At 43.3% G+C, this 67766-nt stretch overlaps 3 protein-coding genes across 8 annotated transcripts; 2 read left to right on the forward strand and 1 right to left on the reverse strand.

Moving 5' to 3' along the window:
• Positions 1–9835: 9835 nt before the first annotated feature.
• LOC118964990 (solute carrier family 66 member 2-like) lies at positions 9836–26499 on the reverse strand. Its single transcript, XM_036981626.1, has 5 exons — positions 26308–26499; positions 25790–26057; positions 25341–25474; positions 23878–24094; positions 9836–10133 (listed from the first exon to the last, which is right to left on the reverse strand). The coding sequence occupies exons 2-5, from the start codon at positions 26005–26007 to the stop codon at positions 9959–9961; spliced, it is 744 nt and encodes a 247-aa protein (XP_036837521.1). The 5' UTR covers positions 26008–26057; positions 26308–26499; the 3' UTR covers positions 9836–9958.
• A 580-nt stretch (positions 26500–27079) lies between these two features.
• On the forward strand, positions 27080–31941 carry LOC110526842 (heat shock factor-binding protein 1). Its single transcript, XM_036981627.1, has 4 exons — positions 27080–27245; positions 27764–27830; positions 28371–28495; positions 31527–31941. Exons 1-3 carry the CDS (start codon positions 27198–27200, stop codon positions 28490–28492), a joined length of 237 nt encoding a protein of 78 aa, XP_036837522.1. The 5' UTR covers positions 27080–27197; the 3' UTR covers positions 28493–28495; positions 31527–31941.
• Positions 31942–32134: 193 nt separating this feature from the next.
• Positions 32135–60320, forward strand: LOC110526840 (histone-lysine N-methyltransferase KMT5B). 6 transcript variants are annotated; one of them, XM_036981631.1, is made up of 11 exons: positions 32135–33382; positions 44250–44500; positions 45857–46004; positions 47330–47495; positions 47699–47808; positions 48362–48528; positions 48966–48985; positions 55052–55188; positions 55460–55668; positions 55885–56426; positions 56457–60320. In XM_036981631.1, the coding sequence occupies exons 2-11, from the start codon at positions 44338–44340 to the stop codon at positions 57741–57743; spliced, it is 2949 nt and encodes a 982-aa protein (XP_036837526.1). In that variant the 5' UTR covers positions 32135–33382; positions 44250–44337; the 3' UTR covers positions 57744–60320. The 6 variants fall into 6 exon arrangements, with proteins under 6 accessions (XP_036837526.1, XP_036837524.1, XP_036837523.1 ...); XM_036981629.1 differs by having other exon boundaries at positions 32135–33474; positions 55885–60320; XM_036981628.1 differs by having other exon boundaries at positions 55885–60320.
• Positions 60321–67766: the final 7446 nt, after the last annotated feature.

Here is a 67766-nt window from a genome sequence, read left to right on the forward strand (position 1 = left end):
CATCTCCAGTTGAGTGTCATATTCACTGTCTTTATCATTCGGGTCATTGCCACTTTCGTTTGTTTTTGGACAATCATTTCCTTTCCAGGTTAGATGGACGTCATATTGTATTTCAGGCTCTCCTTTTCGTAGGCCGATTATATGGATCAAACAACGTCGTGTTTATTGATCTGTTTGTCAGCAGAGTAGGCTACCCTGAAATTGTTGTAGTATCATTTTTTAAAATATGTGCACGCACTTGGGCGTCCCGTACCGGTAAAACGTTACATCTTGCTTCACCTCTGATGCTATCTGATGTGAGGGCAATGTTCTGGCATTCCACAACTACATGGTTTCAATCAGCCAGGTTACTGACATGGTTTCAATCAGCCAGGTTACTGACATGGTTTCATCAGCCAGGTTACTGACATGGTTTCAATCAGCCAGGTTACTGACATGGTTTCATCAGCCAGGTTACTGACATGGTTTCATCAGCCAGGTTACTGACATGGTTTCAATCAACTCATCAGCCAGGTTACTGACATGGTTTCAATCAGCCAGGTTACTGACATGGTTTCAATCAGCCAGGTTACTGACATGGTTTCATCAGCCAGGTTACTGACATGGTTTCATCAGCCAGGTTACTGACATGGTTTCATCAGCCAGGTTACTGACATGGTTTCATCAGCCAGGTTACTGACATGGTTTCAATCAGCCAGGTTACTGACATGGTTTCATCAGCCAGGTTACTGACATGGTTTCAATCAGCCAGGTTACTGACATGGTTTCATCAGCCAGGTTACTGACATGGTTTCATCAGCCAGGTTACTGACATGGTTTCATCAGCCAGGTTACTGACATGGTTTCATCAGCCAGGTTACTGACATGGTTTCAATCAACTCATCAACCAGGTTACTGACATGGTTTCATCAGCCAGGTTACTGACATGGTTTCATCAGCCAGGTTACTGACATGGTTTCAATCAACTCATCAGCCAGGTTAATGACATGGTTTCATCAGCCAGGTTACTGACATGGTTTCATCAGCCAGGTTACTGACATGGTTTCAATCAGCCAGGTTACTGACATGGTTTCAATCAGCCAGGTTACTGACATGGTTTCAATCAGCCAGGTTACTGACATGGTTTCAATCAGCCAGGTTACTGACATGGTTTCATCAGCCAGGTTACTGACATGGTTTCATCAGCCAGGTTACTGACATGGTTTCATCAGCCAGGTTACTGACATGGTTTCATCAGCCAGGTTATTGACATGGTTTCAATCACCCAGGTTACTGACATGGTTTCATCAGCCAGGTTATTGACATGGTTTCAATCACCCAGGTTACTGACATGGTTTCATCAGCCAGGTTACTGACATGGTTTCATCAGCCAGGTTACTGACATGGTTTCATCAGCCAGGTTACTGACATGGTTTCAATCACCCAGGTTACTGACATGGTTTCATCAGCCAGGTTATTGACATGGTTTCAATCACCCAGGTTACTGACATGGTTTCATCAGCCAGGTTATTGACATGGTTTCAATCAGCCAGGTTACTGACATATAAACCAAAGTTCTTTGAGATCTTAGTGAAAAGCTGAAAACAGTAGATTAGTGTGATCGTGGTGTGTAGGCAAGAGAAGAGAACACACACACACAGAGAGAGAGAGAAATACACACACACAGACACACATAGAGAGAGAGATCAGAACAGACAGACAGGCAGACAGGGAGGCAGGCAGACAGGGAGGGAGGGAGGGTGAGGACAGGGGAGGAGTGTGATGATAGTGATTATTAATGAGTTGGCCTGTGATCCCTGGATGATGAATATCAAGGATTACTGTTAATCCAGCCACATCTGACTCTCTCACACACACACACACACACACACACACACACACACACACACACACACACACACACACACACACACACACACACACACACACACACACACACACACACACACACACACACACACACACACACACACACACACACACACACACACACACACATCCAGCAAAGAGAAAGCAGAGAATGTGAGACTCACTGCAGAATGCTGTGGTAGCCATGCTGGTTAAGTGTGACTTGAATTCTAAATAAATCACTGACAGTGTCACCAGCAAAGCACACCCACACCATCACACCACCTCTTCCTCCATGCTTTACGTTGGGAACCATTTCATTTAACAGGTGTCCCATAATTTGTGGAATTTATTTCCTTCTTAATGCCCATTGAGGACCTCCCCCTCTTTGGGGTGGCAGGGTAGCCTAGTGTTTAGAGAGTTGAACTAGTAACCGGAAGGTTGCAAGTTCAAACCCCCGAGCTGACAAGGTACAAATCTGTCGTTCTGCCACTGAACAGGCAGTTAACAAACTGTTCCTAGGCCGTCATTGAAAATAAGAATTTGTTCTTCACTGACTTGCCTAGTTAAATAAAGGTAAAATAAAATAAAAAAAATTGCGTTTGAGACAATCAGTTGTGTTGTGACAAGGTAGGAGTGGTATTCAGAAGATAGCCCTATTTGGTAAAATACCATCACTCTCCTTCTTGGTCAAATAGCCCTTACAGCCTGGAGGTGTGGGGTCATTGTCCTGTTGAAAAACAAATGATAGTCCCACTAAGCGCAAACCAGATGGGATGGCGTATCGTTGCAGAATGCTGTGGTATTCATTCTGGTTAAGTGTGCCTTGAATTCTAAATAAATCACAGACAGCGTCACCAGCAAAGCACCCCCACACCATCACACCTCCTCCTCCATGCTTCACCGTGGGAACCACACATGCGGAGGTCGTCCGTTCACCTACTCTGCATTTCACAAAGACAACGGCAGTTGGAACCAAAAATCTCAAATTTGGACTCATCAGATCAAAGAACAGATTTCCACCGGTCTAATGTCCACTGCTCGTGTTTTTTGGCCCTCTTCTTCTCATTGGTGTCCTCTAGTAGTGGTTTCTTTGCAGCAATTCGACCATGAAGGCCTGATTCACAAAGTCTCCTCTGAACAGTTGATGTTGAGATGTGTCTGTTACTTGAACTCTGTGAAACATTTATTTGGACTGCAATTTCTGAGGCTGGTAACTCTAAGAAACGTATCCTTTGCAGCAGAGGTCATTTTGGGACTTCCTTTCCTGTGGCGGTCCTCACGAGAGCCAGTTTCATCATAGCGCTTGATGGTTTTTGTGACTGCACTTGAAGAAACATTAAAAGTTTTGAAATGTTCCTTATTGACTGACCTTCATGTCTTAAAGTAATGATGGACTGTCGTTTCTCTTTGCTTATTTGAGCTGTTCGTGACATAATATGGACGAATAGGCGTGTCCAAACTTTTGCCTTGTACTGTAATTCATGGGTTATTGTTAGACGATTGCTAGCTATAACGAACATGGCAGTTGGCGTCACCTGGCGAGAGTTTGTCACATTAACAATGTGCCTTTGCTGTAGCAAGGCATTTTTGAAAAATACATGTTTTTTTTTTTTTCAAATGCAAATCTTTCTAAACAATAATCTCTCTGTCTCCAGTGGATAACCGTGAGATCCGTTGATTTGGAAGCATAATCTACAGTGTCACTCTTTATTCACATTTGAGATGTAACTCAGTCCCAGTCAGTCTATTCCCTATGTATTGCAGCCAGTGTGTACATTGACCGGTTCCCTGCTAATTCAACTACAGCCCACATGAGTCTAAAATATCTGACCCAGGTTTGTCACCATTTATCGGTTTGATTTGGATCAATGGTTTATTAAGAGGATAACCTTAACAAGCCTATGGAATGTTGTTACCCTGTGTTTATTAAGAGGATAACCTTAACAAGCCTATGGAATGTTGTTACCCTGGGTTTATTAAGAGGATAACCTTAACAAGCCTATGGAATGTTGTTACCCTGGGTTTATTAAGAGGATAACCTTAACAAGCCTATGGAATGTTGTTACCCTGGGTTTATTAAGAGGATAACCTTAACAAGCCTATGGAATGTTGTTACCCTGGGTTTATTAAGAGGATAACCTTAACAAGCCTATGGAATGTTGTTACCCTGGGTTTATTAAGAGGATAACCTTAACAAGCCTATGGAATGTTGTTTCCCTGGGTTTATTAAGAGGATAACATTAACAAGCCTATGGAATGCTGTTACCCTGGGTTTATTAAGAGGATAACCTTAACAAGCCTATGGAATGTTGTTACACTGGGTTTATTAAGAGGATAACCTTAACAAGCCTATGGAATGTTGTTTCCTGGGTTTATTAAGAGGATAACCTTAACAAGCCTATGGAATGTTGTTTCCTGGGTTTATTAAGATGATAACATTAACAGGCCTATGGAATGTTGTTACCCTGGGTTTATTAAGAGGATAACCTTAACAAGCCTATGGAATGTTGTTACACTGGGTTTATTAAGAGGATAACCTTAACAAGCCTATGGAATGTTGTTTCCTGGGTTTATTAAGAGGATAACCTTAACAAGCCTATGGAATGTTGTTTCCTGGGTTTATTAAGAGGATAACCTTAACAAGCCTATGGAATGTTGTTTCCCTGGGTTTATTAAGATGATAACATTAACAGGCCTATGGAATGTTGTTACCCTGGGTTTATTAAGAGGATAACCTTAACAAGCCTATGGAATGTTGTTACACTGGGTTTATTAAGAGGATAACCTTAACAAGCCTATGGAATGTTGTTTCCTGGGTTTATTAAGAGGATAACCTTAACAAGCCTATGGAATGTTGTTTCCTGGGTTTATTAAGAGGATAACCTTAACAAGCCTATGGAATGTTGTTACCCTGGGTTTATTAAGAGGATAACCTTAACAAGCCTATGGAATGTTGTTTCCCTGGGTTTATTAAGATGATAACCTTAACAAGCCTATGGAATGTTGTTTCCCTGGGTTTATTAAGATGATAACATTAACAGGCCTATGGAATGTTGTCTCTGGCTGGGGCAGTCTTCTCCTTTGAAGGATCAAATGTACTGAACAAACATAAAAACACAACATGCTAAAATGTCAGAGATTTTACTGAGTTATAGTTCATTTAAGGAAATCAGTCAATTGAAATAAATAAATTAGGCCCTAATCTATGGATTTCACATAACTGGGAATACAGATGTGCATCTGTTGGTTACAGATACCTTAAAAGGGTAGGGGTGTGGATCAGAAAACCAGTCAGTATCTGGTGTGACCACAATTTGCCTCATGCAGTGCGACACATCTCCTTCACATAGAGTTCATCAGGCTGTTGACTGTGAAATGTTGTCCCACCCCTCTTTAATGGCTGTACGAAGTTGCTGGATATTGGTGGGAACTGGAACACGCTGTTGATACACGTCATTCCAGAGCATCCCAAACATGCTCAATGGGTGATATATCTGGTGAGTGTGCAGGCAATGGAAGAACTGGGACATTTTTGTTCAGTGTTTATTCAATCAGTCAACATGTGAGGGAATACCTAACCTGTAACACTGGGATCCCAACAAGACAGGTCAAAGTTGAACCAAACTACATCATGATTTTCCATTCCTGACACAATGTCCCTCAATGTTTCCTTCTGACTTAATGAAACACAATGGGGTGAGTTGGTCCAGTGAGGAGGTCCTGTGAGGGGGTCCTGTGAGGGGGTCATGTGTTGTAGCAATTCACCTTGTTCCTGCTTCCTGTACAATGATTTGTTGACCAATAGAAAACAACATGGTATACATCCCAAGAGGACGGCCTTGGCAGAAGCTAACGGAGATCCACAATACAATACAAATACCCTATTCCATATGTAGTGCACTACTTTTTAACCTATTCTCTATGGGCCCTGGTCAAAAGCAGTGGACTATAAAGAGAATAGGGTGATATTTGGGATGCAGATTGGTCCCTGTATCCGAGCTGAGGCCAGGGGCCATAGTGGAGGAGGTGGAGGGAGGAGGGAAGATGGTGGCTGTCAGACTTGCATTGTTGCACTGGTCTGTCTTTCTGCTGACAGGATCAGCTGGCAGTCGTCTCCCCTCTCTCTGCCTTAGCACGCAAACACACGGTAGAGAGAGAGAGAGAGAGAGACAGAGAGGCACGCCCTGACACACACAGAGGAGTGCCACACACAGATCAGGGAGCTACAGGAAGATACACAGTGGAGAGGATGCAGAGGAAGACAGACGGACGGGTGGGCGGGCGGGCGGACGGACAGACAGACAGAGAGCCAGAGAGAGAGAGTCAGAGAGAGAGAGCCAAAGAGTGAGAGAGACAGAGAGATATATAGAGAAGGAGCGAGAGAGAGACAGAGAGAGAAAAAGGCAGAGAGAGACGAAGGCAGAGAGAGACAAAGAGAGAGAGAGAAAGAGAAAGGCAGAGAGAGACAAAGAGAGAGAGAAAGGCAGAGAGAGACGAAGGCAGAGAGAGACGAAGGCAGAGAGAGACAAAGAGAGAGAGAGAAAGGCAGAGAGAGACAAAGAGAGAGAGAAAGGCAGAGAGAGACAAAGAGAGAGAGGGAGTGGGACAGAGACAGAATGGAAATGTCATTACATCACAAGCTCCCTCCTCTTCTCCTGTGGGAATGAAACACAACTCCCTGATCCCTTCTGCTTGTCTGATTCTAATCCCCAGTAACCCTGGAGAACACGGATGTTGTTGTGTACATGTTTACAGGCTTAGTTACAAGTGATGAGAGCTGCGCCGTGTTAAAAACACAACACTACACAACCGGCTGTGTTTAGTCTGTAGCCGCTAAACTACCACACACTAAGAAAAAAGGGTTCCTCAAGGGTTCTTTGGGAAGGGTGAGTGTTCTATGTGGAACCATAATGACTAAAATAACCATTTGAGCTCTTCGATGGTTCTTTTCAGTTCACAAAGGTGTTCTTTCCTCTTTTAGTGAACATTTAAATAATCGGGGCGGCGGCCTGATATGTTAGGGGCGTGGTTTCCTCACAAATCTCTCCGTGTGTGTGTGTAACAGTACTCGTCTTGCGTTGTGTACAATCAGTCATCGACACGGAACTCCAACATGTAGCACCAGTCATGTAGCTTTATTCTGATAAGAACGACACAAAATTGCACGTCATGCAATGCACGTCTCACCATCCAACTCTGCACTCACGCACTGTACAAAATATATGAACCCCCCCACCAGACACAGTAAGTTGCTAGCTAATACGGGCGGGAATTCTCTACAACAAAATGCACAACAAATATTCTCCAAAAACCGCTGCATCTTATGTGTGATGTTCAAATAACATTTACAAACAATTTGATATAAATTGTACATTTAAATCATCACTTGAGAGTATAAAAATCACTTTTGATGTACAGTGCTTTGCAACCAACAACTTACCGCTGGTTTGGTGCTTGTTCACTGGGACGATTCTAACGGGAACATCCCCCCTCGTAAGCAAGCTACGCAAACCAGCCAATAAGATGCCATGTTGAGTAGGTGAAGGCAAAACAAACTCAAACCAAAAACCCATTGGCTTCACAATAAAGTGGCAAGGGGAATCACCAATATAACCCTGTTACATGTGTGTGAATCTCTCTGTGTGTGTGAATCTCTCCGTGTGTGTGTGAATCTCTCCGTGTGTGTGTGTGAATCTCTCTGTGTGTGTGTGAATCTCTCCGTGTGTGTGTGTGTGTGTGTGAATCTCTCTGTGTGTGTGTGTGAGAATCTCTCCGTGTGTGTGTGTGAGAATCTCTCCGTGTGTGTGTGTGAGAATCTCTCCGTGTGTGTGTGTGTGACTCTCTCCGTGTGTGTGTGTGAATCTCCCCGTATGTGTGTGTGAATCTCTCCGTGTGTGTGTGTGAGAATCTCTCCATGTGTGTGTGAATCTCTCCGTGTGTGTGTGTGTGTGTGAATCTCTCCGTATGTGTGTGTGAATCTCTCCGTGTGTGTGTGTGAGAATCTCTCCATGTGTGTGTGAATCTCTCCATGTGTGTGTGTGTGTGAATCTCTCCGTGTGTGTGTAAATCTCTCTGTGTGTGTGTGTGTGTGAATCTCTCCGTGTGTGTGCGTGTGAATCTCTCTGTGTGTGTGTAAATCTCTCCGTGTGTGTGTGAGATTCTCCCAGCAGCAGGCCAGGACATTGAGGACATTGGAACAACGTCCCCCTGACAGGAACCTCCATAGGTAACAGTGTATTCAATAACAACATCTAGATAGATGTCCCCCCCAGTGTCGCTATCACAACAGGGTATTTATATCTGACACGGAGGCAGAGGACAAGAATAAGGAAACAAGAAACATGATGATGTCACGTTTATTTTCATGAACAACACTTTTAAAAAAAACACAAATTGTGTTCTTATCCTGGAAGTATACTTGAAGCAAGTGGTATGCATTAATGTGAAGACATGAAGCATTTAAGAAGAGCGACCCGAGAGGACTGGCCGACCAATAAATAACTGTATCAACATCACAAATAAAAAAAACAGATTCACAAAATATAAATATAATATGACATTAATGAACAACTTCCTAAATACTGAACACTTCTCATACAAGTCAAGTCAAAACAACTTGAATAGAGAAAACTAAAAAAGGACCCAAATAAAATACATGAAAACATTAAAATGAGAAACCTGGCAGCTTCATAAATACTGCTCTTCTCATGAAGATCAATCAACGTTTGCTTGAAAATAAACGGTTGTTCACTCCTGTGAACTACAGTGAGTATATACAAAACATTAGGAACACCCCTCCTCCACTTTAGCCCTCAGAACATCCTCAACTTGTCAGGTCGTGGACTCTACAAGGTGTTGAAAGCCTTCCACAGGGACTCTACAAGGTGTTGAAAGCCTTCCACAGGGACTCTACAAGGTGTTGAAAGCCTTCCACAGGGACTCTACAAGGCGTTGAAAGCCTTCCACAGGGTCTCTACAAGGTGTTGAAAGCCTTCCACAGGGACTCTACAAGGTGTTGAAAGCCTTCCACAGGGACTCTACAAGGTGTTGAAAGCCTTCCACAGGGACTCTACAAGGTGTTGAAAGCCTTCCACAGGGATTCTGGCCCATGTTGACTCCAATGCTTCCCACAGTTGTGTCAAGTTGGCTGGATGTCCTTTGGGTGGTGGACCGTTCTTGAAACACACAGGAAACTGTTCAGCGTGAAAACTCCAGCAGCATTGCAGTTCTTGACATACCCCGTTTAAAAAGGCACTTAAATATTCATTTCTTGCCCGTTCACCCTCTGAATGGCACACGAACACAATCCATGTCTCAATTGTCTCAACTCTTAAAAAGACCTTTAACCCGACTCCTCCCCTTCATCTACACTGACTGAAGTGGATTTAACAAGAGACATCAATAAGGGATCATATCTTTCACCTGGATTCACCTGGTCAGTCTATGTTGTGGAAAGAGCAGGTGTTCCTAATGTTTTGTCCACTCAGTATATTTTGTGCTTGGTATTGTAGTATACGACTGTTATGTCTGACTCCTACTGGTGGCTCTTCCTGTGTTGACATGTGTTGTTGACCCTGTAGCTGTTGTCAGTAGACAGGAAACGCAACAAAACGCTAACAAACTGACAGAAACAGTTTGTTTTGGTTTCCAGTGTAACATCATAAACATGATGTAGATGTGGCCAGGTTGAACCTCATCTCACCTTAGTTGAGCACCTTCTACTCCTCTCCAAGCTAGGGTTAGTTAGGGTTAGAGTTAGTTAGGGTTAGTTAGGGCTAGAGTTAGTTAGGGCTAGAGTTAGTTAGGGCTAGAGTTAGTTAGGGCTAGAGTTAGCTAGGGCTAGAGTTAGCTAGTGATAGCTAGGGTTAGAGTTAGCTAGGGTTAGAGTTAGCTAGTGATAGCTAGGGTTAGAGTTAGCTAGTGATAGCTAGGTGTAACGGATGTGAAACGGCTAGCTTAGTTAGCGGTGCGCTAGAGTTAGCTAGGGTTAGAGTTAGCTAGGGTTAGAGTTAGCTAGTGATAGCTAGGGTTAGAGTTAGCTAGTGATAGCTAGGGTTAGAGTTAGCTAGTGATAGCTAGGGTTAGAGTTAGCTAGGGTTAGAGTTAGTTAAGCCAGTTTGTCCCAGGGGTCTTGGCTGTAGAGACACACTTGATAGAGGATAGCCAGATCCACCAGTACCTGAGTCAACCCACACAACAGGAACTGGAGCGGGCTCTCCTTCAGGGCAAAGTAGGCCGTCTTGAAGCTGTCCCCGGCCATCCACAGTAGGACCATGTTCACACTGAAGACAGAAAACATGTCAATAAAAAAACAGGATCATTGACCATCCCTTTGAATGACAGAGTCACTGAGGAGAGGAAACATGGTGCTGCGCCTGTTTGCCTCCAGGTGTGTCTTTTAGATTGGTTTGAGCACCGAACTGAAGAGGTCCTTATTGATCATCAGTGTCAAATAGGTCTGACTGGTGTCTGAAACAGTCCAACATGGGCCCTATAGCCCTATGACACCCAGAAGGTCTGTAGGACAGGCTGACTGGTGTCTGAGGCAGTCCAACATGGGCCCTATAGCCCTATGACACCCAGAAGGTCTGTAGGACAGGCTGACTGATGTCTGAGACAGTCCAACATGGGCCCTATAGCCCTATGACACCCAGAAGGTCTGTAGGACAGGCTGACTGGTGTCTGAGACAGTCCAACATGGGCCCTATAGCCCTATGACACCCAGAAGGTCTGTAGGACAGGCTGACTGGTGTCTGAGACAGTCCAACATGGGCCCTATAGCCCTATGACACCCAGAAGGTCTGTAGGACAGGCTGACTGGTGTCTGAGGCAACCCAACATGGCCCTATGACACCCAGAAGGTCTGTAGGCCAGGCTGACTGGTGTCTGAGGCAGTCCAACATGGGCCCTATGACACCCAGAAGGTCTGTAGGCCAGGCTGACTGGTGTCTGAGGCAGTCCAACCTGGCCCTATAGCCCTATGACACCCAGAAGGTCTGTAGGCCAGGCTGACTGGTGTCTGAGGCAGCCCAACCTGGCCCTATGACACCCAGAAGGTCTGTAGGCCAGGCTGACTGGTGTCTGAGACAGCCCAACATGGCCCTATAGCCCTATGACACCCAGAAGGTGTAGCAGAGTCCTCTTTAGGACTAGCTAGCACACGATGCCGGCTCCCTAATGTGTACCGGAGTATTCTTTAGGTCTGGCGAGCATACGGTTACCGCCCCCTACTGTACTGGAGTGCACTTGCCTCCCAGAGTCATAGCATAACATTTTTACCCAACGAAGTATAAAGAGGAATTCCTGCAGATGAATTGCGGTCTGCAGTCGCACCGTTCTCCCTGTGCCAAGCCACAAACCGGTATTAGCTTAGCATCTGTATACGTAGCTTATCTATCTTGTCCAATTTAAACAGAGAAGCATGGCGAGGCTGACAGTCTCACATCATCGTGACCTCAACTCTGCAATGTGCCAAGCCACAAACTGGTATTAGCTTAGCATCTGTATATGTAGCTTATCTTAATGATTATCTATCATATCCAATTTAAACAGAGAAGCATGGCAAGGCTGAGAGTCTCACATCATCGTGACCTCAACTCTACAATGTGCCAAGCCACAAACTGGTATTAGCTTAGCATCTGTATACGTAGCTTATCTATCTTGTCTAATTTAAACAGAGGAGCATGGGCATGGTTGACAGTCTCACATCATCGTGACCTCAACTCTACAATGTGCCAAGCCACAAACTGGTATTAGCTTAGCATCTGTATATGTAGCTTATCTTAATGATTATCTATCATATCCAATTTAAACAGAGAAGCATGGCAAGGCTGAGAGTCTCACATCATCGTGACCTCAACTCTACAATGTGCCAAGCCACAAACTGGTATTAGCTTAGCATCTGTATACGTAGCTTATTTATCTTATCCAATTTAAACAGAGGAGCATGGGCATGGTTGACAGTCTAACATCATCGTGACCTCAACTCTACAATGGTTGTTGACTTAACTTAATGGTGCTTCTTCATTATCATAACCAACAGGTTTTGGCAGACAGCCGGGTGTCATCTGACTATTATTAGGTCACATCCAAATGCCAACTTATTCCCCAGATAGTGCACTGTGTAGGTGCATTGCATTATTGGTAGGGAATACGGTGCCATTTTGAGACAATCTTAGTTCATTTGGTAGGTTAGTTAGTGTGTCTCAGGGTACGGCTGGAACGCGTTTCAGAGGAGAGCTCTCGTCAGAGTAAACACTCATTAGCTTCACCTCACAATGAGAAAAAAAAACATTCAGCAACTACAAGCATACCAGGAGTTTTACTGCTGCAGCTCATGGCCGGACTAACCAAGTCTGGGGCCTGGGAAAGGACATTTTAAAGCACCCCCCCCCCCCCCCCCCTCTCTCTCTCTCTTCATATTGGAGAGAAAATGTTGTAGTTTTCATGTTAATTTCCTACACTTCTACACATTTTGCCAAGGGACAGAGAGAACATTTGCAGTTTTAAAGCTAATTTTCTGTAACAGTACAAATGATTCCATGGCGTAAAGATAATTTTGCAGTTTTAAAACTTAAATTACAGTGCTAAACACATTTTGGGGGGGGGGGGGAATAAAATAAGTAATGCATTGAAAACTGGATCATAGATAGAGTGGGCCTACTGTGGATTCCTGTGAGCCTCCCAGGCCCCGTTGTGCATCCAAGGGTAACCTATATTATATCGCTAAATTGTAATTATTCACTCCTGTGGCCTTTTTATTGCCTACCTCACCATGCCTTTTGCACACACTGTATATAGACTTTCTTTTTTTTCTACTGTGTCATTGACTTGTTTTATTGTGTTATTGACTTGTTTATTGTTTACTCCGTGTGTAACTCTGTGTTGTTGTCTGTGTCACACTGCTTTGCTTTATCTTGACCAGGTCGCAGTTGTAAATGAGAACTTGTTCTCAACTAGCTTCCCTGGTTAAATAGAGGTGAAATAAAATAAATAAATATATATTGCATCCTCTAAACTCCATGGGCAAATTCATTTAAAATCGGTTGTTGCTAGGAAATATAATTTATTTTTAAATTAAATTTAGAAGAGCTTGTTCTCATTTTCTAAATGTTCTGCCTATGCATTACACAAAAACCTGTCACTGATATTCACCCTTCTAGTCAATACAACACATTGAATTTAACTTGACCCTTCTAGTCAATAAAGTACATTGAATTTAACTTGACCCTTCTAGTCAATAAAGCACATTGAATTTAACTTGACCCTTCTAGTCAATAAAGCACATTGAATTTAACTTGACCCTTCTAGTCAATACAACACATTGAATTTAACTTGACCCTTCTAGTCAATACAACACATTGAATTTAACTTGACCCTTCTAGTCAATACAACACATTGAATTTAACTTGACCCTTCTAGTCAATAAAGCACATTGAATTTAACTTGACCCTTCTAGTCAATAAAGCACATTGAATTTAACTTGACCCTTCTAGTCAATACAACACATTGAATTTAACTTGACCCTTCTAGTCAATACAACACATTGAATTTAACTTGACCCTTCTAGTCAATACAACACATTGAATTTAACTTGACCCTTCTAGTCAATACAACACATTGAATGTAACTTGACCCTTCTAGTCAATACAACACATTGAATTTAACTTGACCCTTCTAGTCAATGAAGCACATTGAATTTAACTTGACCCTTCTAGTCAATAAAGCACATTGAATTTAACTTGACCCTTCTAGTCAATACAACACATCGAATTTAACTTGACCCTTCTAGTCAATAAATCACATTGAATTTAACTTGACCCTTCTAGTCAATACAACACATTGAATTTAACTTGACCCTTCTAGTCAATACAACACATTGAATTTAACTTGACCCTTCTAGTCAATACAACACATTGAATTTAACTTGACCCTTCTAGTCAATACAACTCATTGTTCACTGTACAATATAATGCTGCATTGATTGGCTGATCGGCTCATATCCAAAGGCCTAGCTGTGATTGGTCTGGAGATATGGCAGGAAGGAAACATGCATAATGATAGGGTAGCCTAGTGGTTAGAGCGTTGGACTAGTAACCGGAAGGTTGCAAGTTCAAACCCCCTTACAAGGTACAAATCTGTTAACCCACTGTTCCTAGGCCGTCATTGAAAATAAGAATTTGTTCTTAACTGACTTGACTAGATAAAAAACAGTGGCAGATAGGATGAAACTTCTCATCAGTTAAACACACACACCCCCTCCCCCCTCGTTCTCATGAATACACACACACCCCACCCCTCTAGTTTTCATAAATACACACACACCACTCTCTCTGTCTCCCACAAACAAACTGCTCCCAACTTTTTTTAAAACCTTAGGCACCAAACAGAATTTAAGTAGCCCAAGAAAAAGAGAGTTGTTTTATAGTTTAGTCTCCCATTAGGCCTATATGAATCCTAATAGAGCGTATATAGTTTAGTCTCCCATTAGGCCTATATGAATCCTAATAGAGCGTATATAGTTTAGTCTCCCATTAGGACTATATGAATCCTAATAGAGCGTATATAGTTTAGTCTACCATTAGGTAGGCCTATATGAATCCTATATAGTTTAGTCTCCCATTAGGACTATATGAATCCTAATAGAGCGTATATAGTTTAGTCTACCATTAGGTAAGCCTATATGAATCCTATATAGTTTAGTCTCCCATTAGGCCTATATGAATCCTATATAGTTTAGTCTCCCATTAGGCCTATATGAATCCTATATAGTTTAGTCTCCCATTAGGCCTATATGAATCCTATATAGTTTAGTCTCCCATTAGGCCTATATGAATCCTATATAGTTTAGTCTCCCATTAGGCCTATATGAATCCTATATAGTTTAGTCTCCCATTAGGCCTATATGAATCCTAATAGAGCGTATATAGTTTAGTCTACCATTAGGTAGGCCTATATGAATCCTATATAGTTTAGTCTCCCATTAGGCCTATATGAATCCTATATAGTTTAGTCTCCCATTAGGCCTATATGAATCCTATATAGTCTCCCATTAGGCCTATATGAATCCTATATAGTTTAGTCTCCCATTAGGCCTATATGAATCCTATATAGTTTAGTCTCCCATTAGGCCTACATGAATCCTATATAGTTTAGTCTCCCATTAGGCCTTTATGAATCCTATATAGTTTAGTCTCCCATTAGGCCTATATGAATCCTATATAGTTTAGTCTCCCATTAGGCCTATATGAATCCTATATAGTTTAGTCTACCATTAGGCCTATATGAATCATATAGTTTAGTCTCCCATTAGGCCTACATGAATCCTATATAGTTTAGTCTCCCATTAGGCCTATATGAATCCTATATAGTTTAGTCTCCCATTAGGTCTATGTGAATCCTATATAGTTTAGTCACCCATTAGGCCTATATGAATCCTATATAGTTTAGTCTCCCATTAGGCCTATATGAATCCTATATAGTCTCCCATTAGGCCTATATGAATCCTATATAGTTTAGTCTCCCATTAGGTCTATGTGAATCCTATATAGTTTAGTCTCCCATTAGGCCTATATGAATCCTATATAGTTTAGTCTCCCATTAGGCCTACATGAATCCTATATAGTTTAGTCTCCCATTAGGCCTATATGAATCCTATATAGTTTAGTCTCCCATTAGGCCTATATGAATCCTATATAGTCTCCCATTAGGCCTATATGAATCCTATATAGTTTAGTCTCCCATTAGGCCTATATGAATCCTATATAGTTTAGTCTCCCATTAGGCCTATATGAATCCTATATAGTTTAGTCTCCCATTAGGCCTATATGAATCCTATATAGTCTCCCATTAGGCCTATATGAATCCTATATAGTCTCCCATTAGGCCTATATGAATCCTATATAGTTTAGTCTCCCATTAGGCCTTTATGAATCCCATATAGTTTAGTCTCCCATTAGGCCTACATGAATCCTATATAGTTTAGTCTCCCATTAGGCCTATATGAATCCTATATAGTTTAGTCTCCCATTAGGTATATGTGAATCCTATATAGTTTAGTCACCCATTAGGCCTATATGAATCATATATAGTTTAGTCTCCCATTAGGTAGGCCTATATGAATCCTATATAGTTTAGTCTCCCATTAGGTAGGCCTATATGAATCCTATATAGTTTAGTCTGCCATTAGGTCTATGTGAATCCTATATAGTTTAATCTCCCATTAGGCCTATATGAATCCTATATAGTTTAGTCTCCCATTAGGCCTATATGAATCCTATATAGTTTAGTCTCCCATTAGGCCTATATGAATCCTATATAGTTTAGTCTCCCATTAGGCCTACATGAATCCTATATAGTTTAGTCTCCCATTAGGCCTATATGAATCCTATATAGTTTAGTCTCCCATTAGGTCTATGTGAATCCTATATAGTTTAGTCACCCATTAGGCCTATATGAATCCTATATAGTTTAGTCTCCCATTAGGCCTATATGAATCCTATATAGTCTCCCATTAGGCCTATATGAATCCTATATAGTTTAGTCTCCCATTAGGTCTATGTGAATCCTATATAGTTTAGTCTCCCATTAGGCCTATATGAATCCTATATAGTTTAGTCTCCCATTCGGCCTACATGAATCCTATATAGTTTAGTCTCCCATTAGGCCTATATGAATCCTATATAGTTTAGTCTCCCATTAGGCCTATATGAATCCTATATAGTCTCCCATTAGGCCTATATGAATCCTATATAGTTTAGTCTCCCATTAGGCCTATATGAATCCTATATAGTTTAGTCTCCCATTAGGCCTACATGAATCCTATATAGTTTAGTCTCCCATTAGGCCTATATGAATCCTATATAGTTTAGTCTCCCATTAGGCCTATATGAATCCTATATAGTTTAGTCTCCCATTAGGCCTACATGAATCCTATAGAGTTTAGTCTCCCATTAGGCCTATATGAATCCTATATAGTTTAGTCTCCCATTAGGTCTATGTGAATCCTATATAGTTTAGTCACCCATTAGGCCTATATGAATCCTATATAGTTTAGTCTCCCATTAGGCCTATATGAATACTATATAGTCTCCCATTAGGCCTATATGAATCCTATATAGTCTCCCATTAGGCCTATATGAATCCTATATAGTTTAGTCTCCCATTAGGCCTATATGAATCCTATATAGTTTAGTCTCCCATTAGGCCTACATGAATCCTATATAGTTTAGTCTCCCATTAGGCCTATATGAATCCTATATAGTTTAGTCTCCCATTAGGCCTATATGAATCCTATATAGTTTAGTCTCCCATTAGGCCTACATGAATCCTATAGAGTTTAGTCTCCCATTAGGCCTATATGAATCCTATATAGTTTAGTCTCCAATTAGGTCTATGTGAATCCTATATAGTTTAGTCACCCATTAGGCCTATATGAATCCTATATAGTTTAGTCTCCCATTAGGCCTATATGAATCCTATATAGTCTCCCATTAGGCCTATATGAATCCTATGTAGTCTCCCATTAGGCCTATATGAATCCTATATAGTTTAGTCTCCCATTAGGCCTTTATGAATCCTATATAGTTTAGTCTCCCATTAGGCCTATATGAATCCTATATAGTTTAGTCTGCCATTAGGTCTATGTGAATCCTATATAGTTTAGTCACCCATTAGGCCTATATGAATCCTATATAGTCTCCCATTAGGCCTATATGAATCCTATATAGTCTCCCATTAGGCCTATATGAATCCTATATAGTTTAGTCTCCCATTAGGTCTATGTGAATCCTATATAGTTTAGTCTCCCATTAGGCCTATATGAATCCTATATAGTTTAGTCTCCCATTAGGCCTACAGGAATCCTATATAGTTTAGTCTCCCATTAGGCCTATATGAATCCTATATAGTTTAGTCTCCCATTAGGCCTATATGAATCCTATATAGTCTCCCATTAGGCCTATATGAATCCTATATAGTTTAGTCTCCCATTAGGCCTATATGAATCCTATATAGTTTAGTCTCCCATTAGGCCTATATGAATCCTATATAGTTTAGTCTCCCATTAGGCCTATATGAATCCTATATAGTCTCCCATTAGGCCTATATGAATCCTATATAGTCTCCCATTAGGCCTATATGAATCCTATATAGTTTAGTCTCCCATTAGGCCTTTATGAATCCCATATAGTTTAGTCTCCCATTAGGCCTACATGAATCCTATATAGTTTAGTCTCCCATTAGGCCTATATGAATCCTATATAGTTTAGTCTCCCATTAGGTATATGTGAATCCTATATAGTTTAGTCACCCATTAGGCCTATATGAATCATATATAGTTTAGTCTCCCATTAGGTAGGCCTATATGAATCCTATATAGTTTAGTCTCCCATTAGGTAGGCCTATATGAATCCTATATAGTTTAGTCTGCCATTAGGTCTATGTGAATCCTATATAGTTTAATCTCCCATTAGGCCTATATGAATCCTATATAGTTTAGTCTCCCATTAGGCCTATATGAATCCTATATAGTTTAGTCTCCCATTAGGCCTATATGAATCCTATATAGTTTAGTCTCCCATTAGGCCTACATGAATCCTATATAGTTTAGTCTCCCATTAGGCCTATATGAATCCTATATAGTTTAGTCTCCCATTAGGTCTATGTGAATCCTATATAGTTTAGTCACCCATTAGGCCTATATGAATCCTATATAGTTTAGTCTCCCATTAGGCCTATATGAATCCTATATAGTCTCCCATTAGGCCTATATGAATCCTATATAGTTTAGTCTCCCATTAGGTCTATGTGAATCCTATATAGTTTAGTCTCCCATTAGGCCTATATGAATCCTATATAGTTTAGTCTCCCATTCGGCCTACATGAATCCTATATAGTTTAGTCTCCCATTAGGCCTATATGAATCCTATATAGTTTAGTCTCCCATTAGGCCTATATGAATCCTATATAGTCTCCCATTAGGCCTATATGAATCCTATATAGTTTAGTCTCCCATTAGGCCTATATGAATCCTATATAGTTTAGTCTCCCATTAGGCCTACATGAATCCTATATAGTTTAGTCTCCCATTAGGCCTATATGAATCCTATATAGTTTAGTCTCCCATTAGGCCTATATGAATCCTATATAGTTTAGTCTCCCATTAGGCCTACATGAATCCTATAGAGTTTAGTCTCCCATTAGGCCTATATGAATCCTATATAGTTTAGTCTCCCATTAGGTCTATGTGAATCCTATATAGTTTAGTCACCCATTAGGCCTATATGAATCCTATATAGTTTAGTCTCCCATTAGGCCTATATGAATACTATATAGTCTCCCATTAGGCCTATATGAATCCTATATAGTCTCCCATTAGGCCTATATGAATCCTATATAGTTTAGTCTCCCATTAGGCCTATATGAATCCTATATAGTTTAGTCTCCCATTAGGCCTACATGAATCCTATATAGTTTAGTCTCCCATTAGGCCTATATGAATCCTATATAGTTTAGTCTCCCATTAGGCCTATATGAATCCTATATAGTTTAGTCTCCCATTAGGCCTACATGAATCCTATAGAGTTTAGTCTCCCATTAGGCCTATATGAATCCTATATAGTTTAGTCTCCAATTAGGTCTATGTGAATCCTATATAGTTTAGTCACCCATTAGGCCTATATGAATCCTATATAGTTTAGTCTCCCATTAGGCCTATATGAATCCTATATAGTCTCCCATTAGGCCTATATGAATCCTATATAGTCTCCCATTAGGCCTATATGAATCCTATATAGTTTAGTCTCCCATTAGGCCTTTATGAATCCTATATAGTTTAGTCTCCCATTAGGCCTATATGAATCCTATATAGTTTAGTCTCCCATTAGGCCTATATGAATCCTATATAGTTTAGTCTCCCATTAGGCCTATATGAATCCTATATAGTCTCCCATTAGGCCTATATGAATCCTATATAGTTTAGTATCCCATTAGGCCTACATGAATCCTATATAGTTTAGTCTCCCATTAGGCCTATATGAATCCTATATAGTTTAGTCTCCCATTAGGTATATGTGAATCCTATATAGTTTAGTCACCCATTAGGCCTATATGAATCCTATATAGTTTAGTCTCCCATTAGGTAGGCCTATATGAATCCTATATAGTTTAGTCTCCCATTAGGTAGGCCTATATGAATCCTATATAGTTTAGTCTCCCATTAGCCCTATATGAATCCTATATAGTCTCCCATTAGGCCTATATGAATCCTATATAGTTTAGTCTTCCATTAGGCCTATATGAATCCTATATAGTTTAGTCTCCCATTAGGCCTATATGAATCCTATATAGTTTAGTCTCCCATTAGGTAGGCCTATATGAATCCTATACAGTTTAGTCTCCCATTAGGTAGGCCTATATGAATCCTATATAGTTTAGTCTGCCATTAGGTCTATGTGAATCCTATATAGTTTAGTCTCCCATTAGGCCTATATGAATCCTATATAGTTTAGTCTGCCATTAGGTCTATGTGAATCCTATATAGTTTAGTCTCCCATTAGGCCTATATGAATCCTATATAGTCTCCCATTAGGCCTATATGAATCCTATATAGTCTCCCATTAGGCCTATATGAATCCTATATAATTTAGTCTGCCATTAGGCCTTTATGAATCCTATATAGTTTAGTCTCCCATTAGGCCTATATGAATCCTATATAGTTTAGTCTCCCATTAGGCCTATATGAATCCTATATAGTTTAGTCTCCCATTAGGCCTATATGAATCCTATATAGTCTCCCATTAGGCCTATATGAATCCTATATAGTTTAGTCTCCCATTAGGCCTACATGAATCCTATATAGTTTAGTCTCCCATTAGGCCTATATGAATCCTATATAGTTTAGTCTCCCATTAGGTCTATGTGAATCCTATATAGTTTAGTCACCCATTAGGCCTATATGAATCCTATATAGTTTAGTCTCCCATTAGGTAGGCCTATATGAATCCTATATAGTTTAGTCTGCCATTAGGTCTATGTGAATCCTATATAGTTTAATCTCCGATTAGGCCTATATGAATCCTATATAGTCTCCTATTAGGCCTATATGAATCCTATATAGTCTCCCATTAGGCCTATATGAATCCTATATAGTTTAGTCTCCCATTAGGCCTTTATGAATCCTATATAGTTTAGTCTCCCATTAGGCCTATATGAATCCTATATAGTTTAGTCTCCCATTAGGCCTATATGAATCCTATATAGTCTCCCATTAGGCCTATATGAATCCTATATAGTTTAGTCTTCCATTAGGCCTATATGAATCCTATATAGTTTAGTCTGCCATTAGGCCTATATGAATCCTATATAGTTTAGTCTGCCATTAGGCTTATATGAATCCTATATAGTTTAGTCTCCCATTAGGCCTATATGAATCCTATATAGTTTAGTCTGCCATTAGGTCTATGTGAATCCTATATCGTTTAGTCTGCCATTAGGTCTATGTGAATCCTATATAGTTTAGTCTCCCATTAGGCCTATGTGAATCCTATATAGTTTAGTCTCCCATTAGGCCTATGTGAATCCTATATAGTTTAGTCTGCCATTAGGTCTATGTGAATCCTATATCGTTTAGTCTGCCATTAGGTCTATGTGAATCCTATATAGTTTAGTCTACCATTAGGCCTATATGAATCCTTTATAGTTTAGTCTCCCATTAGGCCTATATGAATCCTATAGAGTTTAGTCTCCCATTAGGCCTATATGAATCCTATATAGTTTAGTCTGCCATTAGGCCTATATGAATCCTATATAGTCTCCCATTAGGTAGGCCTATATGAATCCTATATAGTTTAGTCTGCCATTAGGCCTATATGAATCCTATATAGTTTAGTCTGCCATTAGGTCTATGTGAATCCTATATAGTTTAGTCTCCCATTAGGCCTATATGAATCCTATATAGTTTAGTCTCCCATTAGGTCTATGTGAATCCTATATAGTTTAGTCTCCCATTAGGCCTATATGAATCCTATATAGTTTAGTCTGCCATTAGGTCTATGTGAATCCTATATAGTTTAGTCTCCCATTAGGCCTATATGAATCCTATATAGTTTAGTCTGCCATTAGGTCTATGTGAATCCTATTTAGTTTAGTCTCCCATTAGGCCTATATGAATCCTATATAGTTTAGTCTCCCATTAGGCCTATATGAATCCTATATAGTCTCCCATTAGGTAGGCCTATATGAATCCTATATAGTTTAGTCTCCCATTAGGCCTATATGAATCCTATAGAGTTTAGTCTGCCATTAGGCCTATATGAATCCTATAGAGTTTAGTCTCCCATTAGGCCTATATGAATCCTATATAGTTTAGTCTGCCATTAGGCCTATATGAATCCTATATAGTCTCCCATTAGGTAGGCCTATATGAATCCTATATAGTTTAGTCTGCCATTAGGCCTATATGAATCCTATATAGTTTAGTCTCCCATTAGGCCTATGTGAATCCTATATAGTTTAGTCTCCCATTAGGCCTATATGAATCCTATAGAGTTTAGTCTGCCATTAGGCCTATATGAATCCTATAGAGTTTAGTCTCCCATTAGGCCTATATGAATCCTATATAGTTTAGTCTGCCATTAGGCCTATATGAATCCTATATAGTCTCCCATTAGGCCTATATGAATCCTATATAGTTTAGTCTCCCATTAGGCCTATATGAATCCTATATAGTTTAGTCTCCCATTAGGCCTATATGAATCCTATATAGTTTAGTCTCCCATTAGGCCTATATGAATCCTACATAGTTTAGTCTCCCATTAGGCCTATATGAATCCTATAGAGTTTAGTCTGCCATTAGGCCTATATGAATCCTATAGAGTTTAGTCTCCCATTAGGCCTATATGAATCCTATATAGTTTAGTCTGCCATTAGGCCTATATGAATCCTATATAGTTTAGTCTCCCATTAGGCCTATATGAATCCTATATAGTTTAGTCTGCCATTAGGCCTATATGAATACTACCGTGGAATCACATCTCACGAGTAGCAAAACCTTTTCCTTTCTTCCTGGACCAATCAGATGTGCCTAAACCTAGTGTGAAGTTACCAGGTTGTTAGCTAGCTAGGTAACATGACTGAACATGACGTTGTTTGTTATCAAACTAATAATTAGCGGCCTGGGATTAGTTTAAAACGGCCCGCGACGTGGTTCTGTGAAATTATATCAAATGCGCACGAAATCGTGCAGAAAAAAAATGGTGGCTCTGGTAAAAATGTCTTGTGTTTTTTGAGACGAGGCGTTTTCTTTTCTGTAACGCTGAAGACATGCCTGTCGCGAAGCTGTGCTCCATTTTTCCTCTGGCACTCAAGAGACTGTGTGACAGGCTAGCAAACGTGTAATTGCAAAGCCTACTCAGACTGGCCCGTGCTCTTGGTTATACCAGGCAATTCAATTAGACAATGTGTCAAGTTGGCTCGCTCTGCTCCAATGCATAACATGTTCAAATGTAACAACAAAACACTCATCAGGGTCTGCATCCCCGCTCGCCATCACGGCTGCATTAGAATATAAAACAGAGAGGAATAGATGGGCATGAAGAGCGGACAGAGAGAAGCAGGTGAGTGAGGGCTGGTAGTGGATGCTGAGAGAAGCAGGTGAGTGAGGGCTGGTAGGGGATGCTGAGAGAAGCAGGTGAGTGAGAGCTGGTAGGGGATGCTGAGAGAAGCAGGTGAGTGATGGCTGATAGGCGATGCTGAGAGAAGCAGGTGAGTGATGGCTGATAGGCGATGCTGAGAGAAGCAGGTGAGTGATGGCTGGTAGGGATGCTGAGAGAAGCAGGTGAGTAAAGGGGTGGTAGGGGATGCTGAAAGAAGCAGGTGAGTGAGGGCTGGTAGGGGATGCTGAGAGAAGCAGGTGAGTGACGGCTGATAGGGTGGCTGAGAGAAGCAGGTGATTGAGAGCTGGTAACCTTTATCTGAGTAGAGCGGGTCAATTTCCTGAAGAAAATGTGTTTGTTTCCTCAGCCTCACCTCATGCCTGTGGTGGAGTGGTTGCGTTGGTTCTGGAGCAGCTGTGGTAGCCCCAGCATGGCCTCCGTCAGCACGGCCAGGAAGCCCAGGGACTCCACAAACAGAGAGGAGTCCAGGAGGAGAAGGGTGGCGAAGGCACATGGCAGCGTGAAGGCCAACAGGAAGATGAGGTAGTCCTCAAAGCCATCCCAGCTCCAAAAGAACCGGGGTTCCAGATCTGATAGAGAGAGAGATGGGGTGGATGGAGAGAGAGAGCGAGACAGAGACACAGAGAAACACAGACAGAGACACAGACAGACAGAGACACAGACACAGAGATACAGACAGAGAGAGAGAGACCGAGACACAGACACAGAGATACAGACAGAGAGAGAGAGAGACAGAGACACAGACACAGAGATACAGACAGAGAGACAGAAACAGACAGAGACAGAGATACAGACAGAGAGAGAGAGACAGAGACACAGAAAGAGACATAGACACAGAGAGACAGTGATACAGACACAGACAGAGAGACAGTGATACAGACAGAGAGACATAGACACAGACAGAGAGACATGGATACAGACAGAGAGAGACAGAGACACAGACAGAGAGACAGAGACACAGACAGAGAGATATAGATACAGACAGAGAGAGAGAGACAGAGACACAGACAGAGAGACACAGACAGAGAGACATAGATACAGACAGAGAGAGAGAGACAGAGACACAGACAGAGAGACAGAGACACAGACAGAGAGACAGCAACACAGACAGACACAGACAGAGAGACAGAGACAGAGAGACATAGACACAGACAGAGAGACATAGACACAGACAGAGAGACAGAGATACAGACAGAGAGACATAGATACAGACAGAGAGAGAGAGACAGAGACAGAGAGACAGAGACACAGACAGAGAGACAGGGACACAGACAGACACAGACAGAGAGACAGGGAGACATAGACACAGACAGAGAGACATAGACACAGACAGAGAGACAGAGATACAGACAGAGAGACATAGATACAGACAGAGAGAGAGAGAGACAGAGACACAGACAGAGAGACAGAGACACAGACAGAGACACAGACAGAGAGACATAGATACAGACAGAGACACAGACAGAGAGACATAGATACAGAGAGAGATAGATACAGACAGACAGAGAGAGAGACATAGACATAGACAGAGAGAGAGAGAGAGATACAGACAGACACAGACAGAAGGTAAACAATGGAAGGTTGTTGTTTCCTCTTTCCTCCCCAATATCTCCCTCTAGTGGTGAAACAATAGAACAGCTGCAGAGGTGGATGGTTATTAAATGGTGCATAGATGGGTGATAGATGGCTGTCTTATGGTTTTTAAAAGGATGTTGTTAGCCTTTGCTATCATCTTTCAACGTAACCAAACGCCTGGAGCCGAAGTCAGATGGCTGTTAGATAGTTATTCTCTGGGTGCTATAGGGTTGCTGTTACCTGTGATGTGGTGTTGTTTGGTACTGATATGGTTGGTGTTCTGCACAGAGCAGCAGAGGTTGAGCATCACCAGCATGGTGAGAATCATCACCACACTCTGCAGGAGCAGAGTCACCTCAAACTGCTTCCCAAACCTGCAGGTGTGAAAACACACACACACACACACACACACACACACAAACAGGCAGACGCACACACACACACACACACACACACACACACACACACACACACAGGCAGACGCACACACAGGCAGACGCACACACATACAAACACACACACACACAAACAGGCAGATGCGCGCGCGCACACACACACACACACACACACACACAATCAACAAACAAACAAACAAGACGCACACACACACATACACACACATTAGCGGAAAACCTGACACTGCATTACTTCCAGGTAAACCTTACCCCCAAACACCCAAACCCACTCGCCAGAAGAGGATGCGGAGGATGTTAGCGACCAGCAGAACCAGGCAGACGCGTGTAGAGAAGCCGTCTGTGTTCTTGGTCCGAAGGATCTGCCGGTACTGTGAGGCGTAGGGCAGAGCCCCTCCAGCCACCATCACGCAGGACGTCAGCCAGTCCAAAGAGTGCCACAGGGTCCCCACATCTCCCTCCTCTTCATCACCCAGACCCAGTCTGTTGTCCATGTCTCTCACAACGAATAGGACACCACAGCACAGCTTTCCACCAGTAGACTCTGATCCAATGCACCGAACATAACGTCAGACTTTAGTTCCGTTAGTTCAATAGTGCATATAGGTAGGCCCTAAAACAGAATCTGTAAGATGTTGTTGTAGTTTTGTTTATTTACTTTTTTAACTGCAAATCAGTCAGACGGTAAACTGTAACCTATTTCAAAGCTGAAACTTCTGCTGAGCTCGTATTCTGGCATGAATTACAAATCAACACGAGGTGAGAAATAAAAAAACGGACTGTAGTCAACCTACCTATATGATAGGGAGGCTTTTGTTCATCAAAGCCAGGAGAAGAACAAGTCAAGAGTTGAGTGAATTCAACCGGCAGAAAATGAATGGCGAATAAACCAAATCGAAGAGAATGCAAATTCCTTTGAAATATATATTCCTACTAAATGCTTGTTCGCCATGCATCATGTTCCAGGTTCTGCTCTATTTCTTCCAAATACTCTAATACTAATGTTGTTGCATTATATTATAAACGCTTCTAATCCAATACTTTTTGCTCGTTTCCCGTTTTGGTAAACTCGCGAGATTTATCATGCGCATGCTTCACTGTTTACTCGTTGGGGGGTCTGTAGCTCGTCAGTGAGGGATTCGATTCATCTTGCTCTGGCGCCCGTGTTAGCGTGTTTTACACCGGCTCAAAGTTGAATGCATTTGGAACCGGGCTGCTTTATGGGCATGAGCCAGGTGCCATGCTCTGACCGTCAGATTGCGAAATCGGCTCAAGACAAAAGTTTGGTAATCAAGCACGTGTAGTAATTAGTTAGATTATGTATTTTCCCATGTGATTGCTTTTGATTTAAAGAAAAACGCTTTATCTGCCATCCCAATTAAAACTAATTAGAAAATGTATTTTATTGGAAAATATATGATGTTTGTTTCTAGACGATGCACCATGCTGCCTTGTTGACAACATGACCAAGCGGTGCAGATGACTGTCCTATTTGAAGAAGGGCGCTCCTCCCTCTCCGTTTTTGCCCGATGAGGTAAACGGCCATTGCCCGTTTCAACCCAGGCCAGTGTAAAATAATTCCCTCAATCATTCAAGGTTGTTTCGCTTCGACTGCAGAGAAGGAAGAAGACGTCTCGGACGAACCAGTGGTTTATAAGTACAGCAGCGCCACGAATTTAGTGCAATGTCAGAGATCCAGGATCCGAAATCTGTACAGGACCTGACTGGGGTGGTGAGTCTTATTATTAGACCCAAATCCTTGCCATATCCTATCCCATTTCAAAACCTGAGAACTAGCTAGCGTTAGCTAGCAGGCTGGCTAACTGGCTAAAGTTACTGTTTTTTTCTCCCCCAATCGTTTTTGTAGCAACATTAACTTTTTTGGTTTTATCTCAATGAAATAGTTGCAGTCAAATTCTGTTTAGCTACATTACCTTTTGTTTTAGTCCTGTTTAGCTAGCTAGCTATAGCTATTATTATTGAAATGTAACTGATAGATGGGTGATAGATGGCTAAACGTAATTGTGTTCCCGGCTTGTAAAGCTTGACTTTTTTTTTTGACGACAAAACTGCAAATCCCCATGGTTTCCATGGTATCAGCGGTGTAGGCATCAGAGGCAGCTTCAACGCCCACAAAGTTCAATAGTATGCATGCATGCAATACGATTCTGCTATGCTACAGGATATAAACGTGTCCACCCACACATTGCAACAAACAGTGATTACATGTTCTGTCCTCCTCTCTTACAGGTCCAGACATTGCTGCAGCAGATGCAGGATAAATTCCAGACCATGTCAGACCAGATCATTGGAAGAAATATCCTGCCTTTTTTACAATTTCAATGCTATTTTTTTTTTTCACCATTTCAATGCTATCAAAGACAGACGTTTAGAATGACACCGTTTTATGTTACAATTGAATTGGATTGCTCATAGCGTAGTCTAATGATTATCAACGACTTGACCATTCAGATACATGCAATGCACTCAATCCTGGAGGTTTTGTCAGCCCGGGTTTGAAGCAAATTGTGTAAATCAATCACTTGTATTTGTCACATGCTTCTTTAATAAACAACAGTTGTAGACTAACAGTGAAATGTACAACTTTTTGCTAACATTTCCAAATACAGAACATTAATATCGGCGTTGTATTACTGATGGACCGCTGTAAACAAGCAGACAGATTGGGCCAAAGGGATTGGTGCTACATAGTTCTATGGAACTTTTGGGAGTTCTATGGAACTTTTGGGAGTTCTATGGAACTTTTGGGAGTTCTATGGAACTTTTGGGAGTTTGGGATATCTTGTATAGTAGGCATGGCACCTGAATGTTGTTCCCGCTTCCTTGACAAGAGTACTCGATGAGATGAGTGGCCGCATCGATGACCTGGAGAAGAACATTGGTGACCTGATGACCCAGGCTGGCGTGGAGGAGATGGAGGCGGAGAACAAGGTCAAGGAGGAACAGGGCTCTGCTTAAAAGGTAATCAACATGGAGTCCACTGAGCGTTCTGCTTGTTTTTGTCATCTCCTATAGATCTCTCTGTGTGTGTGTGTGTGTGTGTGTGTGTGTGTGTGTGTGTTCGTGTTCAAAGGGTTTTTCCAATTAAACTTTCCACTATTTGTCAACAACACTGTGTATGTTTTCAGGTTGTAACTACTAGAACCATATCTGGATCTGGATTACGATTTTTTTGGGGGGTGTCAAAAGTTCCCGATGCCGATATATATATTTTTTTAGAGTGGGAAATGAAAACGTGTCGTCTTTCTACTCTGAATTCTCAGACATTTCGATCCAAAAGAGCAATTGTCCAATAACTATGCTTCAAATGTTGATTTCATACTTTGTGACGATAATAATAATGTCACGCAAAATGGCTGCAGGTGTTCAGATCAGCATGAGATTCTCTCGTTTCATTCTATTTATTCAATATCGGCTATCAGTGAACATCTGCCCGTACCGATTTAGCGGTTAAAAAGGACAATATTGGTGATTGTACCCCTTGACTTATTACACATGAATTTAAAATGGATTTCATGTATTTTTTCTAATCCATTTATCTACACACAATACCCTATAATAACAAAGTGAAAACATGTTGTTTTTTAGAAATGTTGAAAATATATTGAAAAATGAAATACAGAAATATGTCTAATTTACATCAGTATTCACACCTCTTTGCTATGACACTACAAATTTCATCCAATGTCCTTTAATCATCCTTGGGTTTGTCACTACAACTCGATTTGAAGTCTACATGTGGACATGATTTAGAAAAAAACAGCTGTGTGTGTAAATAAAGTCCCACTGTTTGTTGACAGAGCAGAAACTATAGCATCAAGTCCAAGGAACTGTCCGTAGTGCTCTGAGATATACTGTATGCTTAATCACAATTATATCTGGGGGAAGGGTATAAAACATGTTTAGAGTGATGAAGAAGTTTCCATGAGCCCAGTGGTCTCCATCATAGGAAATTGAAAAAATATGGAACTACCCAGACTGCCTAGAGCTGGCTGTCTGACCTAACTGAGCAATTGGGCAAGAACCCAATGACCACTCTAACAGATCTACAGAGTTCCTTGGCTGAGATGGGAGAACCTGTCAGAAGGACAACAGTCTTTACAGCACTTCACCAATCTGGGCTTTATGGGAGGGTGGTCAGACGGAAGCCACTCCTGAGGAAAAGGTATATGACGGCACACCTGGTGTTTGCAAAAAGTAATGTTAAAGACAGAGCATAAGGCAAAATATCCTGTGGTCTGATGAGACGAATTATATAACTCTTTGGCGTGAATGTAAATCAGTGTCTGGAATAAAACAGGCACAGCTCATCGCCTGTCTTAACACATTCCCTACTGTGAAGTTGGTGGTGGTGGCAGTGTCATGCTATGGGGATGCTTTTCAGCGGCAGAGACTGGTAAGGATAGAGGGAACAATGAATGGAGCCAAATACAGGAAAATCTGTGATAAGAACCTGCTTCAGAGCGCAAACAACCTTAGACTGGGAGCAAAGAGTGACGTTTCAACGGGACAAGGACCCCAAGCATACAGCCAAAGCAACGCTTGAATGGCTTCAGAACAAGAATGTGAAAGTCCTTGAGTGGCCTAGACTTAGTCCCATTTAAAATCTGTGGAAAAACTTGAAGATTGCTGTTCACCGCCACTCCCCATCTAACTTAAGAAAGCTTGAGAAAGCTGATACAGACACACCCAACACGACTCTAAGCTGATACAGACACACCCAACACGACTCTAAGCTGATACAGACACACCCAGCACGACTCAAAGCTGATACAGACACACCCAAGACGACTCTAAGCTGATACAGACAAGGAGCTGTCCGTAGTGCTCTGAGATATACTGTATGCTTAAACACAATTATATCTGGGGGAAGGGTATAAAAAATGTTTAGAGTGTTGAAGAAGTTTCCATGAGCCCAGTGGTCTCCATCATAGGAAATTGAAAAAATATGGAACTACCCAGACTGCTTAGAGCTGGCTGTCTGACCTAACTGAGCAATTGGGCAAGAACCCAATCAGGACGACTCTAAGCTGATACAGACACACCCAGGACAACTCTAAGCTGATACAGACACACCCAGGACGACTCTAAGCTGATACAGACACACCCAGGACGACTCTAAGCTGATACAGACACACCCAGGACGACTCTAAGCTGATACAGACACACCCAACACGACTCAAAGCTGATACAGACACACCCAGGACGACTCTAAGCTGATACAGACACACCCAGGACGACTCTAAGCTGATACAGACACACCCAGGACGACTCTAAGCTGATACAGACACACCCAGGACGACTCTAAGCTGATACAGACACACCCAACACGACTCAAAGCTGATACAGACACACCCAGGACGACTCTAAGCTGATACAGACACACCCAGGACGACTCTAAGCTGATACAGACACACCCAGGACGACTCTAAGCTGATACAGACACACCCAGGACGACTCTAAGCTGATACAGACACACCCAACACGACTCAAAGCTGATACAGACACACCCAGGACGACTGTAAGCTGATACAGACACACCCAGGACGACTCAAAGCTGATACAGACACACCCAGGACGACTCAAAGCTGATACAGACACACCCAGGACGACTCTAAGCTGATACAGACACACCCAGGACGACTCAAGGCTGTATTTGCCTCCAAACGTGCTTCCATAAAGTATTGACTCAGCTGTTAATATGTATGTAAATTAGATTTCTGTATTTCATGTTAAATAAATGAGCAAAAACTTCTTCACTTGTTTCCACTTCACTTGTTTTCACCATGTCACCATGGGGTATTGTGTGTCGATAAGGAGAGGGGGGAGGGGTAATGTAATCCATTTTGAATTCAGGCTGTAACACAACCAAATGTTGAACATTTTCTGATGGCACTGTGTATCGGTCAGGCTCTAGTAACTACTTTTTTTTTGTGTGATTTGAAAAGATCTTTGGTTTATTTAACATGGCCTCTTCTCTTTCCACCCTCAGGTTTCCAAGTGACAGGATGGTGGAGACTATAAATGGGAAACAGACAATTTTTCAGGAGTATTGTAGTATTGAAGGTTTTTTGTTTTGTTTTAATTATTAGTATTTTAATTTACTGTGTATGTAACATGTTTTATATTAACTCTTATAATGTTCACTGTCAACTTTTTTTTTTTTTTTAATTGATATTTAACTTAACTTGAGACACTATCCTGAATAATGGCTCACTCAGGTGACTCAGGCTCACTCAGGTGACTCGCTGGGCCAGTAACTGATTATGTCAACTAGCCAATTGATCATTTTAACAATATTTCAACACAAAACATTTTACTGCTATTCAAATGTTCTAAAAACATGTTGTGTGTTAAGATTTCTTTATCACTTTGTCTTTTTCACAATAAACCAGGGCTTGCATACACTTTTTGTTCCTCTTCTCTCATACAGGTTGAAAAGGGCAGTGCCTCGAGGACATGAGTTGTGCACAAAATTTTATTTTATTTTTTTATTTTTTTGCAAGGCACTGTATATTTTCCTATTTTCAAAGAAGCTGTCAATATCTCTGAATAAATGCCCCCCCCCCCCCCCCCCCCCCCCCCCCCCCCCCCCGGGAAGGATATAATGCCCAGTTTAAAAAGCAGTGAACACCCACATCCACCATACTCAAGGAGTTGGGTTTTAAAAATGCAACAGAGCGAAGCGTGAAATGGAAATGCACAACTTGTATGCTACTGCAATTTATTATAATATTTTCAATTGGAAAGTCAGTGTATGACACATTGCAAACTGGTACATGTTACAAATGTGTCATTACTCCGACTACCATGGAATTACATAGGTTTGGGCACTGATCTACACTGTCAAATAAGAAAGGACAACAACCCTGAAATATCTTGCTTCGTTTGAAAATTTGGTGCAGAATGTCTTGCAAGTCCATCAGGACAGGGCAATTCACCCATTGTAGCCAAATCGGCCCAGTTGTGTGTGTGAGAGAAAGTCTTACAGCTGGCAGCGTTAGCTTCTTTATTTTTTGCATGATTAAGAATATTATGCTTTGAACATGACCTCAGCAGAGATTAGACAAATAATGTCGTTTATATTGCAGATTTCTGTATTACCCCTCTGTGCCCAGATTTATAGATATATCGTTTGCTGTCGTGTATGGATTTAACTACAAGTACCTTAGAACCATAGCTACCGCACATCAATTTGTGCCATAGATAGGTCGACCGGGAAACCGGTTTCTGAACAACTGGTTAAATTGTACTTGGGGAAAAAAAAGAGTAGTGGTGAGAGTCAATGTAGTATTGCCGTATAGAATAGTCCTTTGTGCTCACATGCCATCTTTATGCAGATAGACTTATTGCACGATATTTGCTGCTCTTCACTTGCTTTCTATCGGAGTGTGACTGCAGAAGAGCGTAGATCCTATCAGCTGTCGTTGGATTCTTAGGAAGCGCTTTAGAGGTTTGTTTATGCAGCACTACTTTTGTGTACATCCGATTTTTTTTTTTTTTACAAAATCAGGAATTAATAGTGTTTTATTTCTCGAAATCATCAGTTAACTTATATTAAAGTCGTTATGACAATTACATTATGTTTAATCTTAAACTATTGGACATGATTGATGCCGAATGGCTGGAGTATTCCTCGGGTCTATTTCTTCTGGATGGCAGTGCTTCGCCTTTCTCCTCGCTCCCTGTGCTATAGCCGCCATCTTGAATTTTTATCTTAATTTCTGAAATGTTTTGTTTCCGACGATATTTTTTTCCGATTACAGTGTCGTACCAATTCTGGATTATTTTTTTTGTTGTTGTTGAAGGATTATCTAATGTTCCTGCTCATCTTGGAATAAATATTTAGTGAGTATTTTTACGTTATTTGTTCAATCGGTGAATGGTCGTTGCAAGACGTCCCTGACACTTTTCTATGGGTGGAAAAATGTTTTCAGAACGTAAGTTACCTCGCTAACAACTGTGCCGTTTTGTAGCCAGCTAGTTACTGTAACATTTGTCCGGTAATGTAGATAACTAGAGCACTATTAAACATCCAAACTCAGCCATGATAGTAAGTTACCTAGTAATAAAGAAAACAAACGAGATATGGACAAGCTAGTCAGTTTTCCTGAACTAGCGTTAGCCATGCTAGCTGGCTAGCTAACCTCGGTTATTGGGCCTGGGCGAGTGTTTTGTCTATTTTGCTTTTCAAAAACAGATAGTTAACGTTTAGCTACGTGTTTATCGTACAATGTTTGTATATTAGAGGTGTATTTACGCTCGACTTTTGTGTTGAAAATCACTAGCTAGATTGTTTCGGTACCTATCTAACTGGTAGATAATTAGCTAGCTATACAGATTATTTGCTTTAGCTAGTTAACACGGGTGTTTTACTTTACTGTTATTGATTGTTAGCTAACTAACATTACTAAACCCTGTTAACACCAAGGCATTGAAACGAATATTATCAGTGCCGGTGAGTGAGATGTATGTCAACTTTCTGTAAATAGTTAGTCGCTTTCAAGTTTAAGCCATCCATAATTTGTTAAACTAATGCCGGGCCAACCTACATAGCTATGTAACATCGCTAAATATTGTGTAATGTCCACCCTCTGACATGCAAATAGACTACATTAACGGCCAGTTGGCTATCATAAGGCCTCTGTTTGAAATGGAAAGTTGGCAAACATGTATCAGTGGTGTCCTTCCGGGTTCCTCGTTGAACACTTTTCTCAAAACAGTCAACTAACTAGCGAACGTTAACTCGCACATTATGTGGTAACGTTTCTGACATTGATATACCCCTCAGAATGAGGTGTTGCACTAATTTGCCAGCTGTTTTTTGACGAGGCCCTGTCAGTACAACCTCTTGTGTTGTTGTTAGCTTGTACTGACGTTACGCCGGGGCGTATTTCAGTTGCTAGTGTTCAAGGGTGTAGCTAGCTAAAGAAGTGTTACCAAATCTATTGTTCCATAAAATAAATGCATGGCTTCTATTGCCCATTAGTTTAACTTCCGATCAATATTTTATTGTTACGTGTGTATCTGGCTGGCAAATAAGACATCATCACGCACGTCTCAAACGTACCAAATTTGAGTCGGCCAAAGCGGCTTCCCTCATTCGACCACTAAGTGGCGCTGCAGATATAATCTAAATCAGAATCTGAAGATTCTACACCATTTATATTTTAGATTATTATATAGATTTTCTTTGGGGGGGGGGGACTCATTCTGGGTCTCAATTTACTGTTGAGAGTTAAACTATAACTTTTTTATTTGTCACATGCTTTGTAAATACAACAGGTGTAGACTAACAGTGAAATGCTTACTTACGGACTTTCCCAACAATGCAGAGAGAAGAATTATCGAAAGATATCAGGGTTTAACGTTTTTAGCAAGTAGGAAATATGATATATATATATATTTTTTTTTACTTGTCCGAAAGCTCAAGACCCCCCCCCCCACACACACACACACACATAAAAACAGGTCTAACACAAATCAAATGCATTACTATCTTTCTTCCCATAGAGCATCAGACAATGTAGGCCTGTCTCAAAATACAACACGGCCCCTTTAAGGCTTGCCTGGAGGTTGGTGCACCACCCTTGGTTGCCTGTGAAATATTGAAACGTTACAATTACACCTAAATACTTTTGGTCTTTTTCTAAAATAATACCCTCCAGGGCTTGAAATTGAGGCCATCCTGTCTTCCCTGGGACAATAAGATATACAGTACCAGTCAAAAGTTTTGGACACCTACTCATTCAAGGGTTTTTATTTGTTTTTTTACTATTTTCTACATTGTAGAATAATAGTGAAGACATCAACTATGAAATAACAAATGGAATAATGTAGTTACCAAAAAAGTGTTGAACAAATCAAAATATATTTTTGATTCTTCAAAGTATCCACCCTTTGCCTTGATGACAACTTTGCACGTTCTTGGAATTGAGTTGACCAGCTTAACCTGGAATGCTTTTCCAACAGTCTTGAAGGAGTTCCCACATATACTGAGCACTTGTTGGCTGCTTTTCCTTCACTCTGTGGTCCATCTCATCCCAAACCGTCTCAATTCGGCTGAGGTCATCTGATGCAGCACACCATCACTCTCCTTCTTGGTAAAATAGCCCTTGCACAGCCTGGAGGTGTGTTGGGTCATTGTCCTGTTGAAAATCAAATGATAGTCCCACTAAGCGTAAACCAGATGGGATGGCATGTTTCTTCAGAATGCGGTAGTAGCCATGCTGGTGAAGTGTACCTTGAATTCTAAATAAATCACCAATAGTGTCACAGCAAAGCACCCCCATACCATCACACCACCACCTCCATGCTTCGCAGTGGGAACCACACATGCAGAGATCATGCATTCACCCTACTCTGCGTCTCACAAGGACATAGCAGTTGGAACCAAAAATCTAATTTGGAATCATCAGACCAAAGGACAGATTTCTACCAGTCTAATGTCCATTGGTCGGCAGGTAGCCTAGTGGTTAGAGCGTTGGACTAGTAACCTGAAAGGTTGCCAGATAGAATCTCCAAGCTGACAAGGTAAAAAAATGTTGTTCTGCCCCTGAACATGGTTCCTAGACCGTCATTGAAAATAAGAATATGTTCATAACTGAAAAAATTACATATTTAGGAGTCTTATGGCTTGGGGGTAGAAGCTGTGTAGAAGCCTCTTGGACCTAGACATGACGCTCCGTTACCGCTTGCCGTGCGGTAGCAGAGAGAATAGTGTATTACTAGGGTGGCTGGAGTCTTTGACCATTTTTAGGACCTTCCTCTGACACCCCTGGTATAGAGGTCCTGGATGGAAGGAAGCTTGGCCCCAGTGATGTACTGGGCCGTACGCATTACCCTCCGTAGTGCCTTGCGGTCGGAGGCTGAACAGTTGCCAAACCAGGCGGTGATGCAACCAGGCAGGATGCTCTCAATGGTACAGCTGTAGAACCTTTTGAGGATCTGAGGACCCATGCCAAATCTCTTCAGTCTCCAAAGGGGGAAATAGGTTTTGTCGTGCCCTCTTCACGACTGCCTTGGAGTGTTTTGACCATGTTAGCTTGTTGATGTGGATACCAAGGAACTTGAAGCTCTCAAACTGCTCCACTGACCACGCGGTCAGGTCTCTGACCTCCCTATAGGCTGTCTCGTCGTTGTTGGTGATCAGGCCTACCACTGTTGTGTCATCTGCAAATTTGATAATTGTGTTGGAGTCGTGCCTGGCTGTGCAATCATGACTAAACGAGGAGTATTTCGTACTGAGGAAAGACGTAATTGCGTTGCTCAAGAATGTGCTGGTTCTCCTACCGCTGCTGCCATTTTCAATGGCATATGAGAACATGTTTGAAACCTGGGAACATGAACACCCTCCTAGCTCCTTTCGAACAACTGACTGGAGAAATAAGCTCATCAACTGTGTCTGCAGCAGACGTGATACCCTCTGTCACGGCACTGCTCAACAAAACAGCAGGCGTGATACCCTCTGTCATGGCACTGAGACACCTGTTCAACAAGACAGCAGACGTGATACCCTCTGTCATGGCACTGAGACACCTGCTCAACAAAACAGCAGACGTGATACCCTCTGTCATGGCACTGAGACACCTGCTCAACAAAACAGCAGACGTGATACCCTCTGTCATGGCACTGAGACACCTGCTCAACAATACAACAGACGTGATACACTCTGTCATGGCACTTCACTACTTGACATGTATAATGAAATCCTGGTTGAGAATGAAATGACTGAACAAATGAACAACAAAACAGCACAGCGAGTAAGTGAAAGAAATAGGTTTTGATGATGTTTTACTAGTAATGGGGACATACTTAAATGCCAACAAAATAACATTTTGGTCAGTGTGTGTTTCAAGTATTTAACGTTAACTGTACTAAAATGCTTAAGTCCGCTAAAATGTAAAATATCGGTTATCGGGTTTTTCTGTTAAGGAAAATATTGAATATCGGTATCGGTCAAAAATGTAAAATCGGTGCATCGCTACCTGTAAAATTTTTTATTTAATGCTTTTTTTTTTTTTTTTTAAAGTGAAGGGGTCTGAATACTTTCCGAATGCACTGTAGGTAGGGGTAAAGTAACTAGGCAACAGGATGAATAATAAACAATACCAGCAGCATATGTGATGAGTCATAAGGCAGAGCAAAGGGGTGTGGTCAATGCAAAAAGTCCAGGTCGCTAGTTCGTTAACTATTTCATCTTCGTGATATGGCACATCTGTCAGGTGTGAAGCGATTATCTTGGCAAAGAAGAAATGCTCACTTAACAGGGATGTAAACTAATTAGTGTACAACATTTTAGTGAAATAAGCTTCGTTTTTTGTTGTGCGTCTGGAACATTTCTGTGATCTTTTATTTCAGCTCATAAAACATGGAACCAACAACTTGTTGCGTTTTTAAAAAATATTTTTTGTTCAGCGTTCAATACAAAAAACCACCACCTGGTGGACAAAGTGCACGGATGCTGTTTCCATATACATGGTTCCACCCGGTGGAAAAGAAGGCGTTGGAGGACATGATCCACACATTAGGACCCCCCCCCAGTACAAGCTGAGAAAATATTCATCAAAAACAGAAATTCTGGACCTTTACAACAGAGTCCGATGAGAGGTCCAGGTTTTCGTGTCGGGTGCTTTTATTTACCTCAACATGTGCAATTCAGTGCTGAACTATTCTTATTGTTTACTACTATTTGGTATTATTTGTTTTTAAGATCGGTCGGTGAACATGCTAACAATTAGCTATTTTGACTGTCCTATTGTACCTGGCATCTAAGCTGCTGGTCATTTCGAAGGCCTAAGTTTTATTTATATATTTTTTTATTTTTTTTATTTATCTTTTTGTTGATCAGTAGGTACAATATTCATGCTGCTGAACAAAAGTCTGATTGTAGTTCTTGCTGTTGTTTCTTATTTAATAGTTTTGTTATATTTTGTATCTTGTGTCGTAGGCTACACTGTTTTGTCCTGTTTTTGGAAGCAGCAACTGCTAATAATTTCCATTCCAGGAGGCCTAAACCTTCTCTCACTTAGTAAATATTTAATAAGAAAAACAACTATCTATTTGCAATCGGAAGTTGCGTGTTTTATATTTGAAGAAACGTAATGCTGTTTGTTCGTTTGCCATCATGCAGAGTTAAAGCCTTGATTCCCACCCTATCTGCGGTCTTCTTGTTTATGTAAACATTTGGTAATACCGTAAACCCAAGGATGGTATGAAGGTATTGGGGAGAAATGGATACCGCCCTATTCCAGGTTTGGTGCATCGGTACCGCTTGCCGTGCGGTAGCAGAGAGAACAGTCTATGACTTGGGTGGCAGGAGTCTGACAATTTTTAGGGCCTTCCGACACCAACTGATATAGAGGTCCTGGATGGCAGGGAGGTCGACACCATGGATGTACTGGGCCGTACCCACTACCCTCTGTAGCACCTTGCGGTCGACACCATGGATGTACTGGGCCGTACGCACTACCCTCTGTAGCACCTTGTGTTCGACACCATGGATGTACTAGGCCGTACACACTACCCTCTGTAGCACCTTGCGGTCGACACCATGGATGTACTGGGCCGTACGCACTACCCTCTGTAGCACCTTGTGGTCGACACCATGGATGTACTAGGCCGTACACACTACCCTCTGTAGCACCTTGTGGTCGACACCATGGATGTACTGGGCCGTACACACTACCCCCTGTAGCATCTTGTGGTCGGATGCCAAGCAGTTGCCATATCAGGCGGTGACGCAGTCAGTCAAGATGCTCTCAATGGTGCAGCTGTAGAACTTTTTGGAGGATCTGATGAACCATGACACATCTTTTTGCAGCCTCCTGAGAGGGAAGAGGCGTTGTCGTGCCTTCTTAACGACCGTGTTGGTGTGTGTGGACCATGAGGAACTTTCAACCCGCTCCACTACAGTCCCGTCGATGTAGATTGGGGGCGTGGCTCAGGCCCTCCGTTTCCTGTAGTCCACCATCAGCTCCTTTTTGTCTTGTTGACACGTTGAAGGAAAGGTTGTTGTCCTGGCAACACACTGCTAGGTCACTGACCACCTCCCCTACAGGCGGTCTTATTGTCGTTGGTGACCAGGCCTAACACCGTCGTGTCGTCAGAGAACTTGCTGATGGTGTTTTTGGAGTCGTGCCTGGCGACGCAGTCCTGGGGTGAACAGGAAGTACAGGAGGGGACTAACGCGTCAATGCTGCGTAATTCTGCAGTCCATCTTTTCATTATGTAATCCCAAAATGTTTACTGCATATGCGTGTAATAAAAGTTCAACATTTTCACCTTTTTTGCTACTATTTCTGTCAAATCTAAGTGTACAATTTGATGCGTACGTTGGATATATCCAACTGCTGATGCAGTTTGGAGTGGAATAGAGACTGGGTCATCTGTTGGGTTGGTCCAGGGTGTCTGGGATGATGGTGTTGTGAGCCATGACCAGCCTTTTTCAAAGCATTTCATGGCTACAGATGTGAGTGTTGCTGCAGGGTTTCTGTAAATGAGACGGGTCCCATATGCATTGGCTGTGTAACCTGATTCGGGCATCCACCCACCGTGCTCAGAATGACACGAAATCACATTTTTAAATGATGCTATTTAATTTTAACAGAACATGCAAGTTGAGGATGCGATAAACGTGTCCTTACCGCGCACTTTGAAGCCAAGTAACGAACAGAAAAATCATTAGCCTGTTGCGTGTCTTTCAAGTTTGGCGAAGGTAACGTTCACCATTTAACAAATGGACCTTTTTACAATAAAGCATTCCATGTGTTTGCAGACCTATGTAATATAGCCTACTAATCCTGATGTGATGATTGGATAGTTGTAATTTAGACTAATAATATAACTCATTCCATGTGTTTGCAGACCTATGTAATATAGCCTACTAATCCTAATGCGATGAGTAGATTGGAGAGTTGTAATTTAGACTCATAATATAACTCAAGCACTGTTCACAATGCGTGGCTGAGCAGTATAGCGTAGAGGCCTGAGCTATAGGCTATATGTTTTTTTTGGGGGGGGATACATTTCATGCAATTCTACTACACTGTAATGACTGGAGACATTTTACAATTAAAAAAAATAAATGATAATTTAATACGCCAAATGACAGGGTAGCATCGCAGACACTGACAAACGGATCAATTAACATGACGTTGTCCATATAATGACCCTATGAGGACGGGGAGACACACATGGAATATGACGTCTAAACTGGAGGAGGAAATGAATCTATATAATAAAAAACATTTTAAATGGTACTGACCCGACCTGAGTAGTGAATAATGCTCGGTGAGCACTCACCCGGGGATGTGGACGATGCTCTCCGCTGGTGCTTAGGAGATGGGCTGTAGGCCTACTGTTGTTCCCATCTATTAAGTTTAGAACTAAACCATAGGTTCGTCTTTTCATTTTCTTCTCTTTTTAAAAAACAGTAGCCATTTTGCTTTTCCAAACTAGGTTCTCCCGCCATTGAATTGATAAATATTGCGATATGCCTGGCTGGGCCGTCTTTTACTTTACACTGACTGTCACAACTCAATCATCTATTAGGGTATTTACCAAGCGGGCTGCTTTTCCTTCCAACTGTAGGCAATGTGATTTAAAAATATATTAATTACGGCTAGGGGAAGCTAATGACCCTCTGTGGCCAAATCATGCTTTAGTAGCTTATATAAATGATTTGATTTAGTTCTGTACAGACAGGAGTAGGTTAATTAGGCTATGTAATTTTGGCAATTTAATTCAATTTACTTAGGTGGTGTGTCTATAAGAAAGACTCCTAGGGAAAGCTACGTCAATCTACCATCCCCCCCATTGTAGAAAAGTTGCTCTATTCTATTGTCCAGAAAGAAATGGCCAAACCAGACTCCGGAATGATGGATCACAAATTCATACAACCAGTAGGCCTAGGCTACATAAAAATAAAACAATCAGAACACTTTAGTGTCAAATGTTGATCAACTATTATTTGTTAACATTATTAGTGCAGTAGGGTATGGGTGAATGGGCATCTGGCTACCAGACAATGAGAGAATGTTGAAAACCAACAGAACCTGAGAGAAAGAGTCTACTGGTTTCAATGGTATATGTCTTTATAAAACAATAGACTACTGGTTTCAATGGTATATGTCTTTATAAAACAATAGACTACTGGTTTCAATGGTATATGTCTTTAGAAAACAATAGACTACTGGTTTCAATGGTATATGTCGTTATAAAACAATAGACTACTGGTTTCAATGGTATATGTCTTTATAAAACAATAGACTACTGGTTTCAATGGTATATGTCTTTATAAAACAATAGACTACTGGTTTCAATGGTATATGTCTTTATAAAACAATAGACTACTGGTTTCAATGGTATATGTCTTTAGAAAATACACTACTGGTTTCAATGGTATATGTCTTTATAAAACAATAGACTACTGGTTTCAATGGTATATGTCTTTATAAAACAATAGACTACTGGTTTCAATGGTATATGTCTTTATAAAACAATAGACTACTGGTTTCAATGGTATATGTCTTTAGAAAATACACTACTGGTTTCAATGGCATATGGAAGTCTTGTTGTTGATGAGTTTGGTCCATCTCCTTCCATCTCTCCAAAAACACACCTTCCCTCCAAAATGAGTGCATTCCAGAATGATTTTCTGTATGGTGTCTGGGATGAACAGTTGAAGAGAAGACTTTATGTCCTACACTACTTGTATGAAATGAGTAACCGCCATCCGTGTCGACCCTGGTTGCATCCTCCCCGTTAACAGTCATGCGGGGGGGCATTCCTTGGGCAAGAACACCATTCAATTTCACCATTTTTTTAACGTCCATATTTCTCCTCCTGCAGGCTGATGATGAGCTAGTTGCTGACAGCCTGGCCCTGGGACTGGCCCTGGGGCTGGCCCTGGGGCTGGCCCTGGGGCTGGTCCTGGTCCTGGGGCTGGTCCTGGGGCTGGCCCTGGGGCTGGCTGAGGGTCAATCTCATCCTCTTCTTACAACTCACTGTTAGATTCTGAGACATGATCCTCATTCCAAAGTGGAAGACTCTCCTTTCACACTAGCTTCTCTCTCTGCGAAAATTGTTTCTAAGGCCCTCTGAGCAGAGATTATATTTTCCAATACTGATTGATTGTGGTAAGGAGTCACACATGCAAAGATATTTATTTGTTGTGTCCCTCCCCCAATTTGCACCTGGCTGGGGTAAAGTGTGGGGAAATAGAGGTTTTTACAATGTATCAAAATAATGTACTGTAAGAACATTGTGCAGGTTCCCGCATGACATTGTGTAGTTTCACAGCACAGTGTGCCCTCAATGAAAATGAGCCAAGGCCAATGAGTCTCAGGTTGAAAAAAATAAATCATAGTATATATTTATTTTTTAGTAAACGTTGAAAATTGGTCCCACAGACCCGAACACCACACGAGTTAATGAAGCCGGCGACTGATGTGGTAAACTCTTCAATGTTATCGTTTGACTCTCGGAACATATTCCAGTCTGTGCTAGCGAAACAGTCCTGTAGCTTAGCAACCGCTTCATCGGACCACTTCCGTCACTGGTACTTCCTGTTTTGAATTGTCCTGTAGCTTAGCAACCGCTTCATCGGACCACTTCCGTCACTGGTACTTCCTGTTTTGAATTGTCCTGTAGCTTAGCAACCGCTTCATCGGACCACTTCCGTCACTGGTACTTCCTGTTTTGAATTGTCCTATAGCTTAGCAACCGCTTCATCGGACCACTTCCGTCACTGGTACTTCCTGTTTTGAATTGTCCTGTAGCTTAGCAACCGCTTCATCGGACCACTTCCGTCACTGGTACTTCCTGTTTTGAATTGTCCTGTAGCTTAGCAACCGCTTCATCAGACCACTTCCGTCACTGGTACTTCCTGTTTTGAATTTTTCCCTGTAAGCAGGAATCCGAAGGATATCGTTATGGTCATATTTGGCCAAATGGTGGGTGAGGGAGAGCTTTGTATGTGTTTCTGTGTGGCGTGAAGGAGATCAAGTCGCCTCTAGTTGCACAGGGGACATGTTGCAGCGTCACCTCACCAAATACACAAGTTGCAATTTCTAAATGTGGTTGTGCATCAGCAGTTTCTCTCATATCATTCACTGACAGTCACTCAATTAGCCCTTGTCAGCTATTTTTTTTATATATTCGTAAGTTAGTCTTGCGGCTAGCTATCTAAACTTGTAGTAATCATGGTTAAATTACCGACCACTTTTGATTTTTAGTTTGTCTCTCACTCAAATATCATATTAAAAACTGCAAACATTTCTCTCCACCATATGGAAAAATTTATAGATTTGCAGGAAATGAGCTGTAAAACTGCTCGTTTTTGTTTCTGCCCTATTGGCAAAATCAGTATAATTGCATGAAGTTATAAAATTGCTAAATCTTCTCTTCGCCCCATGGCAAAATGTGTAGAATGGCAGGAAATTAATTCTAAAACATTTTTTTCTCTGCTGTCCGGTGGGGGGGAGGGCTAAAGGGATTTGCTCGCAAGGTGGGGGGCAACAATTTCTCGTAGGGGCCCCAAAATGCTAGGGCTGGCTCGGACTGAAATTATGGGTACGCAGGCACTTTGATCGGGCCCACACCCATCTCTTCAGGGTGGAGACCATGTCTTCAGTATGACTGGATGATGTAATGAGATGGTGTGTGTGTGTGTGGTCTCTAACCAGGCCTTCATCCATTCCTCTTCCCACCCCAGGTGACGGCCCCTAGCTTCCAGTCTTCCCCACTCTGAGTGCTCCCTCAACTCAGAGACTCGATGCAACTGGACCTGGGGGCTTGTGGGTATGAAGTGGCTGGGCCAATCCAAGAGCATGGTGTTGAATGGCAGCAGGTACTCCACCAGTGAGCAGCAGCCCGTGAGCCAGAGCCAGACCCGCTCCCAGCAGCAGCTACACCCACAGAGGAGCTCTCTCCGACCAGGGACTGGCAGCAGGAGATGTAGCCGCCGTGAGTACTGGGACTGGGAATATATTCTATCATATGTGGGTCATATTCATAAGTGTACACCGTATCAAAACATTTTACAATGGGAAAACATTTTGCAGCAAAAAACAAAGAGTTTCTTATTGGACACGTTCAGGTAATCCTGTCCCATTTTCAGTCCGTGGCTTCAGTTTGTTTCCTTTTTCCTGGTTTTTGGAAAAATGAGCCAGAAATTGTAGTTTTTCTAGGTGGCTCCCATTTTGGCTGTAGTGTTTCCAAGCGCGTGGAAGAGCGCGCGTTCTTTGGTATTTTTCTCCGGTAAAGACGATAACGATTCTCCGTCTTCATTTGTATCGTTTATTGACGTATTAGGGTACCTAAGGTTTGATTTATAAACGTTGTTTGACTTGTTTGGAAAAGTTTTATTAGTAACGTTTGGGATTCATTTTGTATGCATTTTGATGGAGGGAAACTGGGTGGATTATTGACTGAAACGCGCCAGCTAAACTGAGTTTTTATGGATATAAAGAAGGACATTATCGAAACAAAAGGACCATTTGTGATGTATCTGGGACCTTTTGGAGTGCCAACAGAAGAAGATCATCAAAGGTAAGGCATTTATTATATCGCTATTTCTTACTTTCGTGGCGCACCTGCCTGGTTGAAATATGTTTTTCATGCTTTTGTACGCCGGGAGCTGTCCTCAGATGGTTTGCTTTCGCCGTAAAGCCTTTTTGAAATCTTACACAGCGGCCGGATTAACAAGAAGGTAAGCTTTATTTTGATGTGTTACACTTGTGATTTTATGGAAGTTAAATATTTATAATTCTGTAGTTTGAATTTCGACCCTCTGTAATTTCACCGGATGTTGGCGGTCAAATGTTGTCCATTTTTGCAGTGAATATAACAAATTAAAGGCTTATTATTATTATTATTATTATTATTATTATTATTATTATTATTAACAGTTCGCATTGTGAAAAGTAATGTAACATCGCTTATGATTTTATACTCCCAATTGTTATTCATTTTGTGGAAGAAAACATTTATAAATCATAATAATAATTTGACCAACGTCCACAGTGGTGCTGCAGGTGGTCCGCGATTTAAATTTACTTTTACAAAATGTTTTTTTATTGTTTTTTTTTTTAATCAATAACAGTTGGGAGTATTAATCGTATTATAATCGATATTACATTACTCTTCACAATGCAAATTGTTAATCATAATATGACCGCCAAGACATGTTAAAATGGTTCCGAGGTGTCCTCGAGCTTTTAAATATTGATTTGTGTGTTCCCCCGGAATGGGAAAGGTTGGGGAACCGCTGGTCTTAGGGGGTAACTTCACCGTACTCATTTACTCTCATGTTTTTCCCAGGGTTCAGTGCGGCCAGCCTGGAGGCGGAGCGACGCTGTATCCCGTCCTCTGGGATGACCGCCAAGGAGCTGTGTGAGCACGATGACCTCACCACCAGCCTCATCCTCGACCCTTACCTGGGCTTCCAGACACACAAGATGAACACCAGGTCAGTCTGGGGCCTTAACCTTAACCTTAAACCTGACTCTGATCCTCATCCTCATCCAATACCTGGGCTTCCAGACACACAAGATGAACACCAGGTCAGTCTGGGGCCTTAACCCTAACCTTAAACCTGACTCTGATCCTCATCCAATACCTGGGCTTCCCCTGCTAAACTCTAGACTGATTTTAAAGAGTGTGAGATTTTGGCAATTAAACTCATGGATATCATTTTTATGTCTGTGTGCAGTTTGAAGGTTGCTAGCTAGCGTTAGCTCAATGACTGGATGTCTATGGAGTTCTAGTCATTGTGCACACACACGCACACACACTCTCTCTGTGTGGTTACAGTAGGCTAACGTATGTCAATGGTTTTAGGAACAGCAGTAACATCAGGCAGGATTTAGGCTACCAACTGCCTAGCCAGTTGTAGCTCAATCTTGGGTGCAATGATCACGTTCCCACACTGACTGACTGTGTGGAGGCTCATTGATTTAACGTTGCATTAGCCTACTGGCAACGTTATGAATGATATCGCTGTCGGCTGTATTCGCCACGACTCACCGTTCTTTGTGCATCTTCAAATGGCGAACAAAGTTGTAAAATTGTTGCGTCTCCGTCTGTCATTTTCTTCCCGCATGTTTTGTAAGTTGCAATCCGTTTTGTTGTTGATACAGCGTCGTCTTTATATCACAAAATAAACATTTTGGAGATCATCTTTCCAAGGGCTCCATCTGAATTCACCCCCCCCCCCCCCCCCCCCCGACGTTCCTCTGCACTGCCACGCACAACTTTTTCTCAGCTGGCACAATTTGATTGGCTGCTATTTGATTCAAACTGTAATCCGTTAAATTAAGAAGTTGATGCGCTGCACAATTATTTTTTTTTTTTAAATAGCATCATTTTTAATATTTGGGCTTGGGGAGGGTGTCAGGTCGAGTCAAAAAGCTCAAGTCCAAGTTGAGTTGCAAGTCATCATATTTGTGACTTGAGTCTGACTCTAGTCCAAGTCATGTGACTCGAGTCTGACTCTAGTCCAAGTCATGTGACTCGAGTCTGACTCTAGTCCAAGTCATGTGACTCGAGTCTGACTCTAGTCCAAGTCATGTGACTCGAGTCTGACTCTAGTCCAAGTCATGTGACTCGAGTCCACACCTCTGGCAGTTACTCACCGTGAGGACTTTAGAATGCATCAGGAAATGTTTTGTATGTGCCATGTCTCTTATTCACTTTATAGTCTTCCTTCTAGAACTTGTTGCTTAGATAGTATGAATGGTATTTGGAAACCGGAATGTTTTGTCGTTATCGACGACACCTGTGATGTCGTGACAGATTTAGACCAATCAAGGGAAGACAGGAAGAGCTGAAGGAGATTATCGAGCGGTTCAAGAAGCACGACAACCTGGACAAGGCTTTCAGAGCACTCACCTCTGGAGACTGGTCCAGACACCACTTCCTACACAAGTCTAAAGCCCAGGAGAAGCTCTTCAAACAACACGTGAGATTACAACACACCACCGAGTCACAAATTACACTCTATGCCAGGTCACAAAGGTTCAACAAATAATAATAAATGAAGTAGAGTCTTCACCAATCAACTGATCCAACAACATATATTTTATTAGGTTGGTTATCCACAAGATTCAGTCCCTTTTCCTTGTAACTTGTTTGTTTGTTTGTTTGTTTTCCATTTTGTTCCAGGTATTTGTGTATCTGCGGATGTTTGCGGCTGACAGCGGGTTTGAGATTCTCCCGTGTAACCGCTACTCCTCTGAGCAGAACGGAGCCAAGATCGTGGCCACAAAGGAATGGTGAGGAACGCTGGTTTCTTCTTCACACTTCCTGTTGTTCTGACATCATCGTCGTCATTGAAACGGACCGACCTTCACACTTCCTGTTGTTCTGACATCATCGTCATTGAAACGGACCGACCTTCACACTTCCTGCTGTTCTGACATCATCATCGTCATTGAAACGGACCGACCTTCACACTTCCTGTTGTTCTGACATCATCGTCATCATTGAAATGGACCGACCTACACTCCCCACTGTTCTGACATCATCGTCATTGAAACGGACCGACCATCACACTTCCTGCTGTTCTGACATCATCGTCATTGAAATGGACCGACCTTCACACTTCCTGCTGTTCTGACATCATCGTCATTGAAATGGACCGACCTTCACACGTCCTGCTGTTCTGACATCATCGTCATTGAAATGGACCAATCTTCTTTCAAACCACTAAAATCACTATGCTCTTTAGTTCTTGATTTTCTGTGTCGTATTGATCACGTCCCTTATTTGGATCGACATTTCTTTCTCTCTTCCTTTATTTCTCTCTTTCTTTCTCTTGTACTTCAGGAAAAGGAACGATAAGATTGAGTACTTGGTGGGCTGCATCGCCGAGCTGTCGGAGAGCGAGGAGAACATGCTGCTGCGTCACGGGGAGAATGACTTCAGCGTCATGTACTCGACACGCAAGAACTGTGCTCAGCTGTGGCTGGGGCCTGCAGCCTTCATCAATCACGGTACGACAGTCTCCACTGCCAACACCGTACAGGTTGTCATTGGAAATACCAATACCAATATCATTCACTTACCGGTATAAATTACTACACCACATTTTAAATGAATCACAATATAACAAGTAAACCGACTTACATGAAAAAATACAGCCAGCACTCCCAAATAGAGTTTACCGATAGCTGTATTCTGGGTAGTTACAATGGACAGATTTATTCTGGACAGTTACAATGGGATGTTTGGGTCCGTCTCCAACACGGAAACAGATAATAGGTGTTTAATATCAGACCCTGGTCTAAAGTAGTGCACTAAATAAGTACTAGGGTGCCGTTTGGGGCGGGTCCTTTGTCAAGTGTTCCAGAAGAACAATTGAAGTTATGCTGCAGTCTCTCTCTGTGAGGAAACTAGGATCCTAATCTTCTGTGTTGCTTTGTTTTTTCAGATTGCCGGCCAAATTGCAAGGTGAGTGTGACGAAGCCCAGGGCTCAATGCAATAGGCTGCTACCCTTGGTGAGTGTGACCAAGCCCAGGGCTCAATACAATAGACTGCTACCCTTGGTGAGTGTGACCAAGCCCAGGGCTCAATACAATAGGCTGCTACCCTTGGTGAGTGTGACCAAGCCCAGGGCTCAATACAATAGGCTGCTACCCTTGGTGAGTGTGACCAAGCCCAGGGCTCAATACAATAGGCTGCTACCCTTGGTGAGTGTGACCAAGCCCAGGGCTCAATACAATAGGCTGCTACCCTTGGTGAGTGTGACCAAGCCCAGGGCTCAATACAATAGGCTGCTAACCTTGGTGAGAGTGACGAAGCCCAGGGCTCAATACAATAAGCTGCTACCCTTGGTGAGAGTGACGAAGCCCAGGGCTCAATACAATAGGCTGCTACCCTTGGTGAGTGTGACCAAGCCCAGGGCTCAATACAATAGGCTGCTACCCTTGGTGAGAGTGACGAAGCCCAGGGCTCAATACAATAGGCTGCTACCCTTGGTGAGAGTGACGAAGCCCCCAGGGCTCAATACAATAGGCTGCTACCCTTGGTGAGTGTGACCAAGCCCAGGGCTCAATACAATAGGCTGCTACCCTTGGTGAGAGTGACGAAGCCCAGGGCTCAATACAATAGGCTGCTACCCTTGGTGAGTGTGACCAAGCCCAGGGCTCAATACAATAGGCTGCTACCCTTGGTGAGAGTGACGAAGCGCCCAGGGCTCAATACAATAGGCTGCTACCCTTGGTGAGAGTGATGAAGCCCAGGGCTCAATACAATAGGCTGCTACCCTTGGTGAGTGTGACCAAGCCCAGGGCTCAATACAATAGGCTGCTACCCTTGGTGAGAGTGACGAAGCCCAGGGCTCAATACAATAGGCTGCTACCCTTGGTGAGAGTGACGAAGCCCAGGGTTCAATACAATAGGCTGCTACCCTTGGTGAGAGTGACGAAGCCCAGGGCTCAATACAATAGGCTGCTACCCTTGGTGAGAGTGATGAAGCCCAGGGCTCAATACAATAGTCTGCTACCCTTGGTGAGAGTGACCAAGCCCAGGGCTCAATACAATAGACTGCTACCCTTGGTGAGAGTGACGAAGCCCAGGGCTCAATACAATAGGCTGCTACCCTTGGTGAGTGTGACCAAGCCCAGGGCTCAATACAATAGGCTGCTACCCTTGGTGAGAGTGACGAAGCGCCCAGGGCTCAATACAATAGGCTGCTAACCTTGGTGAGAGTGACCAAGCCCAGGGCTCAATACAATAAGCTGCTACCCTTGGTGAGAGTGATGAAGCCCAGGGCTCAATACAATAGGCTGCTACCCTTGGTGAGTGTGACCAAGCCCAGGGCTCAATACAATAGGCTGCTAACCTTGGTGAGAGTGACCAAGCCCAGGGCTCAATACAATAGGCTGCTACCCTTGGTGAGTGTGACCAAGCCCAGGGCTCAATACAATAGGCTGCTAACCTTGGTGAGAGTGACCAAGCCCAGGGCTCAATACAATAAGCTGCTACCCTTGGTGAGAGTGATGAAGCCCAGGGCTCAATACAATAAGCTGCTACCCTTGGTGAGAGTGATGAAGCCCAGGGCTCAATACAATAAGCTGCTACCCTTGGTGAGAGTGATGAAGCCCAGGGCTCAATACAATAGGCTGCTACCCTTGGTGAGTGTGACGAAGCCCCCAGGGCTCAATACAATAGGCTGCTACCCTTGGTGAGAGTGATGAAGCCCAGGGCTCAATACAATAGGCTGCTACCCTTGGTGAGTGTGACGAAGCCCAGGGCTCAATACAATAGGCTGCTACCCTTGGTGAGTGTGACAAAGCCCAGGGCTCAATACAATAAGCTGCTACCCTTGGTGAGAGTGATGAAGCCCAGGGCTCAATACAATAGGCTGCTACCCTTGGTGAGTGTGACGAAGCCCAGGGCTCAATACAATAGGCTGCTACCCTTGGTGAGTGTGACAAAGCCCAGGGCTCAATACAATAGACTGCTACCCTTGGTGAGTGTGACCAAGCCCAGGGCTCAATACAATAGGCTGCTACCCTTGGTGAGAGTGATGAAGCCCAGGGCTCAATACAATAGGCTGCTACCCTTGGTGAGAGTGACGAAGCCCAGGGCTCAATACAATAGGCTGCTACCCTTGGTGAGAGTGATGAAGCCCAGGGCTCAATACAATAGTCTGCTACCCTTGGTGAGAGTGACCAAGCCCAGGGCTCAATACAATAGACTGCTACCCTTGGTGAGTGTGACCAAGCCCAGGGCTCAATACAATAGGCTGCTACCCTTGGTGAGAGTGACCAAGCCCAGGGCTCAATACAATAGACTGCTACCCTTGGTGAGTGTGACCAAGCCCAGGGCTCAATACAATAGGCTGCTACCCTTGGTGAGTGTGACCAAGCCCAGGGCTCAATACAATAGGCTGCTACCCTTGGTGAGTGTGACCAAGCCCAGGGCTCAATACAATAGGCTGCTACCCTTGGTGAGTGTGACGAAGCCCAGGGCTCAATACAATAGGCTGCTACCCTTGGTGAGTGTGACCAAGCCCAGGGCTCAATACAATAGGCTGCTACCCTTGGTGAGAGTGACGAAGCCCAGGGCTCAATACAATAAGCTGCTACCCTTGGTGAGAGTGACGAAGCCCAGGGCTCAATACAATAAGCTGCTACCCTTGGTGAGAGTGACGAAGCCCAGGGCTCAATACAATAGGCTGCTACCCTTGGTGAGAGTGACGAAGCCCAGGGCTCAATACAATAGGCTGCTACCCTTGGTGAGAGTGACGAAGCCCAGGGCTCAATACAATAGGCTGCTACCCTTGGTGAGAGTGACGCCCCCAGGGCTCAATACAATAGGCTGCTAACCTTGGTGAGAGTGATGAACCCCAGGGCTCAATACAATAGGCTGCTACCCTTGGTGATTGTGACGAAGCCCAGGGCTCAATACAATAGGCTGCTACCCTTGGTGAGAGTGATGACGCCCCCAGAGCTCAATACAATAGGCTGCTACCCTTGGTGAGAGTGACGAAGCCCAGGGCTCAATACAATAGGCTGCTACCCTTGGTGAGAGTGACGAAGCCCCCAGGGCTCAATACAATAGGCTGCTACCCTTGGTGAGAGTGACGAAGCCCAGGGCTCAATACAATAGGCTGCTACCCTTGGTGAGAGTGACGAAGCCCCCAGGGCTCAATACAATAGGCTGCTACCCTTGGTGAGAGTGATGACGCCCCCAGGGCTCAATACAATAGGCTGCTACCCTTGGTGAGAGTGACGAAGCCCCCAGGGCTCAATACAATAGGCTGCTAACCTTGGTGAGAGTGATGACGCCCCCAGGGCTCAATACAATAGGCTGCTACCCTTGGTGAGAGTGACGAAGCCCAGGGCTCAATACAATAGGCTGCTACCCTTGGTGAGAGTGACGAAGCGCCCAGGGCTCAATACAATAGGCTGCTACCCTTGGTGAGAGTGATGAAGCCCAGGGCTCAATACAATAGACTGCTACCCTTGGTGAGAGTGACGAAGCCCCCAGGGCTCAATACAATAGGCTGCTACCCTTGGTGAGAGTGACGAAGCCCCCAGGGCTCAATACAATAGGCTGCTACCCTTGGTGAGATTGACGAAGCCCAGGGTTCAATACAATAGGCTGCTACCCTTGGTGAGAGTGACGAAGCCCCCAGGGCTCAATACAATAGGCTGCTACCCTTGGTGAGAGTGACGAAGCCCAGGGCTCAATACAATAGACTGCTACCCTTGGTGAGAGTGACGAAGCCCAGGGCTCAATACAATAGGCTGCTACCCTTGGTGAGAGTGACGAAGCCCCCAGGGCTCAATACAATAGGCTGCTACCCTTGGTGAGAGTGACGAAGCCCCCAGGGCTCAATACAATAGGCTGCTACCCTTGGTGAGAGTGACGAAGCCCAGGGCTCAATACAATAGGCTGCTACCCTTGGTGAGAGTGACGAAGCCCCCAGGGCTCAATACAATAGGCTGCTACCCTTGGCGTGGAATGAGGTTAACACAATACACTTGGTGTATTGATTAAGATGGCAGAAAGAGGGTGGTTCACACACAGACAATAAATTATTACATTGCAAATAATAATATATTTTTTCTTTCTTGGTGACAACAAAAAACACCTTAAAGTTGTGACTGAAAATGTTCACTTCTTTAAAAGTTTTTAATAATTTTCTTTGCTTTGAATGGTTCCCTTCAGTGTTGGGATTCTGCTACCCACCTGTGATTAAAGGTTACCTCAGGGTCCATATTTATAGAGTGCTGATTTTAGGATCATGTCCGTCCCCTCCATATAATCGTATTCATCAAATTGTATTTTGTCATATGTGCTGAATACAACGTAGACCTTACCGTTAAATGCTTATTATAAGCCCTTAACCAACAATAAACTAAAGAAACAACAACAATAACAAGGCTATATACATGGGCACCAATTCAGTGTGCGGAGGGTACAGGCTAGTCGAGGTCATTTGTACATGTAGGTAGGGGTAAAGTGACTATATATAGATAATAAACAGTAACATCAGTGTAGGTAGGGGTAAAGTGACTATATATAGATAATAAACAGTAACGTCAGTGTAGGTAGGGGTAAAGTGACTATATATAGATAATAAACAGTAACATCAGTGTAGGTAGGGGTAAAAGTGACTATATATAGATAATAAACAGTAACATCAGTGTAGGTAGGGGTAAAGTGACTATATATAGATAATAAACAGACAGTAACATCAGTGTAGGTAGGGGTAAAGTGACTATATATAGATAATAAACAGTAACATCAGTGTAGGTAGGGGTAAAGTGACTATATATAGATAATAAACAGACAGTAACATCAGTGTAGGTAGGGGTAAAGTGACTATATATAGATAATAAACAGACAGTAACATCAGTGTAGGTAGGGGTAAAGTGACTATATATAGATAATAAACAGACAGTAACATCAGTGTAGGTAGGGGTAAAGTGACTGTATAGATGATAATAAACAGAGTAACAGTAGTTATCTAAAAGGCTAAACAGATCCTAGATCAGCACGTATTCTCAGAGACTCGTTGTAAATACTGTCCCTGGTGTCTAACTGTTTTAGTTGTGTATCTGGATGGCTGAAGGTGGTAATGAATCTCTAACTGTTTTAGTTGTGTATCTAGATGGCTGAAGGTGGTAATGAGTGTAGTTGTGTATCTAGATGGCTGAAGGTGGTTAATGAGTGTAGTTGTGTATCCAGATGGCTGAAGGTGGTTAATGAGTGTAGTTGTGTATCTAGATGGCTGAAGGTGGTTAATGAGTGTAGTTGTGTATCTAGATGGCAGAAGGTGGTAATGAGTGTAGTTGTGTATCTAGATGGCTGAAGGTGGTTAATGAGTGTAGTTGTGTATCTAGATGGCTGAAGGTGGTAATGAGTGTAGTTGTGTATCTAGATGGCAGAAGGTGGTAATGAGTGTAGTTGTGTATCTAGATGGCTGAAGGTGGTAATGAGTGTAGTTGTGTATCTAGATGGCTGAAGGTGGTAATGAGTGTAGTTGTGTATCTAGATGGCTGAAGGTGGTAATGAGTGTAGTTGTGTATCTAGATGGCTGAAGGTGGTTAATGAGTGTAGTTGTGTATCTAGATGGCTGAAGGTGGTAATGAGTGTAGTTGTGTATCTAGATGGCTGAAGGTGGTAATGAGTGTAGTTGTGTATCTAGATGGCTGAAGGTGGTTAATGAGTGTAGTTGTGTATCTAGATGGCTGAAGGTGGTTAATGAGTGTAGTTGTGTATCTAGATGGCTGAAGGTGGTTAATGAGTGTAGTTGTGTATCTAGATGGCTGAAGGTGGTTAATGAGTGTAGTTGTGTATCTAGATGGCTGAAGGTGGTTAATGAGTGTAGTTGTGTATCTAGATGGCTGAAGGTGGTTAATGAGTGTAGTTGTGTATCTAGATGGCTGAAGGTGGTTAATGAGTGTAGTTGTGTATCTAGATGGCTGAAGGTGGTTAATGAGTGTAGTTGTGTATCTGGATGGCTGAAGGTGGTTAATGAGTGTCTTGGTGTGTTCCAGTTTGTGTCGACGGGTCGTGACACGGCCTGTGTCAAGGTGCTAAGGGACATCGAACCGGGAGAGGAGATCTCCTGTTACTACGGCGACGGATTCTTCGGGGAGAACAACGAATATTGTGAATGCTACACGTGTGAACGGTATGTATGGTCTCGGCGTCCATTTTCTGTTGATTTTGAATAACAACACAAATCTGTTGGTTTTTCCATCTCTCCTTTTTTTTGGGGGGGTACATCATTTGAGGTAATGTGACGTAGAGGCACAATTTAATACACAATAAAACATAAAAACATTTTTTTAATAAGCAGTGTTTATTCATATGGCTGGAGGAATATGAACACAATGTGTTTACCCAAGGCACATTGTGTTGTGACCTTTACTGGTCCGTTTGTTTGTTTGTTTGTTGTACAGACGTCTCACTGGCGCGTTCAAATCCAAGGCCGGGCTGCCGGCGGAGGCTCCGGTGATCAACAGCGCGTACGGGTTACGGGAGACGGACAAGCGCCTGAACCGGCTGAAGAAGATGGAGGCAGGAGGAGAGGGCAGCAGGAACTCCGACAGCCACTCCGTGGGCTCCCACACCGACATAGACTCTCAGGACATGCCAAACACACACACGTGTAAGAACAGGTTGACACCAGGGTTGAAATTAGGGCTGAGGTTTTTGGGGGTTCATTCAGTTTGTGGTTTTAGGTGGATCCCCTCCCCTTGTATTGTTAGAATTCTCTATGCTGAATTTGTGGATTTTTTTATTTTATTTTAAATGTATAAAACAAACCACAATTTGATCTGATGTTTAGTTTCCCTCTCTTCTCCCCCCCCCCAACCCCCCTCAGCTGGAAGGAAAAGGACTTCCTCCAATATGAAGTTCAGCAGAACCAGAACTCGAAGCAGACCGTCTCTTTCCAGAGCACTAACCTCTACCTCACCTTCTAAACAAAGTCACAGAGACACTGGCAGGATACCAAAGAGACTGCGATCCAAACCCGCCAGGCCTTCGCTCTCCAAGGTCCGGTTGCGCAGTAGATGCAGCAGGGGCAGAGGTTCGGAGCCCAAAGCGGCGGCAGCGTCGTCGGTGGCCCGAGGGGAAGTGCTGGGTACCGCCGGGCCTGGTCGCCTGGGTCTCCGGGAGCCGAGGACGTCGCCGCTGTGTAAGGCGGGCGTGTCGGTGAAAACGGAGAAGGATGCACAGGGACCAGTCCAGACAGCACTGGGCCAGCGGGGGTGTCTGACCCGCCATGCGGCCAAGGAGAACAACACCCCGGCAGTCCGCGAGGGCAGCCAGAACCAGCCTTGCACTTACAGGACTCGCAGGTCCACCAGGACCCTGGTAAAGGTCCAGGAGGCTGTACCCGGGTCAGCTGGGGTTAAACTGGAGCCCGGGGGCCTGGAGGGCCACGGCACCGTCCCTGGAGGGGTGGAGATTAAAACTGAGCCTGCTGACCTGGAGCAGTACCTGGGTCACGGGTTGGGCTCGGAGCTGGGCGGAGGTCTGGATGCTGGCTACACGAGCAGAGGGGTATGTACCAGACGCAGCCAGCTCACCCAGCTCCGGCCCGAACGGACGATAAAGTGCGAGGACTCGTCGTACGGCGAGCTGTTCCCGCCGGTAGCGGTGGCCCCGGTGGCGTCCTCCCAACAACCCCGTCACCACCACAGTACTGCCGACACGGCAGACTGCGACAAGATGCTGCTGGGCCTCTCTGTCCCAGAGCACCACTGGGACTACAGGGGGAGCGAGGCCCTCCGGAGGGAGCGGGGGGAGGACAGGGACAAGGGGAGGGAGGACAGGGACAGGGACAAGGGGAGGGAGCCCCTCCGGAGGGAGCGTGGGGAGGACAGGAACAGGAACAAGGGGAGGGAGCCCCTCCGAAGGGAGCGGGGGGAGGACAGGAACAGGAACAAGGGGAGGGAGAAAGGGCGTCGGCATAAAGAGAAGGGAGGTTACCGGAGTCACAGGGGGGACAGAGCGCAGAGCAAAGGGAAGAAGAAACAGCGGATCACGCGCTACGACGCCCAGCTGATCCTGGAGAACAGTGGAGGGATCCCCAAACTGACGCTCCGCCGGCGCAGAGACAGCAGCAGCAGCAAGACCAACGAGCCCAGCGAGCCAATCAGCACGCAGCAGCAGGCTAGCAGCACCACCACGACGCCGCAGCCTACCGCCCAACCCCCGGTCAACTCCTCTTCGTCATCTTCCTCCTCATCAACGTCCAAGATCAGCATTATGTTCAGGAAGGACCCGTCTCAGGACAGGGAGAAGGGCAGTTCCTGCAGCTCCTACCACGTGTCCAAGCTGAACGGGTTTGGGCCTCCCGGGCTCCACAGCACCAGCAGCTCCACCAAGCTGAAGATCCAGCTGAAGAGGGAGGACGACGGACGGGCCCAGACGCACACCGACAACAGGGGGGACACGGAGGGCTGCGGTCTGGGTGGCGGGGCCTTCGGCCTGGAAGCCAGGAACGGTGGGAACCACGTGGGGCACAGGATACAAAACATTGTGGTAGATGAGTCTTCGTCTGATGATGATGAGGAGGAGGAGGAGGAGGATGACTACTTTGACGATGAGTTTGAGGACGATTTCATTCCACTCCCGCCAGCGAAGCGGTTGCGTCTCATCGTGGGGAAAGACTCAATAGACATCGATATCTCATCCCGGAGGAGAGAAGACCAGTCTCTGAGGCTAAACGCCTGATAAAGCTCTCTGAATGGAGTTCATAATTGCGTCCCAAATGTCAAACTGTTCCCTATGCTGTGCACTACTTTTGTGTGTGGTTAATAGCAGTACACTAGGTAGGGAATAGGGTGCCATTTTGGGACTCAAGTCCATCACTCCACCTTTTACATGTACAGAAAACACTTGACTCACTAATCAACTGTTGTGTTGATGATGTTTAAAGAAGTACAGTCATTTAAAAAATTAAAAAATAACTTATAAAGTTGCAACAAAAAAGAAAACTACGCGAATCAGAAGGAAGATGTTTGTATAAATGGAAAAGTGAATGCACTTCTGTCATGATTTAATATTCATAATGAACATGAATATTGTAGAAGGTGTACAGATATTATGGTGACTATCCTCTGTCCCACAGACAGACTTATTGAACTTTTTTATTTTACATTTTGTCTCACAGTACGCAATTCTAAACTCTGTTGGCAAACCAGACTATTTTTTTTTTGTTGTTTTGTTTTATTTTTAAATTGAGTTTTTGTAAAAACCCATATGATATGGGGATATGGGTCCAGTAACGTTCTGATAGGGGTCAATCCATTCAGTTGTAGTAATAATGACAGGTTTCTATAACCGTTCCAACTCATGAGTGAACTCAGTCCCACCAACACACTGGAATCATAGTGGGTTCTATCAGCTGCTCATCAGGGTCTTGAGCTCCGTTCCAATTCCGGAAACAAACAGGAATTCCGAATTGGAATTGGAATCTCTCAGTTTGCTTCCTTGTCTGAATTGAAATGGAATTGAGTCCAACCCTGCTCCTCCTGTCCTCCTGGCTGTGTTTTTTTGTTATTCTCTAAGAGAACGTTGACCCTGGCTGCAATATCCCAAATGTGTTTAAAGCTCACACAGTACTGTTTACAGCATGATGGGTAATGGGTCATTGACAAGCCAACAAATGGACCAATGTTTTGGTAATTTTTAAGCTTCATTTCTGATTTCTGGAGCCTCTGATTGGGTTTTGACTAGATCGTATACGGCTACGGACAGAATTAACTTCCTAGCAGGTTAGGAGAATTAGGTTAAAGGTTAGGAAAAGGGTTGGGGTTAGCTGAAATGCTAATATTCTACCCGACTCCAACGTACAACGATGAATTTTTTACCGTTGCTGTTATACCAGGGGTGTCAAACTCATTCCACGGAGGGCCAAAGTGTCTGCTGTTTTTGTTGGTTGTTCCTTTTAAGACCTCCACAACCAGGTCAGAAGAGTTTCCTTACTAATTAGGTGACCTTGAGTCATCAATCGAGTACAAGTGGAGGAGCGAAAACCGGCATCCACTTTAGCCCTCCGTAGAACACATGCTGTATACCGTCTAGCCACGAGAGGTTTAACGTTTTTAAACACTAATCTGTTAAATGAATACATGGCGTGTACGCTGTCTGCTGTTTTTTTTTTTTTTTAAACGCGTCATCAGGAAGTAACACGAAGAAGACCAGAAGTCATGTGACAGGAAGACTGAATCATGTTCTGGAAAACGAGTTCAGACTCACCAGGGTATTTAGTTGTTGTTTTTCTTTAGCTCCAAATCAAACATAATGAACACATAATTTCGACTTCATCGAAATGTTATCCCCAACGAAATAGTCATTTTTCACAAACAGTATTAGGTGCCTTACAAACAACTCTTGGGAGGGGGGGGGGGGGGGGTGTATCTGTCGAAGGCCTAGTTTTTTAGAAAAAAATGATTATCAGAAGGTGAAGAACTGTAGGTCGTCCCTCGGTAACTGTAACTACGGGAACACTCCCCCCCCCCCCCCCCCCCCCCCCAGTCTTTCTGTATAGTCTTTCTGTTTGAGTTATTTTAGGGCTGGTTTCCCAGACATATTCAGACTAGCCTCGGAACTACCAAGCTATTCTCCATCGACCGTGTTTTTTTGTTTGTTTTAGTCTTTAATCCTTGTCTGGGAAACCAGTCTTTTCAGTGTGGAAGTACTGAACTGCCAGATTTAACCCAAGGGATCAACTGAGATGAATGTTACCTCCACTTTCTGTTGTCCTGTACTGTTCATATCACCAGCAAGCAGCGAATCACAGTGATAAACAAGGGGTTGTGTTCATGTAGGTACAAGAAGGGGAGGGGCCTCCCTGGACTTGTCCAATAAGAAATTGTCACTTTTTTTTTTTCTGTTGCAAAACATTTTCTGTTGTGTGCCCTAATGAACACAACCCTGGCTATACCGTGTACCTCCTCCCCCTGTATGGATGCCGGTCACTCTCCATTCTGTACTGTTCCAGGTGTTACTGTGTGATCTTATGTTCAATAGCCAGCTGTCGACATTTCTGATTTGATGAAATTCAATAACAACAAACAAACAAAAAAATGAAAGAAATGTGAATCGTTTGCAGACATTTTTTTAGTGTTGCGTTGGGTTAGTGGGGGGGGAAAAACACTTAAAACAGACCTTTAAACCAGAGCAGTGCTTTTATGTCCAGTATGTAAAACAACAAAAATCACGTGAACACACCCTGTACTTATTTAACCGTTTTGGAATACTTGAAAACATAAAGTTTCTTTGTGAGAATAAACTTATTTTTCTGTGGTTAATGTCTTGCTTCTAAACATGTTAGAATAAGGAATTATTCAACTCATTTTTTTTTGTATCTGAAATGTTTCCAATACTTTTAAGTCTACTGAGCGTGGAGCCTGGGTCTCGTATTCACTAGGAACCAAACGGCAGGGATCTACCAAAAAATGTGTCCCAATAATAAATGTTTTTCCCTATGGTGTACACTAATGAATACTACCCCAAGTGAATGTACTTCCCATCCAATCAATACCAATGATCAAACTACCAGGGAGAAGGAAACACAATAAGTAGGGCTGTAGAAGTGGGCCGTCTCAGTTGTACGGAGTACCCCTGGCAGTCATGATAGAGGTCTTTTTCAAAGGGCTTTTTTTTTTAAGTCTTGGGACTAATGTATTTTTCACTAGGCTCTGTTGCCTGGATACAGCGGTTAAGCAGGAAGTTGTTTTCTATGTAGTGATTGGGGGATGGTTTGTCTGGTTTGACCTATTCCATAACAACAGCCCCTGGCAGGTTTTACATGACTGATGTATCAACTAAAAACAGGCCGAGCACCACCTCCTGGAACTGACCATGTCTTAGCTGGAACTCAGCCTAGCTTAGTTTAATACAATGACTGTAATATGTGGTAGCCTAGCCTAGCTTAGTTGAATACACTGACTGTGGTAGCCTAGCTTAGTTTAATACACTGACTGTAATATGTGGTAGCCTAGCCTAGCTTAGTTGAATACAATGACTGTGGTAGCCTAGCCTAGCTTAGTTTAATACAATAACTGTGATATGTGGTAGCCTAGCTTAGTTTAATACACTGACTGTAATATGTGGTAGCCTAGCCTAGCTTAGTTGAATACAATGACTGTGGTAGCCTAGCCTAGCTTAGTTTAATACAATGACTGTGATATGTGGTAGCCTAGCTTAGTTTAATACAATGACTGTGATATGTGGTAGCCTAGCTTAGTTTAATACAATGACTGTGGTAGCCTAGCTTAGTTTAATACAATGATTGTGGTAGCCTAGCTCAGTTTAATACAATGACTGTGGTAGCCTAGCTCAGTTTAATACAATGACTGTGGTAGCCTAGCCTAGTTTAATACAATGACGGTGAAATGTGGTAGCCTAGCTTAGTTCAATACACTGACGGTGAAATGTGGTAGCCTAGCTTAGTTCAATACACTGACGGTGAAATGTGGTAGCCTAGCTTAGTTCAATACACTGACTGTGATATGTGGTAGCCTAGTTCAATACACTGACTGTGATATGTGGTAGCCTAGTTCAATACACTGACTGTGATATGTGGTAGCCTAGCCTAGCTTAGTTCAATACACTGACTGTGAGTCACTCTGGATAAGAACATTATACTAAATGACTAAAATGTTCCTGGAACAGAGAACTGCCAAACAACTGGACCTGTCAATCAGTCTGCCGTGATGATCCTGTATTTTATAATGATCAGGCTGTGACAGACAGCTGAAATACAATGGGCTTGTCAGTCCAAAGAAAGAGGGAGGTTTAATTCCAGAATGGTGAGGATTCAGGAGGAAAGGACAACCCTACCCAGCGGAGGGAGCTGTCTCTGTCTTTACCACGCAGGTTACATCCTCCTATAATGAACCTGTGTAACAGAAGGGGGGGGGGGGGGGATTTCAGCTTCAAGACTTTTCAATAATCTGATGCATGTTTTCACTTATGATGGAACTTAGTTGACCTACTGATTGACCTTAGTTGACCTACTGATTGACCTTCGTTGACCTACTGATTGACATTAGTTGACCTACTGATTGACCTTAGTTGACCTACTGCTTGACCTTAGTTGACCTACTGATTGACCTTAGTTGACCTACTGATTGACCTTAGTTGACTTACTGATTGACATTAGTTGACCTACTGATTGACCTTAGTTGACCTACTGATTGTCCTTAATTGATTGTGTGTGTGTTGTGACCATTGAGATTTGCTGTTCTTAATTGTGTGAACATTCTTACCCACCCTCCTCAGACTGGAGCATCTCCTGGCAGTTCACACCCTCTTTGTAAATCTGGGGATCACAGTTAGGCCTCTAGACCCTCTGTTAGGCCTCCAGACCCTCTGTTAGGCCTCCAGACCCTCTGTTAGGCCTCCATACCCTCTGTTAGGCCTCTAGACCCTCTGTTAGGCCTCTAGACCCTCTGTTAGGCCTCCATCCCCTCTGTTAGGCCTCCATCCCCTCTGTTAGGCCTCTAGACCCTCTGTTAGGCCTCTAGACCCTCTGTTAGGCCTCTAGACCCTCTGTTAGGCCTCCAGCCCCTCTGTTCGGCCTCCAGACCCTCTGTTAGACCTCTATACCCTCTGTTAGACCTCTATACCCTCTGTTAGGCCTCCATCCCCTCTGTTAGGCCTCCATCCCCTCTGTTAGGCCTCCATCCCCTCTGTTAGGCCTCCATCCCCTCTGTTAGCCCTCCATCCCCTCTGTTAGGCCTCTATCCCCTCTGTTAGGCCTCTATCCCCTCTGTTAGACCTCTATCCCCTCTGTTAGACCTCTATACCCTCTGTTAGGCCTCCAGACCCTCTGTTAGGCCTCCAAACCCTCTGTTAGGCCTCTAGACCCTCTGTTAGGCCTCCATCCCCTCTGTTAGGCCTCCATCCCCTCTGTTAGGCCTCCATCCCCTCTGTTAGGCCTCCATCCCCTCTGTTAGGCCTCCATCCCCTCTGTTAGGCCTCCATCCCCTCTGTTAGGCCTCCATCCCCTCTGTTAGGCCGCCATCCCCTCTGTTAGGCCGCCATCCCCTCTGTTAGGCCTCCATCCCCTCTGTTAGGCCTCCATCCCCTCTGTTAGGCCTCCATCCCCTCTGTTAGGCCTCCATCCCCTCTGTTAGGCCTCTAGGCCCTCTGTTAGGCCTCTATACCCTCTGTTAGGCCTCTATAACCTCTGTTAGGCCTCTATAACCTCTGTTAGGCCTCTATACCCTCTGTTAGGCCTCTATACCCTCTGTTAGGCCTCTATACCCTCTGTTAGGCCTCTAGACCCTCTGTTAGACCTCCATCCCCTCTGTTAGACCTCCATCCCCTCTGTTAGGCCTCCAGACCCTCTGTTAGGCCTCTATCCCCTCTGTTAGGCCTCCAGACCCTCTGTTAGGCCTCTATCCCCTCTGTTAGGCCTCTATCCCCTCTGTTAGGCCTCTATCCCCTCTGTTAGGCCTCTATCCCCTCTGTTAGGCCTCTATCCCCTCTGTTAGGCCTCTATCCCCTCTGTTAGGCCTCTATCCCCTCTGTTAGGCCTCCAGACCCTCTGTTAGGCCTCCAGACCCTCTGTTAGGCCTCCATCCCCTCTGTTAGGCCTCCATCCCCTCTGTTAGGCCTCCAGGCCCTCTGTTAGGCCTCTATACCCTCTGTTAGGCCTCTATACCCTCTGTTAGGCCTCTATACCCTCTGTTAGGCCTCTATACCCTCTGTTAGGCCTCTAGACCCTCTGTTAGACCTCCATCCCCTCTGTTAGGCCTCCATCCCCTCTGTTAGGCCTCCATCCCCTCTGTTAGGCCTCCAGACCCTCTGTAAGGCCTCTATCCCCTCTGTTAGGCCTTCAGACCCTCTGTTAGGCCTCTATCCCCTCTGTTAGGCCTCTATCCCCTCTGTTAGGCCTCCAGACCCTCTGTTAGGCCTCCATCCCCTCTGTTAGGCCTCCATCCCCTCTGTTAGGCCTCTATACCCTCTGTTAGGCCTCTATACCCTCTGTTAGGCCTCCATCCCCTCTGTTAGGCCTCCATCCCCTCTGTTAGGCCTCCATCCCCTCTGTTAGGCCTCCATCCCCTCTGTTAGGCCTCTAGACCCTCTGTTCGGGCTGCACAGGGAGATGGAGATGATGGTGGGAAGTTTGGGGTTAACTGGTTTAAAATCTTCCTAGAAGTCAGGAAAATGACATGGGACATTCCAAAATGGGGCATTTTTCCAAGGAAAAAAGTAATTATTGGTATTTTTTTAACATGGTTTAGAGTAAAACTACAGTTACAAGGCCTTGAAAGGTACTTAGCCCTCTCTCCTAGAGACAGACACATGTACTTAGCCCTCTCCTAGAGACAGACACATGTACTTAGCCCTCTCTCCTAGAGACAGACACATGTACTTAGCCCTCTCTCCTAGAGACAGACACATGCACTTAGCCCTCTCTCCTAGAGACAGACACATGTACTTAGCCCTCTCTCCTAGAGACAGACACATGTACTTAGCCCTCTCTCCTAGAGACAGACACATGTACTTAGCCCTCTCTCCTAGAGACAGACACATGTACTTAGCCCTCTCTCCTAGAGACAGACACATGTACTTAGCCCTCTCTCCTAGAGACAGACACATGTACTTAGCCCTCTCTCCTAGAGACAGACACATGTACTTAGCCCTCTCTCCTAGAGACAGACACATGTACTTAGCCCTCTCTCCTAGAGACAGACACATGTACTTAGCCCTCTCTCCTAGAGACAGACACATGTACTTAGCCCTCTCTCCTAGAGACAGACACATGTACTTAGCCCTCTCTCCTAGAGACAGACACATGTACTTAGCCCTCTCTCCTAGAGACAGACACATGTACTTAGCCCTCTCTCCTAGAGACAGACAGACATATGTACTTAGTCCTCTCTCCTAGAGACAGACAGACACATGTACTTAGCCCTCTCTCCTAGAGACAGACAGACACATGTACTTAGCCCTCTATCCCTCCCAGTCTCTCAGCCCTCCCTACCTGTCTCTTAACCCTCCCTCCCTGTCTCTCAGCCCTTCCTCCCAGTCTCTTAACCCACCCTCCCTCCATCTCTTAACCCTCCCTCCCTGTCTCTCAGCCCTTCCTCCCAGTCTCTTAACCCTCCCTCCATCTCTTAACCCTCCCTCCCTCCATCTCTTAACCCTCCCTCCCTCCATCTCTTAACCCACCCTCCCTCCATCTCTTAACCCTCCCTCCGTCTCTTAACCCTCCCTCCCTCCGTCTCTTAACCCTCCCTCCCTCCATCTCTTAACCCACCCTTCCTCCATCTCTTAACCCACCCTTCCTCCATCTCTTAACCCTCCCTCCCTCCATCTCTTAACCCTCCCTCCCTCCATCTCTTAACCCACCCTTCCTCCATCTCTTGCCTGCCAGTAGAGTAACCTGTAAAAATAATGGTTGAGGGAAACTGTCGGCAGATGTTTCTTTGTAAGATGTAATAAAACAGATTAACACAGAGGAACACTGAATCAAATAAATGGCCTTTGCCCAGCAGTAGATACAGAATCATCAGACCACAAAGTAAAAAAAAAAAAAAGCATCTATTTGTCGCCATCTCAGAGGAAAACGGATGAAAAGTAAACTGCATTTTCAAAGTGGAAAGGTCACAGGAAGCATTCATATAAGATCCACTGGCTTGTATGTGTTATATCTTAAAACAGAAGCAGAGAGAGAGAGAGAGTGTATGTGAGAGTGTATGTGTATGTTACCGTCAGCCAGACATCTCTGAGTAGAATGGCTTTGGTCATAAAGCTCAGCATTCTACTGGCTGTTCAGATCAGAACCATCTGTCCAGACCAGGATATCAGAACCATCCATCCAGACCAGGATATCAGAACCATCTGTCCAGACCAGGATATCAGAACCATCCATCCAGACCAGGATATCAGAACCATCAGGCCAGACCAGGATATCAGAACCTACTCCCTGGTCAGAGACCTACTCCCTGGTCAGAGACCTACTCCCTGGTCAGAGAACGACTCCCTGGTCAGAGAACTAATCCCTGATCAGAGACCTACTCCCTGGTCAGAGAACTACTCCCTGGTCAGAGAACTACTCCCTGGTCAGAGAACTAATCCCTGGTCAGAGACCTACTCCCTGGTCAGAGAACTACTCCCTGGTCAGAGAACTACTCCCTGGTCAGATACCTACTCCCTGGTCAGAGAACTACTCCCTGGTCAGAGAACTACTCCCATGCCGGTGGAAGTATAGTAAAATATTGTCCCGGGACTTATAATCACATCTTGTCAGCCTACAGCCCATATATGGCACGGAACATAGCCAGGTAACAAACAGAAGGACAACTCATATTCTGTTCTTCTCAAATACATCACATTCTGTTCTTCTCAAATACATCACATTCTGTTCTTCTCAAATACATTATATTCTGTTCTTCTCAAATACATCACATTCTGTTCTTCTCAAATACATTATATTCTGTTCTTCTCAAATACATCACATTCTGTTCTTCTCAAATACATTATATTCTGTTCTTCTCAAATACATCACATTCTGTTCTTCTCAAATACATCACATTCTGTTCTTCTCAAATACATTATATTCTGTTCTTCTCAAATACATCACATTCTGTTCTTCTCAAATACATTATATTCTGTTCTTCTCAAATACATCACATTCTGTTCTTCTCAAATACATCACATTCTGTTCTTCTCAAATACATCACATTCTGTTCTTCTCAAATACATCACATTCTGTTCTTCTCAAATACATTATATTCTGTTCTTCTCAAATACATCACATTCTGTTCTTCTCAAATACATTACATTCTGTTCTTCTCAAATACATCATATTCTGTTCTTCTCAAATACATCACATTCTGTTCTTCTCAAATACATCACATTCTGTTCTTCTCAAATACATCACATTCTGTTCTTCTCAAATACATCACATTCTGTTCTTCTCAAATACATCACATTCTGTTCTTCTCAAATACATCACATTCTGTTCTTCTCAAATACATCATATTCTGTTCTTCTCAAATACATCACATTCTGTTCTTCTCAAATACATCATATTCTGTTCTTCTCAAATACATCACATTCTGTTCTTCTCAAATACATCACATTCTGTTCTTCTCAAATACATTACATTCTGTTCTTCTCAAATACATCATATTCTGTTCTTCTCAAATACATTATAGGCGTAGTACACACAGTAGTACACACAGTGATGTGCAGAATGACGTCTCGGGGAAAGCACAACTCGTCGATCCTCGTCAGGGATTGGCTATTGCAGCAGACGACCACACCGGGTTCCTATCAGCTACATTTTTTAACATCTATGGGTTTAAAACAGCAACTCATATTTCCTCTGCAGGTGACCCAATGAGTGTGCTTCCCAAATGGCTCCCTATGTAGTGCACTGCTTCTGGTCAAAAGTAGTGCACTATGTAGGGAATAGGGTTCTAGTCTATAGTAGTACACTATATGGGGCATAGGGCTCTGGTCTATAGTAGTGTACTATATAGGGAATAGGGCTCTGGTCTATAGTAGTACCACTATATAGGGAATAGGGCTCTGGTCTATAGTAGTACCACTATATAGGGAATAGGGCTCTGGTCTATAGTAGTACCACTATATAGGGAATAGGGCTCTGGTCTATAGTAGTACCACTATATAGGGAATAGGGCTCTGGTCTATAGTAGTGTACTATATAGGGAATAGGGCTCTGGTCTATAGTAGTGTACTATATAGGGAATAGGGCTCTGGTCTATA

Source organism: Oncorhynchus mykiss, chromosome 6 (assembly GCF_013265735.2).
Source record: "Oncorhynchus mykiss isolate Arlee chromosome 6, USDA_OmykA_1.1, whole genome shotgun sequence".
NCBI classification, from domain to species: domain Eukaryota; kingdom Metazoa; phylum Chordata; class Actinopteri; order Salmoniformes; family Salmonidae; genus Oncorhynchus; species Oncorhynchus mykiss.

What these genes read in the sequence shown, in the direction of transcription:
- LOC118964990 (XM_036981626.1), bottom strand. Translation starts at nt 26,007, where the DNA reads ATGGACAACAGACTGGGTCTGGGTGATGAAGAGGAGGGAGATGTGGGG. An exon ending in CAAACAACACCACATCACAG is followed by an intron (nt 24,095 to 25,340) that starts GTAACAGCAACC and finishes TCTCTCTATCAG; the next exon opens with ATCTGGAACCCCGGTTCTTT. An exon ending in CACTCCACCACAGGCATGAG is followed by an intron (nt 10,134 to 23,877) that starts GTGAGGCTGAGG and finishes TTCTGTCTTCAG; the next exon opens with TGTGAACATGGTCCTACTGT.
- LOC110526842 (XM_036981627.1), top strand. Translation starts at nt 27,198, where the DNA reads ATGTCAGAGATCCAGGATCCGAAATCTGTACAGGACCTGACTGGGGTG. An exon ending in TACAGGACCTGACTGGGGTG is followed by an intron (nt 27,246 to 27,763) that starts GTGAGTCTTATT and finishes CCTCTCTTACAG; the next exon opens with GTCCAGACATTGCTGCAGCA. An exon ending in AGACCAGATCATTGGAAGAA is followed by an intron (nt 27,831 to 28,370) that starts ATATCCTGCCTT and finishes TGACAAGAGTAC; the next exon opens with TCGATGAGATGAGTGGCCGC.
- LOC110526840 (XM_036981629.1), top strand. Translation starts at nt 44,338, where the DNA reads ATGAAGTGGCTGGGCCAATCCAAGAGCATGGTGTTGAATGGCAGCAGG. An exon ending in ACACACAAGATGAACACCAG is followed by an intron (nt 46,005 to 47,329) that starts GTCAGTCTGGGG and finishes ATGTCGTGACAG; the next exon opens with ATTTAGACCAATCAAGGGAA. An exon ending in ATCGTGGCCACAAAGGAATG is followed by an intron (nt 47,809 to 48,361) that starts GTGAGGAACGCT and finishes CTTGTACTTCAG; the next exon opens with GAAAAGGAACGATAAGATTG.